Below are 72,089 nucleotides of genomic sequence, written 5' to 3'. Positions count from 1 at the left end.
AAAACTTTGTGTTGGAATGCAATCTGTTTCCTTTGGACCCGTTGGCTATCAAGAATATGTTGGTATGCAATCTGTTAATGTTAAATGTGAAAATATGTTAATGATGTTAATGTTGTTATGCAATCTGTTAATGTGTGAAAATATGTTAATGATGTTAATGTTAATGTGGATATATGGTTACAAGAACATGATCTATCTGCACATGGTGTATATGCTCATATGGACTTTCTTTGTTTGACCAACATGGCATACTTATCAGATTGACCAATTACCAAAATCAGTCTATATCAGATTGACCAATTACCAAAATCACATTTTGACTACTGTATAACATGTGATATAGATTTGCATATAGGAACCACAAACGTTGACTCTATATCATATTGACCAAATGAACAGATTTATTGGTCAAAATGACCATAATGCCCCTATCAAATTAAATTCATAAATGACCAAACCTACTACATAACATGTGATATAGATGTGCATATATGAACCACAAATATGACCAAACCATATTATGTCCACAAATATGACCAAACCAGATTATGTCCACAACATTTTTAATAAACCAACTGTCAAAATGACCATAATGCCCTTATCAAATTAAGTCCACAAATATTTACAAACCAGATTATGTCCACAAATATGACCAAACCAGATTATGTCCACAACTTTGACCAAACCAACTGTCAAAATGACCATAATGCCCATACCATATTAACTTCATAAAATTGATCAAAATAACTACAACTAATAATTAATTAATAATTTCCATAAGTCTGCAAAATACATTATCCATACATTAACCACAAGTCTGCATAGTTTCCATACATTAACCACAGTACATATTAAAAACATTCCATACATAAACATTACAAAATACCACATGTCTGCAAAAAACATTAACCAAACTTAAACATTCCAAAATACATTAACCACTTGGCTGCAAACCAGAAACCATCAAGTAGCTTTCTCCTTGCATTTAACCTTTATGTTCCCCCTTGTCCTCTTAGAACTTGTTGATTGTTGTGTTGGTTGACTTGACATCTCTTTTGTCATCCCCCTTTGTCTCTTAGAACCAATTGATTGTTGTGTTGGTTGACTTTCACGTGTGGCTTGAGTTGACCTTGTTGAGCTTCCCCTTGAATTAGTTTGTGATGTGGCTTGAGTCTTAGGCTTTGTACACCTTCTAATGTTATGACCAGTTTCTTTGCAGTTGCTGCAACTCATTTCTCCTCCATGTTTTGTCAATTTACCTGGCTTCTTAGGATCTTTATAGGGATCTTTCTTTCTTTTTGTCTTTGGTCTCCCTGGTTGACTTTTGATGGGAGGAGGGTCCAAAGGATGCTCAACTTTGGGCCAGTACCTTTGACTAGGCAAGGGTGGAATTGTGTGTGAGTATGTCCTTAAATATGTCTCCTTAAGATAACATTCATCAACAAATTGTTCAGCATTTCTTCCAAGAAACCCAACAACTGAGCACATATGCTTGCATGGTATACCTGTCAAAAAACAACTTTTATATACGCATATGCAAGACCTATCAACATATCTAAATCTTTAATGGTTAACATACCTGTTAAGTCCCACTTTCTATATGAACATGTTTTGCTATTCAAATCCACAGCAAGATCCTCATCAAAATCTTTAACTTGGAACAAATTATATGCTGATGGGAACACTGTACATTTATGAGCCCACTTTTTTCCCCTATCAAGTTTTTTTTGTATCCTTGGGCACACAACCATATCTTGAGCTAACATTTCAGAATGCTTAGTAATTATCCTGGTCATTGTTGATACCCCAATAGCCTCTAACATATTTATAATATGCATAGATCTTGCCTCAACTATGGTCCCATTAAATGTCTCAGCCATGTTACTCACTATGACATCACAAGATGTATTATTCTTAAGAAAACACCTTACAAAGCAATTAGGATTCTGTTTCATGAAAGCCTCCACTGCATCAGTTGATATGTCTCTCATCCCCTTGATAGCATCATTGAAGTCAGGCTCATTATAAGCCCTACATGCTTGCCAATAATACATCTTCAAGTCTTTACCCTTGAACTTCTTTTTCCAATTTGCATAGATGTGCCTTGCACAGTTTCTATGCTCTGCATTTTTCCAAATCAGAGACACATCATTCACTAATCCCTGCATATTTCCAGTTTGCATAATCAATTTAGACATCTATAACTTACAACTCATTACTTACATATTAACAAAGTAAAGACTTACCTTTTGTTGGTCAGACATAAGTGTCCAGTCCTTTCCACCATCTTGGACATCTAGGCATTTTCTTAGTTCTTCCATGAACCATTCCCAACTATCATTAGACTCACCTTCAACTACAGCCCGTGCAACAGGGTACATTTGGTCATTAGCATCTCTCCATATTGCAGCTAACAACATACCTCCTAAAAATGTATTCAAAAAACAACCATCCAAGCACAAAAATTTCCTACAACCAGCTAAAAACCCGCTTTTCACCCCATCAAAACACACAAAAAACCTAAAGAATGTCTCCAAGTTTGAATCTGGCTCCTGGTTATTGAACCCTGGGGGAGCAGTCACCAACTCAAAGGTTGAATTTCGATTGAATTGTTTCAAAGCTGCCAAGTAAGACCCAATTTGACTGTAGTGCTCCCTCATTGACCCATGAAGCATCTTAAATGCACATTTTTTGGCATTGTAAACCAACCATTTACATATAAGCACCTTATGTTTCTCTTTGACTGCATCTTGGATCTCTTTTCCTTTCCATAGAGGTTTAGCTTTGAATAAAGGCAACAAGTCTTTAGCTATAAACTTAGCAGTCAATTACCTATTCTTTGCCATGTTTCTCTGACAATTATGTTTATCATTAACAATCTTAACCATATAACACTTCTTGCCCTTATAAAATGAACAATAGAGACTAAATGGACACCCTTTCACACATTTGAGACCTACACGTCCTCCTCTACTCTTGTTACTTGTAGCAATGTATACATTTTTACCATTTGAGACTGCATAATTACTAACTGCTTCTTTGAAAGCATCCCTGGTGGGGAACTTTATCCCAACAACCCATTTAAACTTAAACCAATTAGTTTCTTCACTAACAATTGGAACATCTATTTTGTGTTTCTTCCATCTTATGTCATCATCTTCACTCTCTCCAGGTATGTCAATTTCAGCATCAGAATCTTCATAAGTACTATCTGCTTCAGGAATTGCATCAGTAGATTGTTTTGCACACTCTTCAATTAACTTTCTCTTTGATTCAACATCTTGCTCAATCACCTGTTGTAACTTAGCAACTGAACATTTCCACTCTTCATCATCATTGTCAGATCCATCATCATCCAAATAAAATTTATAAGACTCATCCTCAGAATCATCAACTTCTGAACTATCTGAATCTGACCCACCACTATCTATTTCATCTTTATTTGTGTCAATTGGTGGTGATTTAAGTGTTGTGTCTGTAACCTTAACTGGTGATCCAAGTGTGAAAGTTGTAACCTTATCTGGAGATTTAGGTGTTATACTAGTATCCTTATCTGGTGATTTAACTGGTGGAACTTGTTTTATAGCGGTCAGCTTAGAGTACCTCTTAACCTCTGAACTAGGGCTCAAGCATGTTTTTTGTTGGCTACTAGGCTGGGCTGCAGTGATAATGGGCTGGGCTGCAGGGATAATGGGCTTGGCTGGGCTGATAATGGGCTGGGATAATGGGCTGGGCTAGAGATATCATGGGTTGGGTTGTTGCAGGGGGCATTGGTTGTGGGCTTTCTTAACTTTTCAGTTTGAACATAAAAACCATACCTTGTGCAGGCACGGAACTAGAACCAATCAAAGACAACAAATCGAATACCTCTTTATCACTAACTAACTCCTTTAAACGACCATCAGGAATCTTGCCATACAACCAAAGACCGTTTTTCGATTCATATGAACCATACTCCATTGCATAATCCAGTAGCTCAAAATAAGATAGTTTGTCAACATCTAACATCAATGAAGTTTTTTTTCCACCAACGTACCTTAAAATCGGTGGTGCAACATCAAAGGCTCCATTAGTGTGGAAGGAAACCCATATTTGATTATTCATTGTTAAAGATTAGTGCTTGTTCTTTTTTCAATCGGCTGAAGAGGAATTAGGGTTCTTGAGAGTTGCAGAGAATTTGGGATTAGGGCTTGTTATAATTTGGGACTTTAAGTTTGAATAATCTTAAGTATAAAACATATGTTTTAATACACAGTCGGAAGACACATCAGCTGTTTCGGTCCACGTAGGATGCACAATCAGCTGTATTAGACAACTAGGACGAAACATCAGCATTTAATTAACGGAGTTTGTAATCCGTTAGTCGCGGACTGGTGGTTTCAACGTATGTGAAAGTTGGGACTGCTGCCAGCCAAAATGAAAGTTGGGACCACCGCCGGCAAAAAAAATAGTTGGGACCAATAAAAACCAATTTTCCTAATAATAATAATAATAAAAATAATAATAATATTTTCATCTTAGTCCTTGGAGATTGAAGGTGGATACATAGTGAGGTAATAGTTTTAGTTTAGGGGTGAAATGGTAATATCTTGAAATTTATATATACATATTAAATAAATAATTAAACAATAATATTATAATAGTTAAATAACTCGATAAACGTGATATTTTATTGACAAAAATAACCCAAACATGGAAACAGGTCAGGTAACGGATAAAAATATTAACTGGAAAATCTGAGTTGTTACAATGGTTTTGATCGAATCAAGCTTTAATTATCTAGAGGAGAGTTTAAAGTGTAGTGCAAAAAGAATTTTTTTTTTCAAAGCTTCATCTAACCATCTTACTTGTAATTTAAGGGGTCAACATGAGAGTTTGTTCTAGTGTTTTGAGAGGAGAACACATTATCTTGACAAAGTGTTATTGTATTGGGTTGGGAACTCTATCTCGATATAGAGTAAATTAGTTGTTAGGTGAAGACTCAGTATCTTGACATAGTGAGATAAAAGAAATGTAAGCTAAGTACTTGTTGTGCTTGGTGAAGAAAGTGATCACTTCCTTTCAAGAGTGAAACGATTGTATTGGTGACCCCCTACTATTTTAGGGAGATGACTAGTGAAAAAACTCTAGACTTGAGGATCAAGGAGAGGGCGTACAGTTGATTAATTAACATCCACTTGAACATCTATAATCTGATTGTGTCATCTCTAACCCTTAACTCTTTACTTATTTTTGTTTGATTTATTTAATAATTTTTGAAAAGAGTTTAACAAAGTCATTAGCTCGTTTAAATTGGTTGCTATTGGTTTTAAGAAGGTTGACCCAAGTTCACTGGTAAGTATAAACAAACGAGAAGAAAATGACAGGTACATAAATACAAGTTGGGTTTCCTAAGGAACATGAATCCCTCTCAATCTAATGTCAATTCTCACGTCAGCCAACAACAATATTTGCATGGTAAAAAATCAAGGTTGTCTTCAAGGTTCAAGGATTATGGGAGGCTATCGAACCAACCATGAGAACAATGGTTGACCCAAAGAAACACCATATGGTTATTGTGTATCACTATCAATAGGGGTGTTCAGTAGTATCCGAATCCGAATCTATATATGAATTATTCGATTATCCGTATCCGAACTATCCGAAAATTCAGATATCCGAATTTTCGGATATCCGAACCCCGGATATCCAAAAATTCGGATTCAGATTCGGATAGTATTTTTGGGGTTTTTTGGATAGTTTGGATACCCGAAATATAAATTTAATATTTTTTTTTATTTTTATTATATACCTATGTAGTCATGTAAACCTAATGAGTTATAACCCTACTTTCAAAACAAAAACACACCCACCATCTCCTCTCTTTCATCAGCAGCTACTTGCCTCCTGCCCACTTCCGTCATCATCTCTTTCGTCACCAGCCACCATCTCCACTCTTTCGTCACCATCTCTTTCCCGTCCATCTACACCACCTCCATTTATCCGGTCACCATCTCCACTCTTCCGACACCGGCCACCACCCCCGTCCGCCGCTCTTACTGTTCCATTTGCAATTGATTGTTCAAAATTTCCTTGTTTGTTTGTATTTTAAAGCTGATCTTGTTTGCTTGTTTGTTTGGATTTGTTGGTTTCTTATTTGCTTGGATTGGAAAACCTGGATGCTATTTTTTTGTTTAGGTTGTTGAATTGAAAAACCTGGTTGTTGGATTAAAACAGATTGTGTGTATGTGTGTGGTTTCTTTTTTTTTTTCCTTTTTTCCAGTTTTTCTGTAAGGCCCCGTTACCGGTACCCTACATTGTCGTTGGATTTACTCATAAGCATAGATTAAATATCAGAGTTAATTAAAACTTTCGTGGAAATAATAATAAAACATCAATCATTCATCACAAAGCATTCATAACTTGTCTTTAAAAACATAACTTAAAATATCTTATTAAAACATCATGACAAATCTTCATATGCCAGCCTCTTCAATTCCTGTCATGTGTCTCCCTCAGGCTAGTTGTTTCAATCTATTTACCTGTGTGCATACTAAAAGTCAGCTACGCTGAGTGAGTTCAAGTTAATCAGGAAACATATAATACATTCACATACTTACATATATATATGTATCTGAAGATACATATAACATAATTATCTTGTTACCTTTCTTACATATTTTCATACTTTCTTTCATACATACATTCATACATGCATAATCATATGTGTTTAAGAGCATTTAGCCCTCTAACTTTCGCAAATATTATTAGGGTCCGTTCCCTACATTCGCAGATATTATTAGGGTATGTTCCCTACATTCGCAGATATTATTAGGGTATGTTCCCTACATTCCTACGTACTCATACCACCATACATTCATACAATTATATGCATTCATCCTTTCACATTAATCTTTAACGACCACCCTCCCTGGCGATACGTGCAATATCCGAAGATCGTTCACGCACCGACAAGCATTCATTCATATCAACTATCACATATATCATTCATGGCATACACTTACCACTTAAGGTAAGTGTATTAACTAATCACATCGAGTATGCACACAGCCCCGAAAACATAACAAGGACATGGGGCTAGAAACTCACCTGGGTACGATTCCTTTCAGAGTTAATGGTAACATCTTTCTTAACTGGGGGCGACTAACTGTATAACAATTACATGTATCAATTAACTAGCCTATCCATATCATATTCCTAAGTTATTGTAACCCCTGGCTACGAGGTTCCGGGGGCAGCGACCCTGGCAGCGGGGTTCTAGGGGCTGCAGCCCCTAGCAAGGTCTAAGGGGCATAGCCCCTGGCTGGGGTTAAGCTGGCAGGTCAGCTTGGAAAATTTTTATTTTCATTAATAAGTCTTTACTAAAAACCTCATCAGAAAAACTGAAGTTCGATTATTTAATCAAATCAAATCTTCATTTTAAACGTTACCTTTCATTATTAATTATTTACTTATCTCTAGCTCATATATCGTATAAGTCCATGTCTATCGTTTACGTACATATACGTTGTCTATATTTCGTTTACTTTGTAAAATCATTTAAGCGTATAAGTTTACTATTGGTGTATAAGTTCTATTGGCGTATAAGTTCTCCTTCCAGCGCATAAGTACATCTGGCGTATAAGTCATACATGCACATCCACTTACATACACATTGCATGCATACATATACGTTTATATACATGCACGCTGGTCACACTTATACGTGGCATATACATACACGTTGGTAATACTTATACGTTACTCATACATACACGGCGTATAAGGTTATATGTTTCTAATACTTATACGGCTATGTCATGCATATACGCTACTAGGACTTATACGCTGCAACTAATACCGCGTATAAGTGCAGGTCAGCCTTCTTTCACACGTTTTTAAGGTTTTTTCTTTGATTTCGGCTCCGTCAGCCGCCGTTAACCGCCACGGTTGGTAGGGGTTTGATCGTGTATGATCTAAGAAGCTTCGGGGTGTCCGGATCTGAGCTAAGGTGTCCCTTAAGCTCGTTTTTGGTTGATTAAACACCTGAATAAAGCTAGATCTAAATCCAAACGGCTCATACGGCATCACGGGGCTGCAGTGTTGGGCTCTAATATGTTGGGTCGGCTGAGATGAATGATTTCTTACCTTCGGTTGGTATCGGATCGTTGAATATATTATAGTAGAGAATGTTTGGCTTAAGTATGTGTTTTGATGGTGTAAGCTAAGGTGTAGAATGGATGGAAATGAAAAGGATTAGGGTTTAAGGGGCATTTATACTCCCTAAGCCCATGGGCCTTAAGCACATCTCTCCTTTTTAGTCCATAATCAATTTTATTTAATTAGCCTACCATCTTCTATCTTTATTATTATTTTATTATTAATCTACTAACTCAATTTAATTCCCACAACGAAAATAATATATTAAATATTATACTTAGAAAATTCGGGATGTTACATTTTCTTTCAGATATCCGAATCACTATCCGATCACATATCCGAAATTTCTGATATCTGAAGTTCGGATATGCGGTTTTGAACACCCTTAACTATCAAGCTGATGTTGTCTACGGTGTGTCGTTAAAAGCTGAATTTGATGGGTTTAGTTTTCGCACAAGATCGTCTTTTAAATTTATAAAAGTGATTTCTACTAAGACTAACCACACACAAATTAGGCAAGTTAACATATCGTATATGTAGAATAGTATTGGTAAGAACCAAGTATCGATCCGTGGACACAAATATTTCTAATAATAAATCTTCATTTTAATTTAATAGAAGGAGATAATCATTTTGGGGTGATTTTTAAACTTTTTAGAATTATATATATATATGTATGTATATATATATATGTTAACAAGAAGAGAAACTCTAAATGAGTAAATCAATTATATGAAGGTTATCATCTAAAATCAAGAATCCACTCCATTCTTCCTTGATGATTATGAAATAAATATGTGATAAACTTGCTTTAATAATGTATGATAGAATAGTCCCTCATTTCTAAGTGAACTTATCCTATGACATAAAAGAAAGTAGCATGCATAACTTCATGTCTACCATGAGAATATCAATTAAAGTAAGCAAGTAGTTTTATTAAAGTATAAGGATTAAAATTGACTTCGCTTTCTCAAATACCAATTCTAACAACTTCAGGTGGTTATAGTTTAGTCACATAACATCCCCTTGGTTGGTTTAAGTAGGTTATAATTACACATTCATTTAACATATGATTTCTTTAACTAGTATGATAACCTAAGCAATCGTGTTAACAATGTTATTTCAGAATTACCAAAATTAGATAAATAGATCATAGCTTATATCTCATCATTTCTAAGTACAATATAAGGATCCATGTTTTATCTTAGATAGGTTATCAAGATATTATTTTTACCATTTTTAGTCTCCAAGAACATGAGTGAATCATGAATGATTGTTAATCATCAACCTTGATTTGTTGAATTAAAGTGATAAAACATTTTTCATTAAAGGATAATTACAAAATAACCATGTACTTTCCTAAAACTAAATCACATATTTAATGTAATCATCAAGTAAAACAAAGCTTCTTCATAGAAATTAGATGGTAAATGGAGTTTTAGTTCATAATGAGCATAGTTATAAACATCAAAGGAGATGAAGATAACAAACACGTAATTAAACTAGAACAATCTAACCAAATATGGATGCATCTTCCTTCTTTAATGGTGATGGATGATAATGATAACCACCAAGCCTTTAAACTCTCCATAAGATCTTCAATATGAGTGTAAAGTGTGTGTTTTTATAAGTGAAATCCGTATAGAACTCTCTCCAAGCACACCTCTTTGAATGCAACATGCACCTTTATTTATAGGTTGTCTGGATGATCAGGCACGGCCCCGTGTACAGTGAAGCACGCCCCCGTGTCCAGGTGTCCAGTTGCATTAAATGCTCTGGCAGATCGTTCATGCTAACTCACCACGGGGACGTGTTTTGTGAGGCATGGCCCCGTGTTTTTGGGTGTTTGTTATATTTTATTTTACCTTTTATGAAAGGTGACCACGGCCCATGTTCCCTAAAACACGGCCCCGTGTCCAGCTGTCCAGTATTTTGTTGCATTTTTTTGTCTTTTCTTGCACAAGAAAGCATGGGGGCATGTTCCATGATATATGGGGGTGTGTTTTGATGTTTTCTTGGGTTTCTTTTATTTTTCTATGCATTTTCATTCGTTTCTTCATTTGAGGCTTGGATATACCTGAAACACATTTTAACATGATAAGTGGTTATTTGAACTATATTATACGATAGAAGTTGTAGTTTTTAGAGATTATTTGATGCTAAAAATATGTATATTTTTATATACATCACAAGCTATGAAGAAATATTTGATTATCCAAGCAACTTATCTGTGACATTGTCAATTTTCAAAACACTTGTTCATTCTCAATAATGAACATGATTCACACACTTGGTTCGTTATCAATAATGAACACACTTTTCTGTTCTCAATAACAAACACTTTTAGCGTTCTCAATAACGGACACTATTATTTGTTACATTTTCATTTTGACTCCCTTATACATCAAACGACATGTGAATTGTATTTTTCTCATCTTACATATTATAAATCTTATGTTTGCTCACCAATATTATTATTCACAAATTAATTTACGTACATGCTATAGGTATTAATTGTTGAAATATTCTAGAGATTGTGACATGTAGAACCGCTATGAACCTATGATAAGTAAATAAATTTAAGTGATTGTTTTGTTATGTTTGTTTTGAAATTCGATGTATTGTATAACCTTAATGTGACATGATTAAATATTAAAACTTTAAATAGTGTCATGAGCTATGAATGATGAAATTGACTAATGTCACATCATCTCTCCAATACAAGATAGATATGAGGCGCATTAAAAAACCCTTACGTCGGGTTGATCGGTTTCAAGAAGCACGGATCGAGACGCTTCCACACGAGTTTGATTCGCTTAAGATAAAGGAACATACTTGATTAATAACTTTTCAACCAAGCAAGTCAAATTTCTTCCGAGGCAAGCAAGAAGGTGACTCGTTTGACAAAAAAACATTGGTAAGAAAGCATATAAAATGTGTTTCAAGAAAATGGTATATTGTGATTGTTGCTACCGTTGAACATGTTGGGAAAAACAATGGAATAGTATTAGCACATTATTAAAGCTATATATCATATACATTTAACTTAACACTTAATTGGTCATCATTAGTCACTTATAAGTATGATTAAGTGCTAAATCAAAACCCTACATCAAAGATAGTGAAATTAACCATATTAACGAGCACCAATTTGCTAACCATTGTCGTCATCGCCACCGCCGCTGGTGCCACCACGACTACCTAACCACTGCTACCGCCGCAACCTCCACCACCAGCACTGCTACTACCACCTTCGTCACCTCCATGACTTGAGCACCTGATCGCCACCACCATCATTATCACTGCCTCCATCGCGCCACCGCCGGCACCACCATCGTCATTGCGTTTATTTTATTTTGGTAAATTTTTCTTTATTTTATGGCAAGTTATATTTGTCATTTGTATTTTATTTCCGCTTCTTTTTGTTTCTATCAAACAACATAAAGTAATGATTAATTACATTCACATAAATTAATCAAACAAGACAATAAATAGTAACGATCAATTTCATTCCCTTTTCCATTCAATTTCTTCTTCAGTCAATTATCTCATATCAGACATACCTTTATACCCAAATTTACATTGAAGCCCTTGGAATTCCAGCAATTACAATATTACATGTCAAATCCTTTTAAGCCCATCAGCAATTAGTCCTTTGTAGTGCAGCCCTATAATAAAATCTTAGCCCAATAAGCATGTTTAGCCCGTTGTTATCTTGATCCGAGAGTTTGTATATGATTCACACACTTGGTTCGTTATCAATAATGAACACACTTTTCCTTTCTCAATAACAAACACTTTTAGCGTTCTCAATAACGGACACTATTATTTGTTACATTTTCATTTTAACTGCCTTATACATCAAACGACATGTGAATTGTATTTTTCTCATCTTACATATTATAAATCTTATGTTTGCTCACCAATATTATTATTCACAAATTAATTTACGTACATGCTATAGGTATTAATTGTTGAAATATTCTAGAGATTGTGACATGTAGAACCGCTATGAACCTATGATAAGTAAATAAATTTCAGTGATTGTTTTGTTATGTTTGTTTTGAAATTCGATGTATTGTATAACCTTAATGTGACATGATTAAATATTAAAACTTTAAATAGTGTCATGAGCTATGAATGATGAAATTGACTAATGTCACATCATCTCTCCAATACAAGATAGATATGAGGCGCATTAAAAAACCTTACGTCGGGTTGATCGGTTTCAAGAAGCACGGATCGAGACGCTTCCACACGAGTTTGATTCGCTTAAGATAAAGGAACATACTTGATTAATAACTTTTCAACCAAGCAAGTCAAATTTCTTCCGAGGCAAGCAAGAAGGTGACTCGTTTGACAAAAAAACATTGGTAAGAAAGCATATAAAATGTGTTTCAAGAAAATGGTATATTGTGATTGTTGCTACCGTTGAACATGTTGGGAAAAACAATGGAATAGTATTAGCACATTATCAAAGCTATATATCATATACATTTAACTTAACACTTAATTGGTCATCATTAGTCACTTATAAGTATGATTAAGTGCTAAATCAAAACCCTACATCAAAGATAGTGAAATTAACCATATTAATGAGCACCAATTTGCTAACCATTGTCGTCATCGCCACCGCCGCTGGTGCCACCACGCCTACCTAACCACTGCTACCGCCACAACCTCCACCACCAGCACCACCAGCACTGCCACTACCACCTTCGTCACCTCCATGACTTGAGCACCTGATCGCCACCACCATCATTATCACTGCCTCCATCGCCCCACCGCCGGCACCACCATCGTCATTGCGTTTATTTTATTTTGGTAAATTTTTCTTTATTTTATGGCAAGTAATATTTGTCATTTGTATTTTATTTCCGCTTCTTTTTGTTTCTATCAAACAACATAAAATAATGATTAATTACATTCACATAAATTAATCAAACAAGACAATAAATAGTAACGATCAATTTCATTCCCTTTTCCATTCAATTTCTTCTTCAGTCAATTATCTCATATCAGACAAACCTTTATACCCAAATTAACATTGAAGCCCTTGGACTTCCAGCAATTACAATATTACATGTCAAATCCTTTTAAGCCCATCAGCAATTAGTCCTTTGTAGTGGAGCCCTATAATAAAATCTTAGCCCAATAAGCATGTTTAGCTCGTTGTTATCTTGATCCGAGAGTTTGTATAAGGTACCTTATTATTAGTATAAGATACACAAACGGTTAGATATAAACATAAATTGAGTTGGTGTGTTTTAACAATCTTAATACTCAGAATCTAAATAATGTATAGAAATTAAGTAACATGAGTTCAAAGTATTAAAATTATATCTATCTACGCCATTAGTACTAATTTATATTTTGGAATATGAAGTTAGAAACTTATTTGTTACATTTGAAAATTATTAGTATGTGAAATTTCTGAATTTAGTAAACCCTTGTTTTATTATATGGGTTAAATATCATACACAGTCTTCTAAATATATGAAGGGTACAAAGACACAATAGATCGCAAAATATAACATGATGATGAATAATATAACGCAATGTCACAAAAAACACACACAATGATAAAAGAAGACACAATTATTTGAAAAAAAATTATAAAATCTACAAGCTAGAAACCAAAAGGTGAAAACCTAAAATCTAATATCGTAGATTTCGACGAGACAATTCCAATGCCGCTAGTTAGGGGTGTCCAAAATGCCCAAACCCTATCAACCGACCCGAACCCGAATAAGCTTCCTAGGGTCGGGCTAAATAGGGTCAAAAAATATTAATCAGGTTTTTCCGTTTAACCCTAATAATTATTTATAGCGTCTGGTTTTCAGGTTAACCTGAATAACCTGATTTAGTTATGAATATTAAGAAACTTTCTTCAAATGCAATTTATATTGTGTGAAAGTTTTGTTAGAAGGTTTTGGATCAAAGTGAAATTAAAAGTATATACAGATGTTTTATTAGACTGAAATTAAAAGAAATTTGTCAAAAGAAAGTAATTATAAAGGTAAGTACGCTATAGTCTTTTAAGCAGACATTACATATACTTTTTAAGCAGACATTACATATACTTTAATTCGTACATTTTGGCACTTGATTCATAACTCCATGAGTCATACTGTCATAATAAGCTACAATTATAAGCTTTGAGGGTGTAATTTGCATCTCTCTCTAATTTATCCTTTTTATAGGACGGCTTCTTGGACAAGGACGTGAATGAAAGTCATGGTGTAGATGTTGCATCATTCATGCGTATAAGAATTGATGATCTAAGTTAGAGCAACCCGGTCAACTCGAACCCGACAAACCCGAACCTTAACAAGGTCAGGTTGTGGGTTAGTTTTTATTTTTTTTTATACTCGAATAGCCCGACCCGATTAACCCGAAACACGATCAGGTTAACCCGATTAACACCCACTTCCTACAAGTTCCTAGTTTTAAAAGACTTTGTATTTGAACTCAACCCTATGTGGTTTATATATGTTACTAAATAAGGTTTTGGATTTTCTAGTTAAACTACACAAACACTTGAACTAAAATGAAACAAATGAAACATTCGATTGAATGTATCACTAGAATCTTTTAAAACTTTGATGTGTAACAAAAAACTTCTTTCGTCTATAACGACCGCAGACTTTCGTCTTGATAAACTGATAGAGCAAGATTGTGCCCAAACCTTTTATTTAGATTTAATTTAACTCAAATCTCAACTAAATCAAATGAAATTTGATGCAATGGAACGTAATCACCTCGTGAACAAACCCTTAGGGTATGTTTGGTATGACGCAATGGAATGGATAAGAGAATGGAATGGACATGGGAATGGAATGGACAAAGGAATGAAATGGACCATTACTATTTCATTGTCATGTTTTGTAAGGCCCCGTCACCGGTACCTTACTTTGGACGTTGGATTTACTCATAAACACAGTTCTAAATATCAGAGTTAAAATAAAACATTCGCGGAATATTAAAAACATTCAAACGATTTCATTACATAACCATATTTCTTGTCTTAACGATCATTCCAAATCATTTAACATAAAACATCGTCTTTAAAATAACATAACATTTCCTTGAGATGCCGGCTTCTTCAAGTCCATGCCATGTGTCTCCCCTTATGCAAGCTGCCTCAATCTACTCACCTGCGTGCATACTAAAAGTCAACTACGCTGAGTGAGTTCTAGTTAATCATACGACATACAATCTGTTCACATACTTGCACACGTGCCCGAAGGTGGGTACATTATTCATACTTTATTTTACTTGCATAACTATCCATACTATATAAAGAGCCTTCCGTCCTATAGCATCACATATATTATAAGGGTTTGGTCCCCAACATCACAGATATTATTAGGGTCTGGTCCCTACCATCACAGATATTATAAGGGTCTGGTCTCTATCCTCACATATATTATAAGGGTCTGGTCCATATCCTCACATATATTATTAGGGTCCGGCCCCTATCATCACAGATATTATTAGGGTCTGGTCCCTATATATTGTGCTACTGTAACATACATGTCCTTTACATACTTGCCTTAATAACACGTGCAATATCCGAAGATCGTTCACGTACTATTTGCATACCATACATATACCATTCATACACCATACATGCTTCATACATTGTAACGATTCCGGCAAATTCAGGTATACCCTAGCCGGTATATACTATTTATGTGTTATTTAATATGGAATATATGAATTATAATGAATTTATACGAGTATGAATGATTCACAGTACGAATTATACTCGATCATACGGCGAATCGTATTGGAATTACGATTAACCGATGGACGATTATTGAAACCCGAACTAATCGGGGATTACATTTAGACGAAATATATGATATTTAGTGATGTTTACGAAGTATTAAAGCTTCGGGATAAGTGAAATAAAGCACAGAAAAGAATTTCGATTTAATGGTACGTTGGTACGTTAAACGAAATCTTTTATACCAAACCAAGCAAGAGATGATCGATCAAGCCGAAAAAGATGCACAGTTATTAATAATATGAGGTTTCAAGTAAATAAATGTCATGGTTTAAGTTTTTAAGGTTTTAAATCGGTTTTATATAAATTTTATTTTTAAGCCGAAAAACGACCGTTTAGGCCTCGTTTTGAGCGGAATTAAACGTTTAACCGAAAAACGAACTGAACCAGATTATCCACAACATTATCCGGATTACACAATCCGAATGTATGGCCAAGAATGAAGGTGTGGGCCCCACCCCACACCCTTTAATGCACCGATCGGACCAAGGGGTTTCCCCCTTGGCTTCCATTTTCTTTTTTCTCAATCAACCAAACTCAAATTCTCTCAACCCTTCAAACATTCATCCAACTTCCCTTTGATTTATACCAAGAAACCGAGGTAAAGATCGTATTATAGTCGTGTTCATCTTCTTTTCTCGAGTCATTTACAAGAAAATGAGGTTTCAAATGAAAAATGGGTGAGAACCCGAGATGAAACCGATTCTTGCATGATCAAGTGATGTATACAAGTTATACAAGGGATCTTGGTCCAAGAAAGGAGTTAAAAGAGTCAAAAACGAATTTTTACGGTTAAAATCTTTGTTTTGATGTCTTAACCGAAACCATGAAAGAAATGGCTTGATTGTGGGTGTAACTTGCTTGGTGTGGTGTTATTGTGCTTGTAGGTGTTATATCTAGTTGCTAGCAAAGGCTAGAAAGCAAGATCTTTGCGATCTAAAGCTAGAAACACAAGGTAGTTCGGTTTTTCGTATGATTTATATGATTTGGACAGATTGTGATAGACTTAGAGTTGGGTCATGAAATTTCACAGAGATGATCTACACATGAAAATATGAGATCTGAGAAAATTTGGTATTTTTTGGACAAAGGATGAATATTTGGTGAATTTAATGCTCGGTTTTGGCTAAAAATGATGAAAAATAGTTAAACATCATGAAAAATTCTGGAAAATTCCAGATAAGCTTTTTATAACATATAAAAGTCACACACAAAATTTCAGATCCGTTGGAGAAGTCTAAGTAGGCTTTTCGGTAAAAAGAGTTCTAGGGTTTTCTAGCTCGGTTTTGGTGAAAATGGCATGAAAAATGAGATTGTGGTTCTGGAAAAATTACAGGGGACTATGTGGATGACAGGGGTCATCCCAGAAAAATTTGGGATTTTTCTAAGGTCGTTTGGTATTTTCGACATATTTGGTGTTTAAATGACGTTTCAAAATAGATAAATAAATGTTAAATATAAAAATTAATTCTGGAAATATTTTTATTAAATTCCTTACTGTCAAAAAGTGATTTGTGCAAAATTTCAAGATCCGAGACTAAACGGATAATTATTTGTGCTAAAAAGAACATAAGAACAAACTTTTTAAGCTTAAAACGCGTAAACCGGCAAAGTTCGCCTAAGCGAGCTGACTGGTGTATAAAAACCCTAAAAATGGACTATTTTCATGAAACTAAGTTAATCAAGTAAAAATAAATCATCCGAAAATAATTCGGATGATTTGGGTAATTTTACCCGATTTAGCAGTTTCCGGTGTATTAAAGACGGAAACGGGCCCCGCGGCCAAACGGGGTGTCTAAACCGAGCTCTAATTTCACCACTTTAATTAAAATATCAGTAACAACTATTTTCGGGTCGTGTGTGACCAAACTCATTTTTGAAAACATAAAAACGGATAACTGTGCTAGGCACGCAAAACGGGAAAACAAACTAATGGTAGTTTTGACTAAAGAACTCTAAGTGATATCACAATCTAAGTCCTGAGAAGTGTTTCAGGGTTAACATTGTCCCCGGATCGTGTACGGTACTGGGTTAACAGTGTCCCCAGACGTACCGGTTAACACGAATTTAAGTTATATTAATAGAAATTGTATAGTAACGACTTAGGGATCGTATTACAGATCCGGACCGGTAGCCGTGCACAGTGTTACATATTTGCTCACGAAAAGGTGAGTTTCACGAGCCCCTTTTTACTGAACTGTTTCAAATATTTTCCCGGGGCGGAAAGCATGTTATTATTTAAATGTTTAAGTACATGCTGATCGCATGGAAATGAATGTATTTATATAATATTTGATTGTACGGGAATCGTACGGTAATGTATTAAGATGGTAATTGTCTGAGTTGCTAACATTGTAAGGCCCGAAACAGTGTTCTGGGTTAACAGTGTCCCCAGAGGTTATTAAATGTGTTTCTGGGTTAACAGTGTCCCCAGAGGTTATTGGATGTGTCTCTGGGTTAACATTGTCCCCGGAGCGAGTACAGTACTGGGTTAACAGTGTCCCCAGATAATATTATATTTAGATATTGATATATCATGGTTTACTCGAATTAGTGAAACTCACCAACTATTCGTAGTTGACCCGTTTTCTTTACATGCTTTCTAGGTACACCCAAATTGGAATGAGTGATACGTGCTTGATGATGTGTGCTATTTTGTGGAAGCTTAAGGATCTTTATTTTGTATTAAATATGCTAATGTACTATCGGTAAAACTTATGTGTTAACGCCTAGATGATAACGAAACTCGGAACAATGTATTGAGATGTAAATTAATGTAGTGGTGTTTTCTTTATAAGCAATGTTGTTGATATCAGATGCGTCTGTTGCATCCCGTTTACGTTTCCGCTGCGGTTACGGGGTGTTACATACATACATCATTTATACATCATATATATCATTTATATCTTTAACTACCACCTGACGGTCCATGCAATATCCGAATATCGTTCATGCACCATCAAGCAATCATCATACATAATTCATATAAGGCATACGCTTACCACTTAAGGTAAGTGTATTAACTATCACATCAAGTATGCACACAGCCCCGAAAACATAACAAATAATTGGGGATAGAAACTCACCTGAATGCGGTTACGTTCACCGTTAATGGTTATTCCCTTCATTAGTTGTGCACGACTAACTATATAACAATTACATGTATCAATTATCTATCGTTATCCATATCGTATTTCTAGTTTAATTATAACCCACAACGAACGGGGGTCCGGGGGCAGCGCCCCTGACAGCGGGATCTAGGGGCGGCAGGCCCTAGCAGGGTCCAAAGGGCTAAGCCCCTTGGCTGGAAAAATTTTATTTTCATTAACTGTCTTAACACATTTTCCATTATAATTTATAATCATTAATTAATTTACTAACTTAAAAGTTCAAGGGCTTCTTTGTAATTATATCATTCTTTTTCTAAGTCCAGGACCATTCTGTCATTTTGTTAAACTTCTAGTTCGTTACATTGTTCTTAACGAATTGGGTTATCATAATGAACTGGTCCTTGTAACGAATTGGACCCTTTAACGAACTTGTTATTTAAACGAATCAGTTCATATAGCGGATCAGTCCATGTAACGAATTGGACCTTCCAATTCGTTATCTCCTTTAACGAATGACTATAACGAATCAAGAGTAATTCGTTATCTTTTCCCTTAACGAATTGAACACGAACTGAAGCTAGTTCGTTATGCTTTCTTTAACGAATTACTAGCGAATCACCTCTAGTTCGTTAACTCCCTGTTAATGAACTAGGGTTAGGTCAGAGAATGTCAGAACATTCTCTGACATTCCATCTTAACCTTGTACCACTTTCCGGCGCCGGAAAAACGAGTTTTGACTCGTTTTTTACCGTTTTTCGCCCCGTTCGATCCAGATCTGAGCTAGGGTGATCCCTAAGCTCATCTTAGGTTCAGTTTATACCCGATTCCACTCGGATCTCGTGACTTTAATGGTTTAACGGTGTCGGCTCGTCGTTTCGTGACCATAACTAACGGGTTTAAGCTCATACAACATCATACTATCATTACCTTGGATCGGTGCTCGGTTTACCCTTGGGTTCGGCTAGAGAGAATAGGAGAAACTAGAGAGAAAGCTTAAGTGTGTTTTTTGGTGGTGTATGGAATATGTGTAAATGAAATTAAATGGGTAATTATGACTTATATAATTATGGATCATGGGCTTAAGCCCATGGTCTTTTCCTCTTTCTTTCATAACCCAAGTCCATAACTCATATCCATTTAACCCAACACTAGCCCGACTCATAAGAACTCGCATTTTCATTTATTAACCCAAACTAGAAAAACGGGATGTTACATGTTTGGTTACCATGTAGGAATGTAATGATCATCCCTCTACCACCACCACTAGTAACAATAATAAATAGTATTAATAATATGAACATTCGTATTAACTCCTTTTATTTTTCGAATAAAAATACTCGGAAAAATGTTGAATCACGTATGCGTGGTATCAATGTTATGAAGCGTTGACTTATCAAATAATTTTAATAATATTGATAATAATCCTATATAAATAATGATAATATAATATAATAAAATTAATAACAATAAAATAACAACCTAATAATGTAATAATGATTATAATATAATAATAATAATTCTAGTATGATAATAATCATAATAATAATAATAATAATATTATTACTGTTGTTGATGATTCCATTCCTTGAAGGAATGAGAAAAATCACCTAGGTAGTGTTTGGTATGCAGGAATGGATGACGGAATGGAATGACTCATTATGATGGAATGAAAAATAGTGTGTTTGATTGACCAAATGAATGGAATGACCCATTACATAGTTCATTCCATTCCCTCTAAAATACCCCAATTTTATTCCATCCATACCTCATGTTTTTTTTTCATTCCATTCCCTCCTTCACCCTACATCACCTTCACCACCCTCCTAACACCACCACCACCCAACATCAACACCCACCACCACCACCAACCACAGCCACCACTGCCACCATCGCCGTCCACCGCCGCCCACAGCCACCACCACCCACCTCCACCATCAATGCCAGCCACCCAGCATCGCCAGCCACCTACCGCATATATCAACCATCGCCCCACCATCACACATGCCGCCACCGACACCGCCATCACTACCACCACCATCGGCGTCCACCGCCGCCACCACCCACCTCCACAAACCATCACCATCAGTGCCCAGCCACCCACCACCTTCAGCCGCCCGCCGCATCCATCAATCATCGCCCCACCATCACACACGCCGCCCACCGTCACCGTTACCCACCACCACCTCCACTGTTACCGCCACCACCACCTCCACTGTTACCGTCACCGCTCCCACCACCACCACCACTCACTACCATTTTAATTTTATTTTTTTATTTTTTTCTTACCTACCAACAATACAAAGTAATGATTCATTTCATTCCCATGTGGTAACCAAACATTTCATTGGAATGATAATAAACCATTCCATTCCTTTGTCCATTCCATTACCACGTCCATTCTATTCTGTCGTCCATTCCATTACCCCGTACCAAACAGACCTACTTCTTAAAGAATGAAAATCCTATATTTAGAAGGAATTTCATTCATTATGGAATGGTTCATTCCATTTCCACATGACAACCAAACATAGTTTTTTTCATTCCATTGAAATGACTCATTTCATTCCACCTCCCATTCCCTTCTACCAAACACTACCTTAATATAATCATGACTAATTATACCAAGATACACGTTTTATTCACCGTAGCTATGCACAACGAACAAAGACCGAACCAAAATTCTATGAAATTCAGGCGATTAACGACAAATTCTGATCGATTTCACTCGCAAATCAATCCACAATGTTCAAGCGAAAGTGGTTCCAAAACCAAAATCGAACTACTCTAGAAGCCAGTTTGAAACTAAACCTAACCGTCTTTTATAAACGGTTTGAGATCTCCTCCGTGAAACCGGTTTAAGCCAAACCGGATAAAGACCGGTTTCAATCGAACTGTTTTTAAACCAAACCGATCATTTTTCGCTTTATGTTTCCAAACCGACCCAGTTTAGCCAAAAAAAACCCATGTTGACTATCTTTGAACCAAATAGAACCCGTTTAGTCATAAATAGTTTTGACCCAAAACCAATTTGTACACTTTTAGCCTTTATTAGGTTATAAAAGAAAATAACCGGTTCATAAAATAGTTGTGGGGCTCTACTAGTGGACCAACTGACTAAGGACTCATTACTAAGGGTATGTTTAGCAAAGAGCTTTTAGGAGCTTTTAAGAGCTTTAAGCTACAAGCTTTTAAGAAAAAACTCAAATTTATTGAAAAGTCTTGTTTGGTTAGAGTAGCTTGAAAGCTTGAAACAAAAAGCTCCAACTAGTAACGTTTACAAAAAGCTACAAGCTTTTAATATTTCAAATTTTACAATTTTGGTACTTGAACTTTCATCACATTTTGTTAATTCATATAATAATTACATATTTAACTCATATTCACAACCAACTACCCCACATGACTTTTTAAAAGGCCATAACTTTTTCACACGTTAATATTTATTTTTAAAAAATGCATCATAAAAATGAGCATTTTATTCTCTTTAATTTGAGTATCATATTGTTATAATTCTTTAACTTTAAAAAATTAGCATACTATGTGATTATTGGTTAGGTTCAACAACAAGTCGAGTCAGGCAAGTCCGGGTCATGTGTAAAACCAAATTAGGGTCGGAATGAGTCGATGCAAAAAGGGCTAATTTAGTCTGGTTCATGTTGGTACCGTTTTGAGTCGAATGGGGTCAAGTCAGAATAGGTTTCGGATTAGAACGATGCACCGCGCGAGCACCGAGCTAGTTTTATTAAAAGCTCCAGCTACTCTACCAAACACCTAAATATTTCGAAAAAGCTACAGCTAACAGCTACCAGCTACAGCTTCTAGCCACCAGCTACCAGCTAGCAACTTCCAGCTACAGCTACCAGCTAGTTTTGCCAAACATACCCTAAGTCTAATATAAATCCCATTTCTTTACTTACCTGTTTTTCTTTCCTATCTATTCTATATTATTTTCTTTTTACTTTTATATAGTAATTAATAAGTGTATAATCTTTTTTTTACTTTATATCAATTATTTCCCCACATTTAATTAACTTATGCATCTCTATACTTGAATTTAAAATTATGATACGAAATTAAGTTAAATGAATTCAATTAGTTAAAGTTATATTTATATATATGCCCATAATAATTTGTTTTTGGGATTTTAGGTTAGAAACTTATCTGTCACATTTGAAAATTATTAGTATGTAAAGTTAGGATTTAATAAAACCTTGTATATTATAATATTCATGTATCTTTGTTACTAAGGTTTTGGATTTTCTAGTTATTACAATATGGGAGGAGACACCATACCTACTAATTAATATCACAGCATGACATTCTTGAGCCTGAGGAACGAGTAGGGGTGTGCATATTTAGGTCCGAACCAAAAAACCCGATAAACCCGCCCCTAAAAAACCTGAACCTGGACCGACCCTATTTTTTTCGGGTTCATTTCGGTCCTGAAAATTAATGTTAATCGGTCTCGGGTCAAGTTCGGGTAGATACCCGACAAAACCCGACTTTGGCCCGAAACCCGAATTTAGGAAAAAAACAGTTTCCAACCTATTTTCTTTGAGACATTTTATCATACAGTTGGAGACAGTTGGAGGGCATTCTCAATACAAGCAAGTAATAAAGCATACGCTGATTGATTAAGCACACAAATTGAAAACCCATTTGACTAATCAATTAAATGGGAAGAATCATGAACAAAATTTATCAAATTCTTCAAAATCGCAAAAACAATGCTAATCGAACATGAGAAAACAGAACAAAGAAGTACAATCTTACCTTAATCAAATGGATGAAGAAACGTTGGGACTGTGGGAAGGTCGGTCTCGGGTCTACACCAGAAAACCAGTAGACCGATTCAGTTAGGATCGATACCCGACCATCAACATAGGGTTTAGGTTCGGTCTTTGAATTTACATGAGCTCGGTCATCGGGTCGGGTCGGGTCGGTCTCTCACCGAGTCGGGTCGGGTTTTATGCTTTGTGCAGCCCTAGGAACGAGTCACCACACCCCATAATTACAATAATAGTAGGAAGATGCTATTGGATATGTTTGTAAATAATTCCTATCATATGGTATGTTATAGGCACTATTCAACATCAACATGTATGAAAAATCGCCTTTAATAGTGAATAAGGTCTATTGGATCTAAGAGTTGGTAACCACAAGAATGAAAAAGGGTAGATCAATTACAATCCATATACATAATGTGTTAAGTTATTCTAAATAGTCTACTAAATCTATGAAGGGTACAAACACACAATGAATCTCAAAATATTGCACAATGCAAAACAAAATATAACACAATGTTCAGTAACACAATACCCGACAAGGTTAAAAAAGCACAATCGAAAAAAAAAACACAATGATAAATAAAAATACACAACGATCTGAACCAAAATTCTAAAATCGAAAAGCAAATACCTAAAATCTAATATCATAGAGTTCGACTAGACATTTCCAATGTCGTTAGTTTGAGTTCAGTGGGAGTTAATTTGATATCATTCCTACGCCTTCTAAGCTTTAAAAGATTATGTATTTGAACCGAGCCCTATAAATAATTTTTATCTTATCATGCTTGGTGTCAGTTGATATTAAGTTTGATGATGAAGTTCAATCGCCGCATATAAATAATATTAATTATGTCTTGTCATGCTTTGCGCCACTAAATGCTTGAAACCCTTGTTGCAGCCATTTGAGCCAACGGTTGTGTCACACCCAGAAATTGAGGAAATTAAAGACGGTGCATGTAATCGACACACACAAATTAAAACCTACATCAACAGCAATAGCCCAATAAACATACCTCAGAGGCCGCAGAAAAGAGATACACGAATTCGCAGCAGAGAGATATGTAACTCATGCCTTCACCATCAGAGAGTAGAATGAATGAAACAATGGGTGAAACGATGACAAATATTGCTTCAATTAGTTGTAAAGGGGGGCAGAGAGATACGTAACTCATGTATAGGGCTATACAGGGCATATAGAAGGGTGTTTGGGTGTCCCTAGTAGGACTCGTAGAAGATACAAAACACCACGTGTAAAGAAAGGACGTGACTACATGTTGTTCTTGTGACTTGTAACATGTCTTCGCAATTTCAATTGGTAAATTCATTACATATTTAAGGGTGAAGTTATTCCACAAAGGGTAATAAAAATGAGAAGAGTGAGAAGTCATAAATAATTGGCATGTGTCAAGTGGATGAACAAAAGAAAAAGGGTATAGAAGTAATTGTACACATTTTCTCTCTTCACGTGCAAGGCACATGTTAATACCCACATCATTTTAAAACGTTTATAACGTTTTCGTATGATATTTTAAAAAAAAAATCATCATAATAACAAGCGTTTTTTTATCTTTAATATGAGTATGATTTTTGTTATATAAAATTTAAAACAAAAATCACGTCATTGTGTCTTTTTGCACACCATTGTGTCTTTTCGTTTATCATTGTGTCTTATTTCGTCATTGTGTCTTTTCGCTTATCATTGTGTCTTTTTTCGTCATTGTGTCTTTTCGCTTACATCAAATCTAAGATCAATGGTGAGTTATTAGTATTCTTCTTATAATGGTGAATTATAAGCAAAAAGACACAATGGTGTGCAAGAAGACACAATGACGAAAAAAGACACAATAATAAGCGAAAAGACACAATGGTGTGCGAAAAGACACAATGACGAAAAAAGACACAATGATAAGCGAAAAGACACAATGATAAGCGAAAAGACACAATGGTGTGCGAAAAGACACAATGACGTGATTTTTGTTTTAAATTTTATATAACAAAAATCATACTCATATTAAAGATAAAAAAACGCTTGTTATTATGATGAATTTTTTTTAAAAAAAATATCATACGAAAACGTTATAAATGTTTTAAAATGATGGGGGTATTAACATGTGTATTGCATGTGGAAAGAGAAAATGTATACAGTTACCTTTATACTCTTTTTCCTTTAGTCCCCACTTGACACATGTCAATTATTTATGGTTTCTCACACTTATCATTTTTATTAACCTTTTTAGAATAATTTAGCCCCCCCCCCCCCCTATACAATATACATAATAATTAATAACACACACCAATTAAAAAAATAATAATAAATAATAACATTTTATAACAAGTACCTTTAATTGGAAAGGGGGAAGCGGCCCATGTCTAAACTCTAGACTCCAAACTCTTACCCAGTCTACACACTTCTTTATGTGTAGCGTATCAATCGAAGAAGTAAACTCTAAAAAAACAATAACAATAATAATAATAATATTCAACTCCACCACCACCGTCTCCGCCTCCGTCTCCATCTCTAATCCTCACACAATTACAATGATGATCTAACAATATAATAAATCTCATCTCACCCCCACTTCAATCCGATTCAAACCCTCTAATTCATTCCAATGGAAAACATATTCTCACACCTTCCACAAGACATCATCCACCAGATCTTCTCACGACTCTCACTCCGTCAAGTCATAATATGCAAATCAGTCTCCAAAACCCTCAACGCCGCCTTATCATCACCGGCCTTCACCCAACTCCTCGCCGCCACCTCACCCTTCCCACTCCTAGCTCTCCGCCCACCCCACCGCCACCACCACCACCACCACCTCTCGCCCTCGCCTCTCCTCCACTTATTCGATCCAGCCGCCAACAAATGGCTTCAGTTATCTTTATCTTTCTTACCTTATCCTTCTGCCCACCCCATCGCCGCCGCCGGCGGGTTACTTTACCTCTGGGCCGACTCTCCGGCGTCCGATTCAAACAAATCGTTAGTTGTTACAAACCCGTTGACTTTAGAACACAAAACCCTACCTCAACTCGGCTCTGCGTGGTCCAGACACGGCTCGGTGTTAACCGATTCGGTTAACAGCCGAGTTATTGTGTTAAATGAGCTCGCGGCGTTGTATTACTCGAATTCAAACAACGCGTGGCTCAAGTTCTCGTCGAATTTGCCTTCAAAGCCGAGAAGTCCGATTCTGATCAATAAGTCGATAATCGCGTTGTGCGATGTGGGATCGCCGTGGCGGAGTCAATGGAAGCTTTTTATTTGTTCGCTAAAGAGCCTCCAGACGTCGCAACCGTGGAATACTTTGGAGAAACATGAGTGGGGGGATGTGTTTGATATTCTTAAACGGCCGCGGTTGTTGAAGGGGTTTGGGGATGTGGTTTTGATGATTGGCGGGTTGAAATCGTCGTTTTCGCTTAATGCGTCGTGTTCGACGATTTTGATATTGAAGTTGGATTTGGGGACTTTGGAGTGGGGTGAAGCGGGGAGAATGCCGTTGGAGATGTTTAGGATTTTTCAGGAGTCGAGTAAGTTTAAGGTGTTTGGAGGCGGGAATCGCGTGTGTTTTTCGGGGAAGAGGATTGGGCGGTTGGCGTTGTGGGAGTCGGGTGAGAATGGGAAGGAAGAGTGGAGGTGGATTGATGGGGTTCCTGGGAATGGGGACGGGTTGTATCGCGGGTTCTTGTTTGATGCTCGGTTGGATGCGTCGCCTTGATGAAGGTCTTGTTTTTGTTTTTGATTTATGTTATAATTGTTCATGTTTGATTTGGTAATTTGGTTATTTGTTATTTGGTTTTTATGAAATGTTATGTCTTTTTGGTGCATAAATTGATCAAACATGCCGTTTATTAAGAGTGATTATTTTCGATTGATATTGTATGATAAGGGTGTTATAGGAAGGAACACTTAAGATAATTTTACATGTTTTGTTGATAGGTAATAATTAGTATTCTTCTTCTTGGATGTGTGTTTTTAATTGATTGTTATGACTTGAAAAATTAAACTGAGATTAGTTACTTAGAAGCCACATCATGTAGGGATAGTTTACTACACCGCATTGGTTTAAAAAAATTCGAATGAGGCGTGCTTAGGCACCAGGCACACTCAAGGAGATATTGCTTCTGACTGTGAGGCAGCAGCCGTACCTGAGATGCCGTTTGCTTGAGGTGACTGTCGTGTACATGTGCAGTTTTTATGTATAGGAGATGGTACATGTAGTGTTCATTTCAGAACTCCTAAATAATTTAAAAAACTAAGTCCTTTAAGAACGAACCAATTTTTGTAGATTTTTCAGATGTCAGTATTATTTGAAGGTAGTTTTGTCCGTTATTATATGTAATTTTATGATTACAATTATGAAAACATATTCAAGCGAACGCCTTTAGCTTAAACTTGCCTTGAGTAGCTCAGGATGAACTTATAAAAAAGTCAACTAGCTTAGCGAGTCTCGAATGTTTGTATGAGTTTTTTTACCAAGCTAACTGTGAGCGAGTTACTGTCTTAGATTTCAGGCAGTGGTGAGTGGTCTGTACTTGCTACCAACCAGTTTCCCTAAAAACAGAAATCAAGGAATCTTTAGGCAGCAGCAAATATTATGTTCTTTTGGCAGCAAACTAAGCTTGATTGTATTCGTGTGGGTACAAAAGTCACGGGGTCATATTTTTACCTTGAACGCCTCCAATGTCTGAATTTGAATCATATCTAATATGGGAAATTTTGAAACACCAAATAATAAATACAAAGTAATAAACATCGTTTCCTTTATTTTAAATAATCTCAACTATGTTCTATTGGCAAATAACAATTCCAACTTAACACTTGGTTGGTGGCGGTCCCAACTAAAGGGGTATTTGTTTTCAACGGTCCGAAACTGACGGAATGTTAAATCCGTTAGTTAGATGCTTATGCGGCATGTCTAGTTATCAAAAATTGCTATTATTATTTCATGAAAGAGAGAACCCTTGTTGAAACTTTTAAAGAATATAGAGTATAAACAAATTAGAGCATTCAAGATAACAAATCTTTATATCTTCAGAATCAGTGAATCAGTATAACTTCCCTGTAACTCCTTATATTTGGGATATTGATGTGCTCTTCATACTCGTTCTTTATGTTCTTCATCTCCTTGTATTTTTTTTGTTATTCCAATTGTAATAGTTCTGTGATTTACGGTTGTATTTCTGATTTATTTAAAGTGTTTTTATTTTTCGAATATTCGAATGGCCTCCTTCGCTATTAACCAAATTGGTTACTTAAAACCGTGGAAAAGTTGGCAAGAACTTGTTGAGAAGTGGTCCAAGTCCTCGAAAGTCTTGAGAAGATGTTAAAACGATCAAATCCAAATCCAAACAAAGCTTACACCGGATACAATGTTACTAATCCTTTAGTTGATTACATACCCTTGCCTAAGATAGATGAGCTTAATTGGTGTTGAGTCAGCGGTTCAGGCTCCTAAGGTTTACCAACCAAGAGTTGAAAATGAATTTTTCAAAAGTTAAAAACTAACAAAATGAAAAGCCTAATCTTAAATCCGAACATGAACCAATAAGTTTATGACCAAAAACTACAGTACCAAAGGAGTGGAAACATCAAACCAAGTTGTGAAGAAGACAAAAATAAAAGTGGCTTGGATTACAAGGATCAACCCACAAAGGGCAAAAAAAAAATAGTCCAAATAAATTATACAATTTTGATATGTGCTCACACTCTGCACAATTCTAAGCAATCATAGAAGTGTTGAAGCATGTAACTGTGAACCGTAAAGTGGAACTTCTCTAAGGGCTTTAAGCAAAAGGGCCTATGTTTCCTTTAGGATAGTGTTGCCACAACGGATATAACACACACAAAAAAATGGCGGTTTAAGAGTATGATCCTATCGAAGCTTCCTAACCTGCTAAGAATCAAAGAAAACACAACCGTTAGTCTCACCGTAGGAGGGGGTCTCTTACAATCAACCTCCGGCGTGAAAATCAGTGATATGTTACGAGATATAGTAGGATTATATAGAGAGAGTTTAGAGAGAATATGATAAATAAGAATGAGAAAATACCTTTGGTGAAATGTTCAATTTATAAGCAGTTTAGAAGCTTCTCCGGGGAAGCTGAAGTTTCTTAAGTAGAAAATATCAGCTCTCTTTTCAGCTAGAGTAGACTGGGCAGGTGTCATTTCCGTGTAACCTGCACTCAACTTTATTTTGTCTTGTAACTACTTTTACTTTATGACAGGTGTCAGCTTTTGAACAGTGATGACTTAGTCAACTTAGGAGACTTAGTGTTAAGTTTTCCCATCTGGAAGCTTGTGCTTTCTCCTCTTTAGTTCATAAGCTTTCATGCTTGTAAGCTGTTTTTCTATTATTAAGCTTGTAGATGGGTAAGGGTACCACGTCATCAGATAGCAAAACAAGACAAATTGTTTAAGCGTGTAACTAATCCAAAATCTAATGGCGAGGAAGGTTGTTATGAAGTAAGTTATGTTAAAGAGCTCAGAAACTAATCCTTGAGCATACCATAGCTTTGTGGCAAGAACTTTAATATTCTTTTTACAAGGTGTTGGTACAACAAAGATAAGACCAATGATAGTGAATGGACTGGTTAGGCTAACAAGCTTCAAGGGTTCAAGTTAACCTAACGCAGGTCGTGGTGCCCTCTACGTTTGCAAAACGTAGAAGGAGGTTCATTAGTTTGTTGTTGATTGTTATAGTTCACCGAATATCAAGAACCGTGATGTTTGGAATCAGTTTTAGGATGATGTTCTTGGTGAAGCTATGGAGTTGTTTAAGTAAGAAATAAGCTAAGAGCATATTTCTCAAGGAATAAGAGAATATCAGGGAGTATGTCTTAACTCCAGATCTTGGTGTGTTCTTGTTTATGGCTAAGTTCTCATTATATAGAAGGAGAGACTGAGCCTTTTGTCCAGTGTACAAACTAATTGACCTCCAGTTTGCTTAGAGGGTTGACCTTTGTGGGCGAGAAGCTTTGGACCGTTGGTCCATGATTAAAATAATAATACTTTATCTGAGCATGTCCCTTACTCAGAGGGAACAGTGATTTGATCAGTGAGTTTACATCGTACTGTAGCACGTGGGTACTGTTCACGTACTTGTTTACATAAATTTGGGCGGGAAACGAAGCCTTTAACCTTTTAACATTTTTAGCGTTAATGTGTTCCAGCCATTTTATTATTTCCTTGGGCTACCCCCGTCATCAGCCCCCCAAGTCAGAGGTGTTTGAAAGGTAAGCTCAATGGCTTCTGACTTTTGCACACATTTTGTTTATTGCTTAAAGGCTTCAAGGCTTGTAAGCTTCGAGGCTTTGTTCAGTTTTGGTTGTTTTTATTGCCCATAGAACATTTTCATAGGAATCCCTGTGATTTCCTTGTTTAGCCTTAATTGGCTTATTATGGATGCTATTAGTTATGGCCTTGCAATGGCCTTTGTTTATGGACTGTGATGTTTATGTATCTGTGTTTTGGTTGCTTGTCTTGTTAGTTTGATGTGATTTTAGCTAACTTTCCTTAAGAAGTTTTAGTGCTGCAGTCACTTTAGCTTCAAGGCTTCATTAGGTAAAAAGCACATGTTGACTATCCTTTGTATCACTACTTAGTGTATGTTTTTGTTTCGTAAACTTTTTCAAAGCTTAAGGAACGAATTGATGTAGGCTGTTCAGACCCATCTATGAGACAAGTTTTTAGTTGACAAAATTTTCTAAGTCTCATGGAGTTGGATTGATATAGGAACTCACCCCTTATATAGGTCCATTTAACCCTTGAACCTATTGAGCGATGTGGCCTGGGAGCTCATCCCCTTACATGGCCCTTGCCATGGAGTTTCTTGCTAGGTTCTCAACCTGATTATAGGATAGTAAAGACAAGTTATCACAAAAACTTTATCATTCATTCAAGAGGTTGATGTTCACAAAAAGGAGAATTATACATCTCTTGAAATACATATTAAGACTTTGACTAGGCATGGAAACTTTTAAGGGTTTTGCCGTTCCATTGTCTTGGAAGCTTTTTGCCTTCTATGTCGGCCAGCTTGTAGGATCCCAGCTAGGACAAGCTTTTCAACCTCTTGGCATGCTGCCAAGCTTCATTCTGGAGCCAAGCTCTGTTTCTTTTGGACAACAGGCTTGACATCAGGTGGTATTTTTAGCTCATGTTCTGCAATGCTTCGAGGGATGCCGGTCATGTCTTCCGGGTACCAAGCAAAGACATCATTGTAGCATATCAACAGCTTCTCAAGGTGTGAGAGTGTTTCTTTAGAAAGGCTCGTGTTTACCCGTACCTTTTGTTCAGGATACTTTGGGTTTATGATCAAGCTTTGTTCTTCGCTTTCACTTTTTGAACTTTCCCCTTCAACCGTGTAAACCTCTTGGGTAGGTTGAAGGGTTGCAATTCCCCTGTCAGTTGGGAACTTCACAGCACCTTGACCAACTGAGACAACCATGTTGAACGCACACTGTCCTGGCCTTCCTATGATCACATCATAGTTGGAAGGTATGTTGATAACCACAAAAGTGAGTGGTTTGGTTTTCTTCATCTTGCCTTCGCTAAAACAGGCATCAATGGTTAGTTGGCCTAAAGGCTTCAAGGGTACATCGGCGATACCTTTTATAGAAGACCCGGAGGGTTGAAGCCTTGAACGCTCTTCTTTGCTTAGTTGATTGAAGAACCTTTCATACATGATCTCTATGGCCGCCCCTGTGTCGATGTAGGCTTTGCTTGTTTTGAGTGTTCCCACGTCTGCTTCTACCACCAAGGGGTTTGAGAGTAAGTTACCTTGAGGTGGTCGGAAGCAGACACATTGAAGCTCCCAAGCTTCCAAGCGTTGTCGTTTATGGGAGACACCATCGTCTATATTCACTTCTTTGCTTTTTCTTTCAGCCATCTTGTCTTTGACCCCTTTTACCAAATGAGCCAATTCTCCAGACTTGACAGCTTCCTCAATTCTTCTCTTGAGTTGAAAGCAATCGTTCGTGTGGTGACCTTTTTCTTAATGAAACTCACAGAACTGGGTGGAGCTTTCGTTTTTCTTGCTCTTGGGCAAGGGTCGAGGAGGTCGGAAGTTGTGTTTCACCTCTTCGATGGCAAGGACCTCCTAAGGTGTTTTGGTTAAGGCTGTGAAGTTCACAGTCTTTTCCTGCTTGAAGGGTTCCGACCTTCAGGCCTTCGTTGATCTGAGCTTCTCGAGTATTTGTCATAGGGGTTGTAGTTCCCTTTCTTTCGGTTGGGGCTGTTGCCTCGCCAACTAGGAGCTCTTTTTCTTTGTTCTTTGAAATCAACGGCCTCTTCGCCTCGGATATGAGCTTCAGCTCGTTTAAGAGCTTCTTCAAGGGTTTTAGGTAGGCACTTGTTAAAGTCACTCGTGAGGTACTTGGAGGTGATGGCGTTCATGAAGCCTGCCACCCTCATTTTTTCGTCAGCCCCCACATATTGTAACCCTTATTTTTTGTACCTTTCGATAAAGTCTCGAAGGCTTTCATCATCTTTTTGTTTTATCTGGAAAATGACCGTGGCATCCTTGACATATCTCCTTTGTTGTGAGAAGTGGGCCAAGAATCCCTTGCTCAGATCATCGAAGCTTCGAACGCTTTGAGCAGGAAGGTCATTGAACCATATCCTGGCTGATCCGACTAATGTTTGCTTGAACATCAAGCAACATTCAGCGTGGGACCATTTTTCGATTCTGGCTGCCCCAGTGAAGACCTGGAGGTGGTCTTCGGGATCCTCGGTCCCATCATTTGTTTTTATATGGGGTGGCATCTTGATCTTTGCTTGGGAGTCATAATCGGAAATTTGTTGGGAGAAACAAGAAAAGTTGTCGGGCTTGTAAGGTTTCGCAAGGTCTTCATCTACTCTTGTATTATGACTCGTTGTTCCTTGGTGAGTACCCAGTGCTTGATTGATGAGCTGGGTCCAAGGAAAGTGTGTCATCATTTGAGCCATCATTTGAGGCATGAGGTTGAAGCCTTGAAGGCTTTCAGGGGTTGCTGCTGCTTGGCTTGTTCCCATAGGGGCGCTCATTGCAACACTTCGAGCCAAGGGCAAGACCGACATGGCCTACTCCCATGTAGTGGCTGTGGGAGGAGCACTTAAAACTGGTGACTGCCATATTTGGTCGAGAGTGGTCTCGTGTCCAATGGGTTGTGAAGTGAACAAAGGGAAAGCCGTTGGGCTTGATCTCCCACAGGTGTACAGAGACGGGTTAAAGGGTTGACAGGTTACAATTGGACCAGCTTCTAAACAAGAAGCAACAGGTCGTGAGCTGGTTAAAGGAGAAGGCGGACGTCCAAGTGACAGTGAGGGTTCTTCGTCGTCATACTCCAGCCTTAGTCTTATCCCCTTTTCTCTTTCTTGGCTCACGTGTCGGTTAAGAAGATGTCTTAGTTGCAAAAAATGCCGTGATACACCTTCCATCGTCAAGTCGACACGTTCCGGGGTGTTCGTGACTCCTGCATGAGGAGAAGGAACCCCAGATCGTGAATGAGTCGGAGTTCAAAAAGGTGAAAACTCGAGGAACAAGGGTTCCGTCGAGGTTCCTCCCGGAGTGGAGAAAATCGAGGTTATCGCCGGAGTTTCTTGACCGGCGCTTAGTGTCGGTGTTCTTGACACTTGGTTAACTTCTTCGAGTGATTCACCTTCTGTCATGGTGATGGAGCTACACTACTGGTCTTTAAAATAAAGTAAGCGACGTAGCCCCACGGTGGGCGCCAACTTGTTGCTACAACAAAGATAAGACCAATGATAGTGAATGGACTGGTTAGGCTAACAAGCTTCAAGGGTTCAAGTTAACCTAACGCAGGTCGTGGTGTCCTTCTACGTTTGCAAAACGTAGAAGGAGGTTCATTAGTTTGTTGTTGATTGTTATAGTTCACCGAAGATCAAGAACCGTGATGTTTGGAATCGGTTTTAGGATGATGTTCTTGGTGAAGCTATGGAGTTGTTTAAGTAAGAAATAAGCTAAGAGCATATTTCTCAAGGAAGAAGAGAATATCAGGGAGTATGTCTTAACTCCAGATCTTGGTGTGTTCTTGTTTATGGCTAAGTTCTCATTATATAGAAGGAGAGACTGAGCCTTTTGTCCAGTGTACAAACTAATTGACCTCCAGTTCGCTTAGAGGGTTGACCTTTGTGGGCGAGAAGCTTTGGACCATTGGTCCATGATTAAAATAATAATACTTTATTTGAGCATGTCCTTTGCTCAGAGGGAACAGTGATTTGATCAGTGAGTTGACATCGTACTGTAGCACGTGAGTACTGTTCACGTACTTGTTTACATAAATTTGGGCGGGAAACGAAGCCTTTAACCTTTTAACCTTTTTAGCGTTAATGTGTTCCAGCCATTTTATTATTTCCTTGGGCTACCCCCGTCATCACAAGGCATTGCATTATTGCAAACTCGATTTTTAATTCAAACTTAATATTTAAGTTTGAAACTCATTTTATCAACTTGTTTTCTTTAACCCGAACTAATCTTTTTTAAGTAATGATGTCTTGCTCAAAGTTGAGAGAAGATGGAATATATATGCTTTGGATATATATGAAAGATATGTCCACCTCACAGTCGGAGTGACATGTTTCTCTTTTCCAATGCATCCATAGAAAAACGTCTTTGTGGCACAGAAATTTAGCATATTGCATATGATAACCTCAAATTAATTAACAAAATTGATAAATATGAAATAAATGGAGTATTCTTAAAAGGATAAGTGCACTGTTTGCATAAAGATTAAACAATATCATGAGTTATTTAGGCCTAACCCATTGCACTTATCTGAGCCGTTTGTATAATAAGTCTACAAAAGAAGAGGTATTACTTGGTTATTGTTGTGATTATTTCAGGTTCATGTGAGTTTTCTTCTATAACCCTCATAACCAAGAACGAAAAGATGGTGAAACCACTAATCATACATCAAGAGACTCATCTACTGATCTACAATGTTACCTCATGAAATTAAGGTACTCAAACCAGTTGGTCAAAGTGTTTGTTAATTAACGTGTTACACGAGCAGTTGTGAATTATCAATGATTAGAGGAAATATAATTAGACAATGATGTATGTGCTTACAACAATTAACAATTACAATTGGCACAAAATTCTTCATAAAAAAACAAATTATTTTGTGGTTTATATTTAAAATATAGCTAACGTTATATGCTCCAAAGATTCTTTCACAACTAAGGTTAGTTTACTGAAATAAAAACCCAATCTACATAACGACATATAGATATAGATCGGTTTGGAATGGATTACCCGACAAAAACTTTTCTTTTGTGAATTCAAAAGTAATAAAATAATTAAATAGATTTTTTTTTTAAAATGTAATGCCACTTTACCTTTATCGAAGAAAGTGATATAATAAACATTGTTTTATGGAAAAATGGACAACGTTGAGCCACATGAATTAGTTTATTTTATATTTTGTTTTTCTGATATTTTAAATGTTGTATGCATATAAGTCTTCTTAAAATAAATATATATTAAATAATATGCAAAAAACTATTGCATATTTGAATAAATAAAATTATTGTAAATTTTGTAACAAGTTTTCCCAGTGTTGTCGGGAGATTCCTACGATTGATTTCTGGATCAGTCAATGAGTCAAGTTATTGTGCGTGCACGTCAATCAAAACCTGCCCAACTTGCAATTGTTAACATGGGTACAAAACATACTATATAAATGGTTTGAATGTCTTCATTGAATTACATTTTACAGCATCAAAAGAATATATTGAAAACTAATTTATTTTTCATGAGAATATAGAGCATGGAAGTATATCACAATGAATGATTATTTAGTGCTCTCTTCCTTTTTTTTAGAACGAGCAATACACACTTCTTAATCCACACCACCTAAATACATAAATAGTGTTTCAACCTTCACCACTTGTTTGGGAAGAATTCACCAATATCGTTGGGTCAAAGGTATCTTGACAAGTATTTGGTAAATGGAATTGTATGTATGGTAGTTTGCTCTGGTGACAAGTGATACAAATTAATGTTATATGCTAAGGACTCTTCTCTCTATCATCATTCGTTGTAGCTAGGATTGTGGACGATTATATGGTCGTTAATCTGTTGAGTTCCATACTGCCGACCACACTGCTTACTTTCGTCATTGCCAACTATGCATCTTCGTATCATGGTGTTGATGACAGTTGCCTATCTGGTCATTGTATTAATCGCTTATGTAACACATACATCCAAAATTTGAAGGTTATGAAAAATGTGTCATATAGTATATTTGTAGTCTATAGAACGTAGAGATCCAGATTTGGATCACGTGTACTTACCATGGAGATCTAGTTGTTAGCTATGGCTTTTAACCAAACATGGCAAGTCATTGATCAGACCACATGGTTTGATTATCCATTATTGTATCTAGATACGTAAGGTCATTGTACACTACTAGTTGATTGTTTAGGACTAAGCACGAGTAATTCCATACGTTTTTTTAATATGATGTAATTGGATTGGTCGGTGTGTAGGTGTTGCAAGATTGAGGTTACGAGTTTAATTTGAGGCGTGCCGGTCCCCCCCACACAGTCTTTAATTTGTCCTTTTTTATGTTTTAATTTTAAATTTAAAAGTTAATTATTTTTTCTTGTTTTAATTTTATATATTCTTTTTAGTTAATCGTCGCATATTACTTAAATTTATCTTAACTGTTTTAATAATTAATTATGAAATGGCTTTTCCCTTCTATTATTAAACTAAGATTCAATAAAAAAATAAATGAATCGTAAACTTTCTAGGCGTGCTACAACTATATTTTTAGAATTTCCATTTCGGTTACTAGTGAGTGTACTAAAATCAATCAAATTCCTATCAGTTTCATAAAAGATGGTTACGTATATATATTTGCCCGACAGTGCAATAGTGCAACAATGATCGATAAAAATATAATTACACTACATAATAGAAATTGTAAAGAATGATATATATTTATAAAATTCACAGGTGGCTTGGCGGGCGGCTCTTGCTCGGTACCAACGTTCGTCGCATAAGAAAAGAGGAATATCCCGGTGATCTCGAACTTATGTCCGTCTTGTGGTCTAGTGGAGGAGTTGGTTGATTGTATTTTCATCTTGTGTGACTTGGCACAATCCTTATGAAGTGTTTTATCTATTTGATGTAAAATTCTAGATCTTATTCTCTATATTCAGCTTTTGAAACTTATTGAATGTTCGCAAGTTCTTGAGGCTGCCTAAGGAGAAGGCAAAGATGTTTCATGCTATTTGTCTTATAACTAGGGCTGGGAATTTATACACGAGACACGAATACACGACACGTACCTACACGGCTTTAACATTTAACAGATAAGGCCTTAACATGTTTCATGTACTAAACAGGTAGACACGAAATTACCTGTTAATTTTCGTGTCTAAACAGGTATAATATTTGTTAGATACCTGTTAATACTTGGTTATTTTTAATATATATATATATATATATAGTTATATTATATCCCTAACCCTAAATTCATCCAATTCATTCTTACAAGTTACAAACCACAGTCGTCGCCTCTCAATCTCTCAACATTTATCCACTGTCGCCAGCCATCCTCCCGTCATCAGCCTTCTTCCAGTCACCGGCCATATCTCTCTCCGGCCATTCTTACGCTGGCCATTCTTACATACCACAACCGCCGCCTCTCATCATCCATCCCACCGTCGTCGGCCATAATCTCGTCGCGGGGCACAGTTATCGTGTACTATCGTGTATACCAGGTAGTAACAAGTTCGTGTTTGGGTGGGTACAGATACACGATAAGTTTTCGTGTCGTGTACAGGTATACACATTTCGTGTTCGTGTCTTATCGTGTACGGATACACACGATATACCAGCCCTACTTATAACGACTTGATGTTTGTGGAAAAAAAGGAACAATGTTGTGCATTGTGGGAAGACAGTGCAACTCTCAGGGCTAGTGGAGAAATTAAAGGTGCTAGGCTACATTTGGATTAAGAATAGAGAAGCCTTACATGGAAAGATTGACGTCGGTTTGAAGTTTAACTTGTTTTGTGATGGTTTGTTTTGTATGGTTTCTTGTTTGTTGGTGTTTTGATGATTGGTGCTTGTATTATTCCTAGCGGCTCGCTAATTCTTAAATATTTTTATTGGTCGTTAAAAAAAAATCACATGTGACAAGTAATAAAAAATCTCGGTGAAATAGTGAAATGTCGATAAGATATGTAGTTGTAAAAGAGGCCGTGCCTATTATATTTACGGTAAATAAACAACCCATAGTACCAAACCCATAACCGTCAATACTCTCACTCACGCCGATGTAACCGTAACGTTTTACCGTCAAATAATATTATTATATTGATATATATATGTAGTTATTAATTAAGCGGTTGTGCATTTGAAGATATTATATATACGTACATAGATAACACGATTAGATTATGGATTTGGTTGAAGGAGTCGGTGAGAGTTCATCGCCGCCGCGGAGTTTCGGAAGCTTTACCGGTAATGAAGTGGTGGATGATGTATTTAATCGCTTACCGGAGATTGCAACGAAGATGCTGCTAACTGTCCTGAGTTTCGTCAGCAGCTGGAAGCTCACTTCAGTCGGTTTCCGGCTAGGTATATAAGTTTGTTACGGATTTTCTATCAATTTGTTAATGTTTTAAACTATTTATAATTTATTACACTCCGCACGTGTTTACGGATTACGATTGATTTAGGTTGAAGTTGATTTTGTATAGGAGAATTTATTTTGGTTTTCGACTATTGGAATCAAATTCAGTGATAATTTGTTTATGTTATGATATTATGTTAATGGAGAATGTGTTTGTATTCCATTGCAAGTTAATGATGTGAAAGGTGTGGTAGTATGTTGATCAATTCATATTAATTTAGGAAATAGTGTGATAGTATGTTGCAAAGTAATGCTGTTAATTGTTCCGAGTTTTGCGAGCAGTTGGAAGCTCACTGCAGTCGGTTTCCGGCTAGTTACGGATTTTGTATTGATTGGTTGATAGCGCATGTGTTTTCGTAGCACGGTTTAGGTTGAAGCTGACTTAGAAGGATAATGTGCTGTGAAAGGTTTTATGTTTGCATGATTGGAATCAAATTCGGTAGTAATGAATGTGTGTTTGTATTCACTTTCACTGTTTTTGAATTGAATTTTGAATCTGTTTAGGTAGGGGGGGGGTGGATAGATTAGTGATGTGAAAGGTGTGGTAATATGTTGATAAATTCATATGAATTTAGGAAATAGTGTTAATCTAGATTCCAGATGATAGAAGATCAAATTTGATGTGCAAATTAATGGTTAAGGAATGCTGTTCACTACTTTTGGTGGTGGGGTTTCAAACTTTCAACAGTAGCCTATTATTGCATAAGTGAAATTGTGTTTTCCCCAAAATTGGATAGATAATCAATGATATGTTCATGTTAAGTATGCTTTTACTTCATGATTTGTGCTTATTTGAGATTTATGAATTATGATGCATGTTGGGGCTATATGTATTAAATTACTCAAATTAGTTAACACTCTTAATGCATCAGTTATGCATTGGATGTGAACTTGGATAGAGCTGAAGATGTGCTTCTTCATCAGAAGCTACTTGTGCTTGCAAGAGATCCTGAGAATCGATTAGTTTTTCATGTTCGCCTTTTGGAGGTAATGATTCTAACTTTTTAAATTAAAGTTTCACAATGCACTATGAATGTTATATTCCTCATTTGTCTTACCAAAAAGAAAAGTAAAAGTGTAGAGTATTCTGTCTGTAATTTTCTTGTTAGTTGTGTTTTAGCATGAATACTGTTTGTTTTATCTTCTACCATTTCTAAGCTTGGCCCTAAATTTGTGCTTTGTAGAACTTTTGGACTAGAGGTGATGATGGTGATCAACAAGAATTAACAGAGGTGGGTTTTGAGCCTTGTTTTAAACTTGAGGACCTAAATCTGGAGGTCAGAGAAGGTTGTATTGATAAGGATATAGAGAATCTTGAAGGAGAATCTTCTAGAAGGTACTGTGTATGAAAGTTTTAGTGTATGCATTCCTCTTACTGTTCACTAATAGTGTTGTTCTTTTATTATGTCATCTTCACTTAAGGGTTTTTTTTACGCCCTGGTTGTGGTGTGCGCATATAATGTATTTATGTGTGGGCCCTTGGGTGGGCAAAAGTGAAATTGCACTAATTTTAACGTTATTTTACTATTTTTGTGAAAATAACGTTAAAAGTGGCGGAAGGTTAATCAGGCATCATGTGGTGGCGTTGATGGCCGAAAGACAAAGGTACATGCACCAATCAGCCGGTTAGCTAGGCCAACTCCCTACTCAGGATATAAATGTGCATATAAAAAATCTAATATAGTTTCTAAAATCTATCATCTGGAAGATCATAATGAATGGATTCTTTAACATTTGGATATACCAAAAGGAATGAACCTACATGAGCGCATGGAAACTTGAATCGCCTTTGCTACATGTCTTGGAGTTTAGAATATGCTTGTTAGTTCTATGATAGTATGATGTAAATAAACTCCCAAGTTCTCAATAGCATTATTACTTTTGAGGGTGAAAAGGGTAGAAATTGTTATGTTCTTGTAGGGTTCATGGTCTGGTTCTTCACATTTCAAATCAGCTGTTGAGAAAGAAGCTGATCATGTAGATGCAGAGATAGATAGAAGATTACTAAAGATTGGGGAAAGAGTTGCATCGGGATCTTGTGGAGATTTGTAATCGATAATATTTTCTAGTTACAGTTTTTGTTAGTATCTTGATCTAACTTACTATTAATATGCTATTGGATAGATTTCGTGGAGAGTACTTGGGTCAGGATGTTGCTATCAAGATTCTTAGATCTGAACATTTAAATCAAACATTGGAGGATGAATTTTCTCATGAAGTAGCCATGCTCAGGTAGTGTCCTTACTATAACTGAGGTTACATGTTATGACTTTAGTGGCTGTAATTGAATTTACCTTCACAACTCAAGTATATAATATATTTTTACATATATACCACGTGGTTTTAACAATTCCACCATAGAGATAGCAGTTGTCATAAGCTGATTCTTTTTCATATGAGGCATTAGTGTAAACGAGCCGAGTTGAGCCCCAGCCTGCTCAAGCTCGGCTCGTTTCAAGCTCTTATGTCTAAATTTCAGAGCTTAGTTAATAATTTTTTAGGATTCAACTTGCCTCATTAATTTTTTATTATATATTCAATTATTTTATTTACAAAATAATGTGTGTGTGTATGTACGGGAGCATGATTATTTCAGAACTTTCAAAAAATTTAAGAACTTTAAAAACTCTTCAACAACAAATCATTTTGTATATTTATTTTATATGCATTTAGTATTATTTGAGGGTAGTTTTGCTATTTATTATATGTAATTTTATGATATCATATATCTAAATTGGTTATAACACATACGTAAATTGGTTATTACACATATGTAAACTTGTGATTACATATATGTTGTGAAGGTAAATTCAATTATAAATGTTAAAACCACCTTTATATATAATAAATATATAAATAAAATGATTGGTTGTTAGAAATTCTTGAAGTTCTGGATAGATCCAAACCCTACGCGCGCGTGTATGTGTATGCATATATAGTTTTGTGTGCCATTCCAAAAAAAGTTTAATTTATATGTATATAACAAAATATAAATTATTTTGTTTTTATTTTCACAATTGTATTTTTGATAATATTTGTTATGTAATTATATATATGTATAAATATCAGGCTCGTTTAGGCTCGCGAGCCTAGTCAAGCCTGGTGTACGAAGCTCGCGCTGATTAAACGAGCTCCAATTTAGGCATGAGCTTGGGATTTGAGCTTTTAGCTAAGCCAATTTTGGGCACCTCACAAACAACTAGGCTTATTAACGCCCCTACATGTGTGTCTTTGCAAGGAGGTTAAACACAATAATATTGTTCGATTTATTGGTGCATGCACAAAACAACCTCCTTTGTGCATAATAACAGGTAAAAACTTCTTCAACTCTCTTTTGCTTCCATTAAATTTATTTACTTTTTGGATTGTTTTATACTTTTATTGCCTGGATAGTTGCAAATTCCTTGCTAATGCTTGATGCAGTCAGTATTGATGTTCTTTGAAGATATATAAAAACTTGTGGTGCAGAATACATGACTGGAGGGAGTCTTTATGAGTATCTTCATAAAAACCATGACACATTGATGCTTCCTGAGTTAGTTAAGTTTGCTATAGATGTCTGCAAAGGAATGGATTACTTGCACAAAAGCAACATAATATCGGGATCTAAAAACTGCAAATTTGCTCATGGACAGCCAAAATGTAAGTGTTACATTATTCATTTCTTAGAAATATTTTAAAGGATGCACTTAGCTTCTTTCACCTTGTTAAGTATTATTATTATTATTATTATTATTATTATTATTATTATTTTGTTTTCATAAATATCTTAGGTTGTAAAGGTAGCTGATTTCGGGGTGGCTCGGTTTCTGGGTCAAGAGGGTGTTATGACTGCTGAGACTGGAACATACAGATGGATGGCTCCCGAGGTTTGTAAATTCTTTAGTTCCCCATTCTATGAACCGTCGTTTTTTAGATTTTATTTTGTTGTTTGTATACGTTCTTTCTGTTTGCAGGTTATAAATCATCAACTATATGATCAAAAGGCTGATGTTTTCTGAAGAGGTATGCACCCGCCTTAACATCGAGCGGGGCGGGTCAACCCACAAGATATAGACAAGAGGCTTGAAATCAAGATGTCATGAAGGCACAAAGCCAAAACCTATGCGCATGACGCATATCACATATGCTCACGCATCACATATGCTCACGCATATCACATATGCTCACGCATCAAATGCTCACGCACCATATATGCTCACGCATATCATATCTGCGCGTGGCGCATATCACATATGCTCACGCATGAAACATCTGCGCGTGAGAATAAAGAGAAGACCTCGCGCATTCTCAGGATAGGCGCATATCACACATGCACATAATCAACCTCGTCCTTATCCAAATCAGGATAAGGACAACCCTGATTGTCCTCATCAGACAACCTTCCAGAAGGTATTCTTTAAGGAATAAAGAATATGCTGATGTTGACAGCTGCCAATGAAAGGTGGACAACTCAGCAAAATCCATGTGCTACCACGTGATTGCACATGGGTCAGGTGAAATACCTTGGTCAGAGAATAATCAATGAAAAAGCACCAGGTGTCCTAAGGACACGTGGCGCGAAGCAATAGGAGGAGGCCAAAAAGGCCCTAATGGGATCTGCGCCCAATCATTGGAAACCCTAACACTATAAATACCACACCACCTCCACAAGGGGAGGCAAGCAAGAAAATACATTCTAAATCCTTACTCACTCTCAGATTATTATCTTCTCCTACGATCTCTTATTCTCACACCGAAGGGTTACCCCAAAGAGGACCCCTCTGTCCCTTTCTGAGGGGTAAGTTCACGGTGCTGCTCGTTTTGTAGGTGGAAGAATTCATAATCCGGAGAACCATCGGTGATATAGAATACTCATACCCGAGGAAAGTTGATCGTCTACCAGTGAGTCGATCCACGTTTCTTCATTTTCAGTTTTGCTATTGTGTTGTGGGAGCTTGTGGGGCGCTAACCTGGGCGCGAGAGCCCCTCCGCTCGCGCCCCCAGGCGCTAACCCCACACCACCGGGGCGCGAACCGGGGCGCGAACGGGGCGCGAGCGCTAGCCCCCAGGCAGGCGTGAGTGTGGTCGCGGGAGAAGAGAGAGAAAAAGCTGGTGTGGATGCCCAAAAGAGCCGTTGAGCTCGGAATTAATAAAAAAAAAACCTTAAAAACCTCTATATAATACCCCAAATTACTCCCATTTCAACCATATCAAAACACAATTTCACCTTACAAACTCCTATATAATATCCCAAACTCCTATATAATACCCAAAAATGTCTGGAAATTGGTACCCAAACCTAGATTCAGATTATATTGACGACGATTTATGGTCGTCACCAGACCAACCGATGTTTTATTCGGGGCCGCAAGAAACATCCGGCTTTCAACCATCCAACATACAACCGTCTCCTAACTTTGTTGTTCCAGAGACACAAGAATCACACGGTGATGCTACGGGAGCAAGAAGACGCGTCCACCGGAAAAAACAACTTGCAACGGACGGGCCGGGACCGGCTTCGACTCCGAAGATAATACGTTTTTTTAATGTGTGTTTTTTTAAATAATTTATGAGTTTTTTTAATAATACGTTTTTTTAATACATTTATAAAAAAATCCGCTGGAGCCCCTCCACACCAGGGCCAGGGGCTCCAACACCCCCCTTATCCAGTTTCTCTCTCTGCCACACGTCATAATATTATTGGCTGGAGCCCCCACTGGAGCCCCCATTAGAGCCCCCCACACCCCTTAGCCTTACAGTTAAATAAAATAACCTTTGAAAAATAGTTTATTTTGTTATTGTACTTGTATTATATTCCAATCATTTGTTAATAAAAAAGGCCTACATTTTTCGACACTTTCTTCTTTAGTAGGAAAATAGGACCAGCTATGGTTGGGAAATGAGGGACAACCTTTATAGTATAGTGGTCAAAGTTTCTTTACCACCTGTATTAAGCCCAAAAGGTCTATTGATTAAATATATAGCACCTAGGTCTACATGGCACACATATTTGCCGGTTGACACGAACACGACTAGTTTATCTATCAAACTATTTTTGTATATTAAGGGCATCGGTTGTGGAAGTGAAAAACGTTGCGTCATGTAGACATGTTATGATTAATTAATGTTTAAATCAATTAACCAGATAAAAATTAGAAAAGAAAAGATCAATATGTGATGGGCTCTTTGACCAAACTCTCCACCCAAGTGCGTTGTTGGAAAAAACCAATGTTTTCAGACCCGGTCCGGGCGTCGACCCTGACGTCTTACCGGGTCAAAGGTAGGACCGACCCAGGAGGGCGGACCGGTGTTTGACCCGGATGACGTCATAAATAATTTAAATATTATATATATTTATATATATAATTCATATACATATAAAAATTAATAACAACAAAAATAATAATAATAACAAACTTTAATGTTTATTTATGTTTCATACATTGTTTTTTGAATATATATGATATATATTTGATCAATAAAGACATCAATGAAGCTTGGTTGGTTGGCTCATGGGTAATTATTAAAGCTTCTATCTAGGAAATGACCCAAGTTCGAATCCCACCATACACATTTCATTTTAGATTTAATAAAAAATGGGTTTTACCGGTCGACCCGCCGGGTCACCGGATCCGGGCCAACCGCCACCCGCCAAACCCGGCCGGGTTTTTCGAAAACGGGTCAAATGCCTCACCCGGCCCGGTTCTGAGACCGGGTCCCGGTCCGACCGGCCGGGCCGTGTCGGGTTTCAAAACAGTGGAAAAAACGCTTGAAGTCAAAACTGAAGGAAAGCACCCAACTCATGGGGTGGGGGCGTTTAAGGCGCGCAAAAAGGGGTTGGCTAACACCCCACAACGGATGCCTTAATACCAATGTTTTCAAACTCGGCCCAGGCGTCGACCCGGACGCCTTACCGGGTCAAAGGTCGGACCGACCCGGGAGGGCGGACCGGTGTTTGACCCGGATGATGTCATAAATAATTTATATATATATATATATATATATATATATTTATATATATAATTCATATACATATAAAAATTAATAATAACAAAAAATAATAATAATAACAAACTTTAATGTTTATTTATGTTTCATACATTGTTTTTTGAATATATATGATATATATTTTATTAATAAAGACATCAATTAAGCTCGATTGATAAAGCTTCTACCTAGGAAATGATCCAAGTTCGAATCCCACCATGCACATTTCATTTTAGATTTAATAAAAATGGGTTTTACCGGTCGACCCGCCGGGTCACCGGGTCTGGGCCGACCGCCATCCGCCAAACCCGGCCGGGTTTTTGAAAACGGGTCAAATACCTCACCCGACCCGGTTATGAGACCGGGTCCCGGTCAGACCGGTCCGACCGGCCGGGCCGGGTTTCAAAACAGTGCTTAATACTCTAAAATTGCAAATAGGAAAAAAAAAAGTGTGATGCCTATTTCCCAACTTATAAATTTTGTAGCAAAAATGGAACCAATGTAAGTTTAAGTTAATAACATAAAACACGATTTAAAAATGATGGGGGGTACCAGCTAAATCTGAAGCCAACTTGTTTAATACTCTATTTAACATATAACCAGAATATGTTGGCCATTGAACAAAAATATATTATCCAACAAAAGTATAAAAAACATCAATAATATCAAGTTAGGGGTTATCCAATATCAAAAACTACACACTCCAAATCATATAATACATGTGTACAGTCATTCAAAAATAATAAATTATTTTATGGTTTTTTCATCCTTAGAAACAAGTTTAATCACTATTCACCTTAATTGTACCAATCGGTTCATACAATAATAATCCAAAAAACAAAATAATTATTCGTTCTTAATCTATATCAATAAAAAAATATTTTTATGTAAATATTGTAACTCATTATTTATGATTGTGGTTTGGTTGACAGGACTCGGGCGAAACACCGAATGGCAAGTAGGCATGTTGTACATATCAAAATTTACTTCTACGAGCATCTGTTAACTTTCCTCGTTCTAGGCATCTTGGTCATCCTTTCACCTTTTTAATCACTAGCGCGTGACATTGCTCATATGAAGAGATTGGATATTAGGGGTGTACATATGTGATGAAGAAGAGAAGCAGTGTGAATAAATAGATATAAAGTTGTCTAAAAGTGGATGGGTGCTCAAGTCATACATATCTGATTGATATTGTGTTTCTAAGTAACAAATAGACTTTCATAAATTTATTTTCAAATTTCTTTTTATTTGTGCGTTTTTGTAGATGTTTTGTTCTTTATAAAATGCGAAGTTTGTAACTGAGTAGGTGGAATCAAGATATCCTAAAACTGTGAGTTAATGATACATAATTGTTAAATAGTTGTGTTTTATAATACTTATATAACTATTAAAATAAACTAATAAATCATTTTTTAGGGATGCTTTATGTTTTGACCATCGCACGATGTTTTCCTTCATAAGATCTAAGCATTTGTTTTTAGAATCTAATTACCTGCTATTCTTTTTTCCTTAGAACATGAGGGATTTTTAAGGAATATATGAAACTATGTCCTGCTTTTGTTATACCCTCATTTGGAAGAAAAGAAGAAATTAAAAGATTCTCTTCAACAAAATACACAAATAAATTGTTTAAATTCGATGCATATACTTCAGTTAGGCTGAGGGGTGTGGGGGGCTTTAATGGGTGCTCCAACCAATAATATTATGACGTGTGGCAGAGAGAGAAACTGGATAAGAGGGGTGTTGGAGCCTCCGTTGGAGCCCCTGGCCCTGGTGTGGAGGGGCTCCAGCGAATTTTTATTTTTATTTTTTTATAAATATATTCAAACAACGTATTATTAAAAAAACTCATAAATTATTAAAAAAAACACACATTAATAAAAAAACACATTAATATCTAAAAATAAAATAAAAATTAAAGTACTAAAAAAAACATTATTCTTATTCTTCGGCTTGGTCTTCTTCGATCAACCTCTTTCGGATGCGTTCATTTTGCTTTTCCATTAGCATTTGATCGACCGGATTTAAGTTACTGAAGTCTCTAGTAAGAAAGTCCAAATCTCTCATTCGACTTTTTTCCATTTTGTCATTAGAGACCACCTCCATGGTTTTGTTGAATTTATTGAGGGATTCAACAAGATTGGCGATGTTTACGGCTTCCCCCTCAGCCGGTTTTTTCCCCTTGGCGTCCCTTCCCAATGGCCGCCTCCTCGGCGGTGAAGACGTTTCCTCCTCCGCAATGTTTAGGTCGAATCCAACGCGGCAATCCGACCCGGTTGAAGTGCTATACGCTCCAGACGAACTAGTTTTAGTCCGTTTCGCCCTTACTTCCGCATCAAAGTCCGGCGCCACCAGCTCAACCCACTTGGAACACCTTTTCAACCTCTCCCACAACAATAAATCGTCCCACGTCTTCACCATCCCATAACTCCGCAAACACTCCTGCTTCCACTCTTCGACCGTGAAATTGTAAACCGCCAAATCATCACTGCCACTTGGTCTCATACGACCGCTGTTCCTGTTGAAAAGATTAGTAAACAAGCCGACAAATTTTCTGATTTCGGACCACCGACCCGAAATCATATCGGCGTTCCGCTCTGTACTCCCAACGAGCATGCAGAACGTCTCCCTAACCTTTGTCCAAAAAATCTTGCTCTTTTGGTAGTCGGCTGCAAAATGAATAAATAAATTAGATTTCCATTTAACTTTTTTATTTAACTTTTTTATTAAAAATCATTTTTAAAAACGTTAAAACAATTACCGCAACGCCGATCCTCAGAAATGACTATCCAAGCCCGACACAAGGCTTCCTTCTCATCCGATGACCACGGAGTGGCTTTCCGTTTCGTCCTCGGAGTCGAAGCCGGTCCCGACCCGTCCGTTGCAACTTGTTTTTTCCGGTGGACGCGTCTTTTTGGTCCTGTAGCTTCACCGTGTGATTCTTGTGTCTCCGGAACAACAAAGTTAAGAGACGGTTGTGTGTTGGATGGTTGAAAGCCGGATGATTCTTGCGGCTCCGAATAAAACATCGGTTGGTGCGGTGACGACCATAAATCATCGTCAAGATAATCTGAATCAAGGTTTGGGTACCAATTTCCAGCCATTTTTTTAAAAAAAGTTGAGAAGATGAATTGATTTTGGGTGAAGGTTTGAAGTTTTGGTATAAAAATGGGTGAAATGGGGTATAATTATATAGGAAAAATAATTTTTTTTTGGGTTTGTTCGGCTCCCAACGGTCAAAAAATCTTCAAATCCCGTGCAGCCCTCTCTCTTCTCCCGCTAACCGGCTCACGCCTGCATTGTTTTTCGCGTTAACGCCCCGTTAGTGCCCCCGCTAGCGCCTGGTGGTGTGGTGTTAGCGCCTGGGGGCGCGAGCGGAGGGGCTCTAGCGCCCCCGTTGAAGCCCCACACCCCTCAGTCTTAAAAGAGTCATGTCTTTAACAGTACATTTTAGGGAGGGGGGAAATTCCTTAAATAGCCCTTTCGAAGAGAGAGAAACACAAAAATAGCTCGTGAGATTTCGTTTTCCAAAAATAGCCCTCGAAATTCAATTTCCATGTGATATTGGGATTTTCCCGGTGAGTTTTCGTGAACCAATCAAAATCTGTCATGCGTCAAGCATTCCCACCTACCACACAAGTTTTCATCCCAAATCCGTTTTAAACGTTATTTTTCACATCAAATTTAATCTGATAAAAACCAACTTTAACGTGATGTTTCAACATGTTTCCGTCTCCAACATGAGTTTTCAAAATTATGGCTTTTTAAGTTTTTTTGAAATTCATCTCCAAAGATGAATTTCAAATGAATTTCGTCTTTTTAAAATAAATCATATTCATCATCTTCTTCATCAAACTCCCACAATTTCCTCCGCCACTTAATGCTACCGGACACCACCACCACAACCACCCACCAACACCATATTGATACTCTCAAACCAAATCCTCATCACCAACCAAACCCATGTCCCGCAACCCGACACTACCGCACCCAACGTCGGCTCCTCACCACTGCACCCAAACATCAATGCCACATATATGCAATTATTGGTCGGAAATAAGAACCACTATTTCAAACTCGCGATGTCGATGCCGCCATCTCCGGTGGTTACACAATTATCCTCTCTTTCTTTCGGAACTTATTTTATGAACAAAAGATTAAATTATCCTCAAAAACATCTTTGAACATCTTTGAAGATGGTTTTGTATAACAAATCCAACTTTGACTACTGATTTGCTCATAAAATCAACGTATTCTGAAAAAGGGTTAGATGGATGCGGTCCACATAAAGTATTTCTCCTCAAACCTCGTATTGACAGTTGACTATAATCAAAATTCGTCTCCGGAGTTGAAATCATTTGAAATTCATCTTTGGAGATGAATTTTAAAAAAAACTCAAAAATCAACTTTTTTGAAAACTCACGTTGGCGACGGAAACAGGTTGAAACATCACGTTAAAGTTGGTTTTTATCAAATTAGATTTGATGTGAAAAGTAACGTTTAAGACGGATTTAGGATGAAAACTTGCGTAGTAGGTGAGAATGCTTGACACATGGCAGATTTTGATTGGTCCACGAAAACTCACGGGGAAAATCCCAATGTCACGTGGAAGTTGGATTTCGAGGGCTATTTTTGAAAAAAGAAATCTCACGGGCTATTTTGTGTTTCTCTCTCTTTAAAAGGGCTATTTAGGGAATTTTCCCTACATTTTATGATTATAATTGGACTTCACACAAAATAATTATAAACTTCAAACCTATTTTAAGACATGAGGGTGACAAGATTGGGAGGCTATTATTGATTGTTTTGATGACTGTGAGACAAAATTTGTTAATAACTCTGAATAATGCACCGTTAAATGACGTTGTAATTGTTTATTTTATTTTATTTTATTTTATTTTATTATTTTTAAGAAAGAGCATACCAACTTTATATGTAATGGTAAGTATCTTCATGTTATGTGTATTACACGCACTATTTACTTGGTTGTACGAGATTGATTGAAATCACAAAATGTAACAGTTGAGTGTATCTACAACACAGATATCACACATTCACTAATTAACTAGGCACGGCACCTTTGATTTTTTGTTACAAGGAAAAAAATCAAGTCAATTATTCCACTTATGATATGTTAAAAGAGCTGTAAAATTTGATAACCTTTTGGCCTATTTGAAATTATATATGTGGATCACAAAAAATGAAAACAATGATTTATTAAATGATGTGTCCTGATGTGTTTGGTTTGTGCAAGATAGTTTGTGGAGTTACTAAAAAATCTTTGAACGTACAACTATAAAGGTTATGGGTCCTAGCATGTCAATTCTTTTATGATGTTATGGATATTGATATTGATATTGATTTACATAATGTGATGAAAGAAGAAAACACAATTCATCCATAGACAAAATATGATCAGGCAAAAGGTTTGATAAATGTTGGGGAGATAAAGATAAAAAAGTATTTTTTTTCATTCTTTTGTCCATAGGCAAATATGTTCAAACCTAAGATTATCGAATATAACTTTAAAAAAACTTTTATTTTGAATAGAAATGTGATACAAAGAAAAATAACTAAATGAGATGGTTGATGACATGGTTAACCAAGTCAAGTTTGAATTCGTTAAAAAAAAGAAGGAAAAAGAAAATTCAAGTTTGAGTTGCATGTATTATATGAAGAAGAGGTGCACAAAATACATGGTTTCGGGTTCGACCGGAACCGGTTCCAGTCCGTACCTGACCCGCGGGTTCTACTTGGTATTAGGTTTCTTTCCGGACATGTACCCAACCCTGACCTGCTAGAACCAGTTCCTCCTTTAACCGGTCAAAACCCGACCCTACCTGAAACCCGATAAAAAAAACTTGGTTAAATCCCCGAATATATCCGGAACCGGTTCCTACCCGACCCGTTTCGACTTTTGTTGATCATATATGCACTGGCTCATACCCAATTTGTGCACCTCTATGAAGAATATGATCATGTTTTGCATTTATAGGTAAAAAGATAGTTTTGAACATTTTTAGTTTTTTACATGGCAAGTCTTTTCTTGATGTATTTGATAACTAGTTGAATTAATACGTTTGATAACATCAAGAATATAGAAAATACCTCAAGGATGTTATGAAACAAAACAGTTTAGGGTTAACATAAAGGGTTGAGCATAGCTGCTTACTTTTCAAGTTTATTTAGATTTTTTTGCAATTCCTGGTTCAACCTAAGAGTAGGTCCTTATTACAAGTAGGGGTGTTCAGTATTCGAATCGGACTCGAATAACTCGCAATTCGATTCGACTCGACTCGCATTCGAATTTGAATGTTCGAATTCGATTTCAATCATTCGAAATTGATTTGGTTCGAATTCGATTTTAGAAATCGAATTTTGAATCGAATACGAATTTAAAATTTTAAATTCGATTCGATTCGACATTCAAATTCAAATTATACAATTTATTTTTATTATGTATATACATACTTGTCTCACCGGAAGCAGCCTCTCTATCCCTATGGGATAGAGGTAAGACTGTCTACATCTTACCCTCCTCAGACCCTACCATAGCATTGCTATTGCTGGGATATACTGAGTACGATGATGATGATGATGATGATGATATGTATATACATACTTATGAAAAGGTAAACTACATATATCTTTTGAGTTAAGATTAAAAATTAAAAGTTCATCACTTTGGTCAACAATTAATGTAATTGGACATTACTATTTTGAATATTTTTTTAAATGGTTTATTTATTTTATGTATGTGTACTTTTTGTTGTTAAAAAACTCAAATTTGTAGTGGTTTGAAACTGAAATAGATTTTTTTAACTGAGTTCAAATCAATTCGAATTTCATTCTCGAATCGAATTTCGAATTAGTTTTTCTGAATTTGAATCGAATCGAATTTGTCGAATCTAGTTTGAATTCGAATCCAGCCTCAAAAATTCAAAATTCGAATAATTCGATTCGAATGGATTCGAAATTCGATTCGTTAAACACCCCTAATTACAAGTGGTCGAATATTAAACTCGCTTAGAAGTTTAATACCTCCGCTTGTTGAAGTACTAAATTGTAAATATGAATGGTTTCAAAGTCATGAAAGGACATTATTGATTTCGAGGACGTTATTGTAAGAGGTTATAATATATAACAAGTGGAAGCAAGATTCAAAGTTGAGACCACTCTTAGAGAAAAATCATGTATTTTCCACAAGATCAACCCTTGAAGGTTGTGATGTCATTGATGAGGATGATCTATATGGTCTACACCATTTAGGTTAGTAGATTCATAAGTTTAAATTAATGAACTCGAATACGAGCTAGAAATGTTAAATATGTTAAAAACATTAATTTTAGATTCATAGACTTGTTAAAACTAATGAACCCAAAAATGACCCATTTAACTTGTTTATCCAAAAACAATTCAAATGGCTGGAAGATCCAAACATGTTGTTTGCCTATACATGTGGATTATATATGGTTTGTGATGTCTTGTGTAATCTTCTAATCGCGTTAATCACTTTTATGTTGAAGTATTTCAACGGTATTATTGAAATCTCAGTGTGATAATTCAAAGGAATCAAGAATAAGAATGTCCTTTGTATATTATGAAGTTGCGTGCTTTCAAAAAATACCAAAGACTTTCATTTTATAGGTTTGGAACCATCACAAAGATTTATTGAATGACACGATGCCTCATGAAAGAGTTTCAGTTGGAAGTTAATTGTGGTAATTAGTAAACAATTACTCTAATTAAGCAAAAACTTTGTCTGTAGTTATAACTTCGTATGTATGATTAGTTAGTTCCTACCCATGGATAGTTCATGGTGATGAATAAGTTATCGATAAATGAATGTGGTGGCTTGAAATCCACGTAATTGGCTTAATATCACACGTACCTCATCATCCACTTCAATGCTAGCTTGTTTCATTAAATATGTTCATGAACACTAGCACTAACCATTCAATCCACCTACCATGTTTTGGTCTTTAGTCACATACGTATCATCTTTTCTAATTAATAAAACGCGCATGCATGTTCGATGAATAGTTTAAACCCGCAAGCCCATTTATAACCCGTTTAATCCACTTTTTTATAACTCACTTATCTAATTAACATATTTACATCAGTAAAAGATATCTTTAGAAAAAGATATAAGATTACTTTCGTATATTCAATGGAATACGTCAAATCAAAATGTCAGTGTTTCAATAATGTTAGTTTAATTAACTTCGTATTTGATTTGATGGTTAGTTATATATTCATTTCATACATTTAAGAGTTAAACATGTGTTGGCAAGTAGTTATTGTGTATGTAAAAACTTGATGGTATTCTTATGTCGATTAACATATACCGGTTTTCTTTTAGGTTGTGATGAGATCAAAAGTGAAAAAGTTATTGAAGTTAAAAGTGAAAAGAAAAATTATAACTAATTTATAAAAATCTAAAAGTTTTGTATCAAAACTAACATATAAAAGTCGTGTATAATTTGAAGTGTGTAAAGTTTGTAACTAAAATAAACGAGCTATCTATAAATCTATTCAATAATTCTTTTATACAAAATACTTTTATTTATATACAGCTATGATAATACTAGTTTTTATCCCCCGTATTACGGGGTTTGTTTTATATTATTTGTTTTTAATATTTATCTGTTTTTTGAATTTTTATTTTTTTATTGTATGAAAGTTAATAATATACTTATGGTTCGATATTAAATTGTTTCACAAATAAATGAGATGTTATAACCCGATATAGAAGCTATATGAGTTTGATGAGATCCAAGACCCGTTTATTTTTTTTACTATAAAATTGGTTTTTTAATTGTAAATAATATATATCTATTTTTAAATAAATTATATATTAATTTTTGGTATATTCCTACTTTATAGGATTTTTGTATCAAATATTTGGTGAGATTAGTTTTCAATTTAATGAGATGTTATAATCCGTTTAAGAAAAATCTGGGTTTGATAAGATCCATACCCGTGAATTCGGGTCAAATACATGAGAAGTCTCCATTTTAAAATCAAGCAAATCTGGTGACTCCAAAAGAAAGGGAAGCGACCACATCACAACACATAGGATTTTTATGTTTTCGTTTATATATTATCCCCCGTATTACGGGGGTTGTTTTATATTGTTTGTTTTAATATTTATTTATTTTTTTAATTTATATTTTTTTTATTGTATGAAAGTTAATAATATACTTATGGTTTGATGATAAATTGTTTCACAAATAAATGGGATTGTATAACCCGGTTTAAAAGCTATATGGTTTTAATGAGACCCAAGACCCGTTTATTTTTTTACTATGAAATTGGTTTTTAATCAGTGGCGGATCCAGGAATTTTTTTTAGGTGGTTCCCTCTTAATTTATAAGGTGGTTCCTACGCGTCTTCTATACACTATTATTTCGAAACTCGGGTGGTTCCGGGGAACCACCCGTTTGTATGCTGGATCCGCCAATGTTTTTAATTATAAATAATATTTATGAAAGTTAATAATATACTTATGGTTTATGAAAGTTAATAATATACTTATGGTTTGATGAGACCCAATACCCGTTTATTTTTTTACTATCAAATTGGTTTTTTAATTTAAATAATATATATATCTTTTTTAAAATAAATAAGATATTATTTTTTATTATATCCTATTTTATAGGATTTTTACATAAATAATTTGGTGAGAATAATTTTTAATTTAATGAGATGTTATAAACCATTTAAGGAATATTTGGGTTTGGTAAGACTCATACCCATGAATTCGGGTCAAATGCATGAGAAACCTCCATTTAAAAATCAAGCAAATTTGGTGACTCCAAAAAAAAGAGGAGCGACCACATCGCGACACATAAGATTTTTATGTCTTCGTTTATATATATTATAGATAGATATTAATCCTTTACAATAGTGACTTCACATCCATCCAAAAAATGACATCATTTGAAACATATTTGAAGCAACTTCTTTTTGTTTATGATTTAAAATTAACATTTTAAAATAGTATACACATTTCAAAAACATTTTTTGTAGTTTAAACATATCTTGGTCGGTGATGTGGTGGCCATATGAGTTAAGTTTTTTGAATTAAAACATTGTTCAACAAAGTATGAAGTATAAATGTTAAATTAAACTTGTAAATTATTGGACCAAAAGTTATTAAAATAAAACGAAGCACAACTGTTAATTTTAAAACCATTAGCATAACCTATACTCTTCTACAACTATCTTAAACAAATATTATCATATCCCTAAGTTAATTTTTCTTTGGAACACTCGTCAATTTTTATTTCTAAACTCGCTACTACATGTTCATAATCATATCAACAGCATTAAATACACCCGTATAGCATCATCTATCGTCCATATACATGAATTTGTATCTATATATTATAACTCAACTTATACATCCGTATAGATAAATTAAATCAAATCACAATAGAAGCATGACAAACACATATGCGTATATAGTTAACCAATGTGAATTATAAAACATAATATATTTAACTTTAAACCATTTTTATTAATCTGTAATAAAAAACACATCAACGAGTAAATAGTGAATGGTAAGGAAGAGACTTTAGTGTTCAGTCTGACCAAAGTTCGATTCCTGCTGTAGCATTTAGTTTCAGCAGCACTAGGTGATGATGATTTTACCTCACCACACTGTCGTGCCTTCAGGCGAGTGTTAACGGGCGTTAGTCTTAGATGAGAGTTTTATTAGATTTAATTGCAAGTGTAATAAATTTATCTAGAAACCCATTTAAAAGATTTATTGAATGTTAAAAATTAAGTAAATAATAATAATAATAATAATAATAATAATAATAATAATAAAAGAAAGGGAGGCAAAAGAAAAAGCAAGGGAAAAATTACCAAAATAGACTTGTTTAACCAAAATTTTACTAAATAGATATGTCTATTTTAGCCTACATCTCTCTAATCATTGTTTTTTAACCAATAAACAACAAACACGTCACCGAAGCCGGCTAAGCCTTAGCCGCCGCTTTATGGGCACATAATTTTTTGAAAAGTAAACGGGTCCCACCTTTAGCCAATAAAAATTCGACACGTGTCAAAGGCGGCTAAACTTAGCCTACATCTATGGTTATTTAGCCGGCATCTTTGACTCTTAGCCGGCTTCGGGATACGTGTCTATTTACTTAGCCGGCTCTAAATATTCCTTCTTAGCCGGCTCCAACTCTGCTTGTAGGCTAAGGCTTCACTTAGCCGTCTTCTTTTTTTCATTTAGCCGTCTAATTTTAGCCGTCAAAATTGAATATTTTACCAAACTTATCAACTCTATTATTTATTTAGCCGGCTTCACTTAGCATTCTTTCTAGCCGGTGTAAATTTAGCTCCCCAAAATTAAATATTTTACCTACTCACTTAATTATTTAGCTGGATTGGCTTAGCCGCCATTTTTTTTCTCATAGCCGACATGTTTTAGCCATCAGAAATAAATACATTTATCTACACAAATTTAATTTATCATCAACCATTTTTATAAAACTATACAATCATATTCACTCCATCTTATAAAACCATTCCACCATCTCAAACTTTTTTACTTTCTTATCATAAGATCCTTATTTTTTTGGTTTTATAAGATGAAGTAAATATGTATTTATTTGGTTTTATAAGATGGAGTGAAGATGTATTTATTTGGTTTTATAATAATTATAATAATAATAATAAAAATAAAAGAAAGGGAGGCAAAAGAAAAAGCAAGCTTTGGAAATAGAACTTGCCTCCTTCAATATTCTTCATTTTAATATTATTAGTAATTATTTTTCTTCTTCTTTCTTGTTATTTCTTTGGCCATCTTTGACTCTCATAACTTTCTCCGACGCCACCACCACCACCACCACCTTCTTCAACCACCCATTCTCTCTCTGCCGTCGATAACAATATCATCTATAACTATAATAATACAATACATACCGTCATCATCTCAATTTCACCTAATTTCAAGCAACCAACAACTTAAAACCCAACAGAACACAAACCCTTTAAGCTGAAGCTGATCATCGAGGCGGTGTGCAGATCTGAGGTTCGGATTTCTGGTGTTTAAAAAGGAGTTTTGAACTCTGCTGGTCTGATTTTGCGTTTTGTGAGGTGGGTTTTGAAAGTGAAAGGTTGATGGTAGTGGATGACGACGATAATGACCGACGGAGATTATAGGTGCCCCGCCACATGGAATGGCAGATCTTGGTCACATTGACCAGGTATTATATTTATATCTTTTCTTTTTTATTTATGACCTCTCTAAGGTAATAAGATATTGTTGTTAGATATTGATTTCATTGTTGTTGTTAAATTCCGAAACCTCTTTGATGGTTTAGCATAAAACAATGTCTAAATATAATAAAGTTTTCTTTTTTTGCAACCGCATAAGTAATGCAGTTTCTCGAACCTTACCTTACCATACCAGGCCTAATTCAATTTAAACACATTAATAACTATTAATATTGTTTTGGAAATTGTAGGCCTTAGAAAGTGGGGGCCTAAAGCCCTAGCTTTATTTCGTTGTCCGGCCCTACTTTTAGCATATTATTGTAATAACTTGAAAATCTAGATATGGATTATTTGAGAAATTTAATTGGTATCATCTTCATTGGTGCCTTAATGGATAATGTTGGGGATTTTGTTCATTAAGTCTTAGGCTTTGTAACTTTGTGGTGTCTTTTCTTGTAGTAATAAATGTCGTTTTATCGTGTTTACCGGGTAGAAACGACATGCTTAACACAGGTAACAAACATGAATATGACTCGTTTAACTAGTTTATATGTCATGGCTATGAGACAGTTTTAAGTTTCATGTACCAATAATGAGAAATGATGAGCCCGGCCTACAAATTTCAATTATTTACAAAATAAAAAAAATCACATAGCAGACTTTTTTTATTAACATTTCTTATCGTGTTTTAGACAGCCCTAGAAATAATCATTAAGGTTGCACCATTTTCTTGTTGACCTACCTTAAAATGGTCAAATATTTCATTTTTACATTTATCCTAAGGTCTTAGGGTTTATTCTTCTGTTACCATCAGCATAACATATGCTTAATACAGTTGATTTGAGTTCTGAATGGTTTGTAGTTTATATAATGCTAAACTTTTGCTATTGATTTTTAAACGTTGTAATCCGCATAATAACCATGGTCTAAATGGCGCAAAGCCGCAAACTAGTCAATAACGCGTGGTATGTGGGACTTGCATTGCGTTTTATTGATAAAATGGAAGTACATTATTGATTAAAGTAAATCTATTAGAGTATCTCTAATGATGTTCGTCATTCTTATCTGGTTCTCTTATCTTTTATAGGCGTTAATTGCTCTGAAGAAGGGTGCACACTTACTTAAATATGGTCGCAAGGGGAAACCGAGGTTTTGTCCATTTAGACTTTCTCATGTGAGTTTTTCATCATGTTTTCTTCATGTTACCGCTCTTTCGCTTATTAGTTACTATTTTTTATTTTTACAATTCAATCCCCAATCCCCTTAATCATTTAAAAAAGAAAAACATGCAATGCGATACTTAAAAAGCAACATTCGCGAACCACTGATAAGTGCATAACGGATAGTAAACTATCAATGATAACCATACTTGTTTATATGCGTAATTGGTAGGGAAAAAGAAGCATGTTTTGGGTGTACATTGAGTTTTATGTATTTACAAGTGTACACATATATCATATATGCATAATGCATGCAGTAAATGAATAATGTTAAATGTGTGGGTCTTCCTAAATCCAAATGGGTACTCTGAGTATATGTATATAACTAATATTTGCTAAGTGATCAACAGTTAATCATGTCGATGTTTGTATTAAGCAAGTATGATAACTGTGGCCATTAATGCCACAGCTATTAGTTGTTATGATAATTAAACTTGCTTTCTGCTTATTTCTTTGTTTTCATCTTTAATTACCATTAATGGCTTGAATTTTTAATGATTAAATCCACAGGATGAATCATCTTTAATTTGGATCTCTAGCAGTGGTGAAAAGAGCTTGAAATTAGCCACAATCTCGAGAATTATCCCTGGACAAAGAACTGTGAGAATGCCACTATCATTATTCTCTTAGTTTCTTAGATATCATCATTAATTAATCATGAGCACAAATAAAAATAATATATTCATTTAATGTGATCTTTAGGCTGTCTTCCGATGTTACCCGCTTCCTGAAAAGGATTATCTTTCATTTTCTCTCATATACAACAACGGGAAACGATCTCTTGATTTGGTTAGTGATTTATCCATCTATAGCGCATTTGTCACACGCAGATAATTTGTTTATTTATATATATTTTTAAAACTTCTGTGTTTATTAGATCTGTAAGGACAAAGTCGAGGCTCAAGTGTGGATAACGGGCCTTAAATCAATAGTTTCATCTTTACAAGAAGGCCGATCAAAAATTGATGGATGGAATGATGAAGGCCTTTACATTTATGTATTTTTAAGTTTCTTGTTTGTTATTATTAATAGACTTAGTTGCACAGATGGTCCCTGTGGTTTGACCAAATTGCAAACTTAGTCCAAACATTTGTGAGAGGGTTGCACGTTTAGTCCCCACTGTTAATCCGAGTTAGTTTTTTAGGACTAAATGTGCAACCCTCTCACAAATGTTTGGACCAAGTTTGTAGTTTTTTTGGGGCCACAACATGCAATTTCATTAAACCACAGAGACCATTTATGCAATTTTTTCTTATTAATATTACCACTTTTATGGTGTAATTCATGTTTGGTTAATTAACAACAGGATGATAAAGATCTAGCATCAAACAGTGCAAGTGACAGTTCGGTTAGCTCAAATCCAACTACTTCTCCAGTGGGTCCCACAAACATGCAACTAAAAGGTTCCAATTCGGATGCATTTCGCGTTAGCGTTTCTAGTCAACCTAGTACTTCTAGTCATGGGTCGGGTCCAGATGATAATGATTCATTAGGTGATGTGTATATATGGGGTGAAATTATATCTGAAACGGATTATTCATCTACACGAGCCGATGTTCTTCTTCCCCGACCTTTGGAGTCAAATATAGTTTTAGATGTCAGTTTTATTGCGTGTGGGGTTCGCCACGCGGGTTTAGTAACTAAACAAGGTGAACTTTTCACTTGGGGAGAAGAATCCGGCGGTCGGTTGGGCCACGGTATCGGGAAAGACGTGACTCACCCTCGTTTAGTCGAATCTTTATCTTTATCCGTTTCCAATATTAATTCTGTTGCCTGTGGTGAGTTTCACACGTGTGCAGTTACATCATCAGGTGAGGTTTACACATGGGGTGACGGGACGCATAATGTTGGGCTTCTCGGGCATGGGAACGAAGTCAGTCACTGGATGCCGAAGAGAATCTCGGGCTCATTTGAAGGTGTTCAAGTTGGTTCGGTAACGTGTGGCCCGTGGCATACGGCTTTGATTACATTAACGGGCCGGCTTTTTACGTTTGGTGATGGGACGTTTGGTGTTTTGGGCCATGGTGATCGGGTTAACGTATCGTATCCAAAAGAAGTTGAATCGCTTTCGGGTTTGAGGACCATTTCGGTTGCATGTGGTGTATGGCATACAGCTGCGGTTGTTGATGTTATCGCAACTCAATCAAGTTCAAATATTAATTCGGGAAAGTTATTCACATGGGGTGACGGAGACAAAAACCGTTTAGGTCATGGTGACAAAGAGGCTCGACTTCAACCCACATGCGTACCCGCACTTATCGATTACAATTTTCATAAAGTGGCATGTGGGCATAGTTTGACCGTCGGCTTGACCACATCTGGACATGTTTACACAATGGGAAGCACGGTTTACGGCCAGCTTGGAAATCCCGACTGTGACGGGAAATTACCGTGTTTAGTTGAGGGTAAATTGGTAAATTCACCCGTTGAGGAGATTTCATGTGGTGCGTATCACGTGGCGGTTCTGACATCGAAAAACGAGGTGTATACATGGGGAAAAGGAGCTAACGGAAGGTTAGGACACGGAGACGTTGAAGACCGTAAAACTCCAACCATTGTCGAATCGTTAAAAGACCGATACGTTAAAAACATATCGTGTGGCTCAAATTACACAACTGCCATTTGTGTTCACAAATGGGTTTCGGGTGCCGAGCAATCTCAGTGTTCGTCTTGCCGACAAGCGTTCGGTTTCACTCGAAAACGACACAATTGTTATAACTGTGGGCTCGTGCATTGCCACTCGTGTAGCTCAAAAAAGGCCCCACGAGCCGCGTTAGCTCCGAACCCTGGAAAACCGTACCGCGTTTGTGATTCGTGTTTCACAAAGCTAAGTAAGACTGTTGAAACCGGGCCCGCTGGTATCAGTAGCAGAAGAAATGTAAAGCCACGGTTATCGGGTGAGAATAAAGATAGGCTTGATAAAACCGAGTTAAAATTAGCAAAATCAGGTGTGCCTTCAAATCAAGATTTAATTAAGCTTTTGGATAATAAAGCGGTAAAACAAGGGAAAAAGGGTGAGGTGTTTCTTGGTCGGTCAACTCAAGGTCAAACCTTGATGCAGCTCAAAGATGTCGTGTTATCAAGTGATTTTCGCCAAATGGTTCCAAAACCGGTTAATATATCGTCTGGGGTAAGTTCGAGGTCGGTTTCCCCGTTTTCAAGAAGATCAAGCCCACCACGTTCTGCAACACCGGTTCCTACTACTTCCGGGCTTTCGATATCTAAAGGTGCAGCGGACAGTTTCAAGAAAACAAATGAAAACTTGAATCAAGAAGTTATTACATTGCGTAGGCAGGTATGTTATGAACTCATGAAAGGGTGTTTAGTCTGTGCTTTGATTGATTAATTGCAGTTATAATTATCTATATATTTATTCTTTATATTTTTTATAAATCTTAATATATATTATTTACTCTTTTTTATTAGAAAATTATATATAATAATAATTGTTATATAAATGTTTAATATTTTAAATAAAAATATATAAATAATAAGCTCGTTTAGGCTCGCGAGACAGCTTGAGCTCGATACGTAAAAGCTCAGACTCATACTCGTTTACACACCTAATTGCAGTCTTAAACTTGGGTTTTTTTTTTTTTTTTTGTTTGTAAGGTTGAAAGCCTGAGGAATGAATGTGATGCTAAAGAATCAGAGGTTAAAAAATCAAGAAAACAAGCTCAGGAAGCTATGATGTTAGCAGCTGAAGAATCTGCTAAATGTAAAGCTGCAAAAGATGTCATAAAAACTCTTATGGCCCAGGTGATTCCTTTTATAAACATCTATATGTTTTTATAAAAAAATAATTTTGTTTCACTTTCTAGTTTCTGATGGGTTCTATGGAATTTGCAGCTCAAGGATATGGCAGAGAGACTGCCACCTGGATCATACGACTTTGAAAGCATGATGTCAGCAAACACGTTGAAGCAGAACAGTGTTCTTCATTCTGCTGATGTAAACGGATCACCCCGCCCTACCGAAACACTCACAAGAACCACAGAAACCGAAGCACCCATGCGAGACGAGTATCCAAACGGAGCAACGGTACAACCGGGAACCCATAATCATGTCGAAAACGTTGTTCCCGCACCACCAGAAAACGAGGAAAATAAAAATGATAGTAGTAATAATAATTACAAACCTAGTAGCCCGGTATCTACCGTCACTACAACTACTACTGTAACTACTACTCATCATGTGGAGTCTGAATGGATTGAACAATATGAGCCTGGTGTGTATATAACCCTCACGGCTCTCAGTGATGGGACACGAGATCTCAAGCGGGTCCGCTTCAGGTAGGTTGTTTTATATGTTAAATAATAAATAGATGAATTATTGTATTTTTGGTGAATTTTATGGATGCGTATGTGTACGTGTATTTGCAGTCGGAGAAGATTTGGGGAGCATCAGGCGGAAATATGGTGGTCAGAAAACCGTGAACAGGTGTACGAGAGGTATAATGTGCGTGGATCAAATAAGTCATCGGTTGCTTCGGCTGGTGTGGACCGTAGATCGGGTGAATCGGTGGCACCGCCAGCTCGGTATTAAATTAAAAGCATCACATCTACCAGTATGGGTGTAAACAAAGTAAAGATAGATACCCTCTCTTATTTTGATCTTTTCTTTTTAGTTTTATAATTATTACATTTTTGTAATATATATTTAGCGACTGGAATAGTGTTGTAGCGTATATATTATGAGCTCAATTATTTATGATCCCACCATTTGTTGTGTGGGTGAGTGAACAAGAATGGAGTTAAAATTGGCTTGACTAGTTTTCGAGCTGAGTCTAGCGGTCTTGGTTTGTAAATGAGCAAGGGCGACTCGCTTGAAAAAACTATATAATGGTGATGACGAGTTGGCCTTGGTTTGACTCATGAAAACCAGCTTGTCGATCTCCACACGCTAATCCAAAAATGTGTTATATGGATACTATACAAATGCGAAAAGACATTATATTCAATAACGTCTTGGAATATTATGTAGAATGTCCACAAATTAGCTGGATCTCACTAAACTCATCCAACATTTATGCTTTATGTAATAATCATAAGTTATAACCTGTTTCATGAGTTTTAACGTGTAAAAGTTCAAGGAACGATAAACATGTGAGAAGAAGAAATAGAGAAAAAGAAATTTTATTATCTGAAAATTACCAATTACAAAACAACAAAGACAAACTATACACACACACACTATAAACGGCCGTATATGTACGTATATATATGCCCATAGAACATACACGGGCGTATATGTACATACATATACGCCCCCCCCTCTCTCAAGTTGGAGGTTGAGAAAACCCCAACTTGCATAATAGCTCGTGAAATTGAGGTCCTGGGAGACTTTTCGTAAAAATGTCAGCAAGCTGATCCTTCGAGTTAGTATGCACCAAAGTTACGAGACCTTCTTGGAGCTTTTTGCGAACAAAATGACAATCAATCTCGATATGTTTCGTTCGCTCATGAAAAACAGGATTCTTAGCAATATTAATTGTAGCCTAACTATCACATTTGAGAGTGACAGGAACAACATCCGGAACATTAAATTCTGTGAGGAGTCTCGTTAACCAAGCAAGTTCGACAGTCACACAACGAAGCGATCGATACTCAGCCTCTGCAGAACTTAAAGAAACAGTAGGTTGTTTCTTTGATTTCCAAGAAATCGAAGATCCACCAAGAGAAATATAAAACCCACTGACTGATCGTCGTGTATTGGGACAAGCTGCCCAATCAGAATCGCAGAAGGCTTGTAATTCAAAAGAGGATAATAATCCTTGAGACACAGTGCCTTTGACATAAGAAAGTGTATGCATAGCAGCATTCCAATGAGGCAACCGTGAATCTTGCATGAATTGACTCAAACTGAACTGCGAAAGCAATATTTGGTCTTGTGTGTGTAAGATAATTGAGTTTACCAACAAGCTTTCGGTAAAGCAAAAGATCTGTAATAGGAATGCCCTCATGAATTTTGAGGTGTAAGTGACGGGGTAAAGGAGAGTTGGTTACGGGAATAGCTGAAGTGTCAAATTCTGAAAGCTATTCGTAACAAACTTTCGTTGACACATGATAACACCGTCGATAGTGTAAAGAACTTCCAATTCCAGAAAATAGTTAAGAGATTTTAAATCCTTGATTTTGATAGATGTATCTAGAAAACTCTTTAAGCTGTTGATCTCCTCCATATTATTACTAGTGACCAAAATATCATCAACATAAACGGCAACGTATACCACCGAAGATCCCATAGACTTTGAGAACAAAGAATGATCATTTTGGGAACCAACGTAACCCCGGGATTTCAAGGCAGAAGATAACTTCCCATACCACTGACGAGAAGCTTGTTTTAAACCATACAAGGACTTTCGAAGTTTAAGAACCTGGTTATGTGGAAGCTCCATTCTAGGTGGTGGAGACATATAAATCTCCTCATCTAAATCACCATGAAGAAAAACATTGTTGACGTCAAGTTGAAAAAGAGGCCAGTCTCTTTTAGTAGCAACTGCAATCAGACCACAAATGGTAGTTGTCACATCCCAAACCATGGCCTAGGTGTGTGACACATATGTTGGTACCACATTTGTAAATAATCAGAGTTACGGTTAATTAGCGGAAGACTTATAAACATGTGGATTTAAATTATAAATATTTACATATTCAAAAGACGGGATTTTAAAGTTTCCCGTCTAATGTTTAAAAGATTACTTGTTTAAGTTTTACAAAACCACCATTCATTTTAATAATAAGTTAAACAAAAAGATCCAAGCCTTCGGATATCTTGAGCATTTCGTTTCTCCAAGCGCTATCCTTGATCACCTGCAAAATGTAAGAAAATATGTCAGCAACGAATGCTGGTGAATATGCTGACGTTAAAAATATTTTCTTTACTTAATCACCCCTCGAGACTATGTAGGTCTCGGCCCAGCGTGGCTTAGTAATTATCAAGTTAAAACAATACAATTTATAAACTCAAGTCTCTATATTCGGTTCCCCCCAGCGAAACACCGCAGCGTTCGACTAGTTGAGTGCATATACGAAGGTCATACTCCCCGCAGGCGAGCGTAATTGTGACCAGGTGTGATGTGCCCACCACATCTGAAAGGATTCAGACAAATGCACACGATAGCCTGAGGCCAGTATTTATACCCTTGTTTATAAATGTTTTAGAGACACTTAGTCTCTTGTAAAGTTTTTCATATAACACGTTGACTCGTTTAAAAACAAGTTTGTAAAAGTTGGGGCGTATTCACCTTTTGATTTGGATCGGCTTCAAACACCGTCCGAGGGTCTTTCGCGTTGCTATCTTGCACCTATAGTACATGTATAACCAATTGTTAGTCGGATATAAAATCCGGCTTAAGACCTTTAGTCTTATTTTATAAACTTTACCTCGATGAACCTTTAGTTCAAAATCTCTTTTTACTTTAAAACCTTTAGTTTTAAAAGTAATAAACCTTTAGTTTATTTATAAAATCCTACGTTTCTTCTTTTCTAAGAAACGTATTCTTTTCTTTTCTATATTATGTAAGAATAGTTATTTATCCCTTAAATAATGTTTATAACAAAGAATATATATATATACTTACACACATATATATATTTATTAATATTCATAATCTTATCTTTTATTCTTTCTTTGTTATATCTTCTTTTATTTTATCGAGGTATCGAGTATAACCTCGACTTAAGGTTTAAGCCTTTATAATATTTTATTATTATTTTATTCGGGTATTATGCCTACCTTTATTGGCTTATGGAAACCCTAATTTCTTGAGCAACACTCCAACGCCACTTTGCCTTCTTAATCTTATTGATCAAACTTCCTTTTCTCGTCACCTTTCTTTTAGCACGCCAAATGATGAACACTAACACTTCACCACTCGTCGGCACGCCTTTCAAGATTAATCACCATGGTGTAGGAAGATAACAAACGCCTTCTTGGTTGATACGTCTGTGGATAGTGGCACGAACTTCGAGGAAACGAACACGGAAACGGAGAATCGGGGCATGTTTTTTGAGGTGGATCTATGGAATGGTTGTGAACTTCTAGTGAGATGTTAGAGAGAGAGTGAGTTACTGAATTTTGGGATGAGAAATGAAGATCCCGGACCTGCTATTTATAGACAAAATCTGGAGACCCTTCACGATACGCGATGGCCTTCTGGTCACCCGTCGCGTATCGCGACGTAGCCCAGGCCAGTCACCATATAGGTCTGCCACGTGTCGCCACGTGGCAGACGGTGTGCCACGTGTGGACACGTGGCGGGCGATGTGCCACGTGTTGGGACACGTGCCTGACGATGTGCCACGTGTGGACACGTGGCAGAACTTGTGCCAGAGGTGTCAGACCACGTCATCACGATACGCGATGACGTAGCTCCAACGTTGATCGCGTATCGCCGTTGACCCACTTCTAGAAGGTTTGACCAAGCCCTTCGCGATACGCGATGAGCTTTTCTTTTGTCCCGTTGCGTATTGCTATGGGACAGAAAATCAGAATTTTCGTTTTAAACCCTAAGGTTTGGAATTTTGACATTTTTGGTCCCTAGATTTTGGAAAGTTGACATTTTGAACTTGAAATTTTCACGATGTTACAGTAGTCATCTTGACGACATGAGAAAATGTCTCGTTATAATCAATGCCTTCAGTTTGAGTATCACCCTTGACAACGAACCGTGCTTTACACCGTTCAACAGATCCATCAACTTTGTGTTTGAGTTTAAAAACCCATTTACATTTAATGACCTTTTTTCCAGGAGGAAGGTCAACCACAACCCAGGTATCAGTGTTCTCAAGAGCCTTAAATTCAGTTTTCATGGCATCCTGCCATTCAGGAATAATAGCAGCCTCTTTGTAAGACGTAGGCTCTCGTAACCCAGATATCACCGTAGTGAAAGATATGCTAGACGGAAGAATATTAGAATAAGAAAATAGGGTAGAAGGAGAACAAGAATTAGTGACTGTGTGAAAACATGAAGAATCAGAATGATTACAGACATAATCATTCAGATATGAAGGTTGAATCGTAGTTCATGAAGATCTTTGAAGAGGTTCCGAAGAAATAGGAACATCGGAAGAAGTAAGAACAACGGAAGGAGCAGGAACAACGGAAGGAGTAGGAACAACGGAAGAAACAGGAACAACAGAAGAAGTAGGTTCTTCAATAATTTGATTAATAAGGTCAATAGAAGGAAATAAGAAAGTGTCCTTGGATTTGGTGATTGAAGGAAACAAAGCCTCAAAGAAAACATCTCTTGAGATGATAACCTTGTTGGAATCAAGATCAAATAAACGATAAGCCTTTTTACCGAAAGGATATCCCAGAAAAAACACAAGGCACAACATGAGGTGCAAATTTATCCCATCCATGAGACAAAGTTGAAGCATAGGCAAGACAACCAAAAGATTTCATGTGCTCAGAGGATGGAGGCTTCCCTATTAAAACATCATAAGGAGTTTTATTGTTCAAAATTTAAGTAGGGAAGCGATTTATTAAATGAGTTGCTGTAAGAACACAATCACCCCAAAATTCAACTGGGAGCTTAGACTGAAACATAAGAGCCCTTGAAGTCTCAAGTAAATTGTGACAACTGCCCGATCCGACCCGACCCAGGTACCCGTTTTCGAATCCGATTCTTTTTATGATTTAAAATTTGTTTATTAATCTTTGTAAATTTAACATTAAATAAATTATATATATATTTTATATTACTTACTAATAATAATAATTTCCTTCCCGCCGTCCCGCCTCTTTTCTCTCTTGTCGCCGTCCCGCCTCTTTTCTCTCTTGTCGCCATCCCGCCTCTTCCTCTCTCTTGTCGCCGTCCCGCCTCTTTTTCTCTCTTGTCGCCGTCCCGCCCCTTTGCTTAACCCTTGAGCCTGAAACCCCTTTTTCTCTTAACTCTTTGCCTGTCCTGTGGTTCTTCCCGCCTAAGGATGTCTGCGCAGCTCCACGCGCCAGACTCCTTACAAGGAAGCCTGCGTGAAGACCAGTTGTTCCTGCGATACGCGAGGCGAACTGTTCCTGCAGCGCGCTAAGAATTGTAGTTCTTCTCGCAGCGCGCTAAGAACGGTAGTTCTTCCCGCGGCGCGCTGTGGATTGTTCTCTGTCTGCCTTCGCCCTCGCGCGTGCGCTCGAATCTTCTCGCGCTAGACCTTAAGTCTTTTCTTCTGTTTAGGTCAGCCTGTATTCTTTTGAGATATCTTATCTTCTGTCTGAATAGTCACTTTCGGCGCAGCATGCGCACCAACCCCATTGGTTGGCAGAAAAAGTGACTGACATAATCCTTTGAAATCTGCTTTTCCCATGCCTTGACCAGTACCTTTATCTGACTCCTCCCATGCTTCATTCTGTAACCTGTCAGCCCTTTTTCCTGTTCCCCGGCTGCCATATCTTTTGGTATCTTTTGCTTTTGGAATCTTTTGCCTTTTGATATCTTTTGTCTGATTTGAGAAGATCTTTTTCCTCTTTTTAAGGGATTGTGTTCCCTAGGGTTTCCCTATATAGAATACTATTTTCTTGTTATTTAACACTACACACACAAACACTTAAACTCTCCTCTGCTCTCTTCTCCTTGCCCTCTGCCGTTGTTCCTCAGCCGCCTCCTCTCTCTGCCTTCGTCTTTTCCCTTGTCCTGCCCAGATTTCCGGTAATATATAATATATAATAATTTGTTAAAGATACATATTACTATGCTAACATATATTCAAGGCATAAAACATATCATTAAACCAATAATCTCTTATTTATAGGTTAACTTGTGCTTGTTTCTTGCATTATCTTTCAACACACCTTTTTCAGGTGAGTAATCTCGTACCTAATCCCTTTTTATTTTTAATGTTTTGGGATGTTCATGTGTTCGTACAAACTTGAGTCTTAAACTTGTTTATAAACTTTTGTCGCGCAAAACCCCATGTGTTATGGACGTAGACTTGGCTGTTTATTTGTATGTGTGGATCATTAACCGTCTTGTCGGCCTATTCCGCAGTTTTCATGGATCCATTAGATGAACACGGGAGAACTATCGTTTATGATTTCTCTTTTGTTTACACTTGCACAGTTTTCTTGTTTTTGTGCTCAATTGGGAGCACGGGTTGAACTATGAGCTATGATCTATTAGGCTTGATCACAATCTGATTACACCCTTGTTGAACACCAGTTATACACATGATGCGCGCAGATATTGTTATCTATTTATATCTATTAAACTTGATTTCTCACCGACACGCAAGTGTTGACGTTTTATTTTAACACATGTTCAGGTTTGCTGTAGCAGCTTTTGGGAATCTCTTGGACGCGTAGGATGTTTTCTTTTTGTTTGGACCTAGATTAAAATGTAACAAGACATATTATGTTATTTGAATATTTTAAGTTATGATATGATTTATGTTACTTTATGTCGTGTTCTGCGCGTGCGCAATGAAATGTATTTATTAAATATTGACACCCAAATAGTGTCACGAGTAATGAAACAATACGTGGCGCCCCGATGTATAATCCGCCATCGGTCGGGGTGTTACAGATTGGTATCAGAGCTCCGTGACTTTAGGATAGGTGGTTAGACGTAACGACCTAGAATACCTAAGAGTCCCTTCTCGCGCATGAGAAATATCTCATGTTTGCGCGCTAATTGTTATTTACTCGATATTTATAAAATATGCTGGCGCATACGCAGCACTTGATTTCATGTTTTATTCGCGATCTTTCGATTTTTATTAAATTTCAATTTATTTCTTTACTTACATATTCGTTTGTTGTGGAGATTGAAAATCCGAGAAGTCATGGTGGTACATGAATAGTTGATTTTCAATTACCATTAACTTTATGTTTTAAATTGAAGATTTGAAAAGTCATGGTGATACATGAATTGTCAATTTCCAATATTCATTTGCTCGATATTTTAAATTGAAGACTTGAAAGGTCATGGTGATACATGAATTGTCAACCTTCAATGCTCATTTACTCGATATTTTAAATTGAAGATTTGAAAAGTCATGGTGATACATGAATTGTCGATTTTCAATTCGAATTCATTACCTGTATTAAGTTTGCATTTAAATTCATATTTTACTTCAAAACTTGATAGCATTTAACTCCGCGAAAACAAGCTTTACGACGATATACTATGCGCTAAAACGATTTCCCATACCAAGATATTAACAAAAAATTAAAACTTTTATAGAATGCCTCC

General features: G+C 36.4%; 3 protein-coding genes across 3 annotated transcripts; all 3 read left to right on the top strand.

Moving 5' to 3' along the window:
• The first annotated feature begins 26,432 nt into the window (after window positions 1-26,432).
• LOC143563017 (SKP1-interacting partner 15-like) lies at window positions 26,433-27,697 on the top strand. The gene has a single exon (XM_077050664.1). It carries the CDS (start codon window positions 26,441-26,443, stop codon window positions 27,542-27,544), a length of 1,104 nt encoding a protein of 367 aa, XP_076906779.1. The 5' UTR covers window positions 26,433-26,440; the 3' UTR covers window positions 27,545-27,697.
• Window positions 27,698-39,237: 11,540 nt separating this feature from the next.
• Window positions 39,238-43,474, top strand: LOC143563019 (serine/threonine-protein kinase STY46-like). The gene is made up of 9 exons (XM_077050666.1): window positions 39,238-39,418; window positions 39,695-39,782; window positions 40,346-40,460; window positions 40,658-40,816; window positions 41,394-41,521; window positions 41,598-41,705; window positions 42,919-43,115; window positions 43,260-43,342; window positions 43,430-43,474. Exons 1-9 carry the CDS (start codon window positions 39,238-39,240, stop codon window positions 43,472-43,474), a joined length of 1,104 nt encoding a protein of 367 aa, XP_076906781.1.
• Window positions 43,475-58,633: 15,159 nt separating this feature from the next.
• Window positions 58,634-64,708, top strand: LOC143563020 (PH, RCC1 and FYVE domains-containing protein 1-like). The gene is made up of 9 exons (XM_077050667.1): window positions 58,634-58,672; window positions 59,770-59,856; window positions 60,413-60,502; window positions 60,605-60,691; window positions 60,780-60,899; window positions 61,209-63,197; window positions 63,515-63,661; window positions 63,752-64,194; window positions 64,285-64,708. The coding sequence occupies exons 1-9, from the start codon at window positions 58,646-58,648 to the stop codon at window positions 64,445-64,447; spliced, it is 3,153 nt and encodes a 1,050-aa protein (XP_076906782.1). The 5' UTR covers window positions 58,634-58,645; the 3' UTR covers window positions 64,448-64,708.
• Window positions 64,709-72,089: the final 7,381 nt, after the last annotated feature.

This window comes from Bidens hawaiensis, unplaced genomic scaffold, assembly GCF_021521415.1.
Source record: "Bidens hawaiensis isolate Kalapana, Puna unplaced genomic scaffold, B.hawaiensis_p1.1 tig00021193_1, whole genome shotgun sequence".
Classification (NCBI taxonomy): domain Eukaryota; kingdom Viridiplantae; phylum Streptophyta; class Magnoliopsida; order Asterales; family Asteraceae; genus Bidens; species Bidens hawaiensis.
The sequence above is the reverse complement of the archived record's forward strand: the minus strand, read 5'-3'. Positions and strand labels throughout refer to the sequence as shown.

What these genes read in the sequence shown, in the direction of transcription:
- LOC143563019 (XM_077050666.1), top strand. Translation starts at nt 39,238, where the DNA reads ATGGATTTGGTTGAAGGAGTCGGTGAGAGTTCATCGCCGCCGCGGAGT. An exon ending in TCGGGATCTTGTGGAGATTT is followed by an intron (nt 41,522 to 41,597) that starts GTAATCGATAAT and finishes GCTATTGGATAG; the next exon opens with ATTTCGTGGAGAGTACTTGG. An exon ending in TGCTCATGGACAGCCAAAAT is followed by an intron (nt 43,116 to 43,259) that starts GTAAGTGTTACA and finishes TTGTAAAGGTAG; the next exon opens with CTGATTTCGGGGTGGCTCGG.
- LOC143563020 (XM_077050667.1), top strand. Translation starts at nt 58,646, where the DNA reads ATGGCAGATCTTGGTCACATTGACCAG. An exon ending in GGAAACGATCTCTTGATTTG is followed by an intron (nt 60,692 to 60,779) that starts GTTAGTGATTTA and finishes TGTGTTTATTAG; the next exon opens with ATCTGTAAGGACAAAGTCGA. An exon ending in TAAAAACTCTTATGGCCCAG is followed by an intron (nt 63,662 to 63,751) that starts GTGATTCCTTTT and finishes TGGAATTTGCAG; the next exon opens with CTCAAGGATATGGCAGAGAG.
- LOC143563017 (XM_077050664.1), top strand. Translation starts at nt 26,441, where the DNA reads ATGGAAAACATATTCTCACACCTTCCACAAGACATCATCCACCAGATC.